This window comes from Protopterus annectens, chromosome 5.part0 (genome assembly GCF_019279795.1).
Source record: "Protopterus annectens isolate FY-2018-M chromosome 5.part0, PAN1.0, whole genome shotgun sequence".
In the NCBI taxonomy this organism is placed as follows: Eukaryota; Metazoa; Chordata; order Ceratodontiformes; family Protopteridae; genus Protopterus; species Protopterus annectens.
In genome coordinates, this window is record NC_056735.1 from 1,365,920,720 (window position 1) to 1,365,992,808 (window position 72,089).

The window sequence follows — 72,089 nt, forward strand, 5'->3', positions numbered from 1 at the left end:
AATGGCACAAATAGTGAGTGTCCAGAATTATTATTAGTTTTGACTGTTTGGACAAGCAGTCTATTTGCTGAGCGGAGTGAGCTTAGATTACTGTATGGGGTAATAATATTTTCCAGTGCAGGGGTGTTGTTTGGGTGCCTAAGAAATTTATGAGCTTCTGTAAGTTAATTTAGTTGTAGGAGGCTTTGCAGCTCTAACCAGCTTATTTCTTTTTAGGTTAAGGCAGCGGTGAGTTCTATAAGGTGAGCCAGTGGCAAATCTGGCAATGTTTTATTATAGCAGCTGGAGAGCTTATTGAGGTCAGATTTGTTTAAGTTAGTAAGTATGGGAGAGGCATAGGAGGGAAGAAAGAAGTTGTGATTGGGCTATGGCTACAGTGGTTGGTGGTGTAAAGAAAAATTTTTATCCTGTAAAGTGACCCTAGTTTTTTATTTGTGGATTTGATGGATTGATTTACATGCATATCAAAAGTGAGATTGTCAATAACTCCTAGGAGTTTGGTGAAGGAGTCTGGGGTGGTGATGGTCCCATTTTTAGATGTTATGGGAAAGGATGCTGCTGGGGACTTACGGGTGGGTGAGAAAAGTAGCAGCTTGGTTTTATTTAGGTTTAGGATCAGACACCTATTTGAGAGCCAGTTTTCAACTGTGGTGAAGTTAGTGAGGTGTCGGAGCAGACCAATGTGGAGTCTGCATACTGGATGCAGGTAGTATCTGGGATGGCTGTGGGGAGGTCATTTATGAAGATTAGGAAGAGAAGAGGTCCTAATATGGAGCCTTGGGGAACCTCCATGGTATTGGGTAACAGCCAGGAGAGCTTGCTCTGCCATAAAACGGCTTGTTTCCTGTCATTCAGCTAGGCTTGGAACCATTGGGGGGGGCTTGGTTATCAAAGGATAAGGTTTTCATAGTGTGTATTAGTAGTTGATTTAACATATCAAAAGCTTTCAACATAGGTTCATAGGTTCATACTAGGCTATCCTTTAGTATGGGGAACTATACCCATTTTTTTGCTGTGCCTCTGTCGAGAGTGACACACTGAGGTAATCTGGGGTATATATCTGCTCTCCCATCATTGGGTCAAGATTTCTCTTGAAAGGCCCCAGGTGCCTGCTCTGCCTCACATGTGTTTTTTTTTTTCCACAGCATGCTCTGATGGATCTAGATTTTTGAGGTGAAGCATATTTCATCAAATCTGGGTTGACATGGATTTTGAGACCCTTTATCCTTTTGGTGAGCTGCTGCAAGTGTCGGGTCAGATACATTCGAAATGGGCATTGTACTCAATCATTGGTCTGATGAGTGATGAGTAAAAGACTACTATCAACCTGGGTCCCCAGGTCCTGATAAACTTCTTCTGTGCTAAGTGATTTGCCACCTATTTGGGTAGCTAGGGGTAACCTGTTTTTCCTGGAAGGGTATGACTATGCATTTTGGCATTTACTTTGTCAGCCATAACCCTTGTATGGACTGCCTTTCCCTCATCAATGGCTTTGGTGACTGTTTGAAAAAGTCAACCAAAAGTTTAAAGCATGATCTGCTTGACAAAAAACCAAAACTGTTGGATCCAAAGTCTGCAAATTCCCTATGTCTTATTTATGAGGTTTGATTAAACAGCTGTCCTAGCTGTGGGTTTAATTCCATGGATGCTGTGTTTTTTGCTTTGAGAGAGCAGTTCTCACTTGGGCTGGAGATGTTTTTGCACTGAACCTGTCAGCCAGTATGTTGGCAATGTCTGTAGGATCAGTAATCTTCACATCATTTTGAACTAGTTCTGAGCATATCTGGAGGAGTTTCCTAGGTTTCTAACACAGCTAAAGTGGATGATTTTATGAGAGCTCTTAGTTTTTTTTATAGTGATCAAGGGTGTCTTTACTTTTAAGGATTTTTCTCTATCTTGTAGTAGCTTCCTCCTCTTTTGTTGTGGGATTGCCTTATCCATGCAGTCCTGCAGGTGCTGGTAGAAGGCATTTTGTAAGTGTGATTGTGCATTTGAGTTTATGAATTCCAGGAACTTTTGGCTAGGGTGTTTTTGCTGAGTAGTAGTTATTGAAGTCACCTAGTATGATGTGTTTGGTGATACATTTATCCCCTCTAGTTTTTTTTCAAGGCCAGATGGTCTCCGATGCATCGTGCGTTGCCACCAGTCTTGAGGTGTGGGTGTCCTTGATGAATATGGATACCCCCTCCATGATATGAGGTAAAACCTGATAGCGCTGGGTGCTCTCAGGAGCCTTGAACCAGGTTTCTGTCACACACAGACATCATCGTGTTTCTCCATACTGCGGTGTGTGCATTTTGAGATTTAGACTTCTGGCATTGAGCAGCATTACCCTTGTTTTTTTTTTTTTTTTGTGTTCTAGGGTGGTGTTAGAATTTGACAGTGTTTAAGCCAATTGTTAAGCTGATCATCTCATCTTCTCTGTGTATTGGCATTTCATGTGGAGTGAGTAGGATACTGCTCAAGGTCAGGTCTAGAAAGACGGCTGAGGAGGTTGTTACTATTCGGTTGAGGTTGATAACATTGGTGAAGGAAAGGAGGGCTGTGGAGGTACTGTGATGGGGTTGAAAGCCATGCTGAGAGTTGGTCAGCAGTTTATTCTGAGTGAGGTAGTGAAGAAGTTGTTTGTGCATGCACTTTTCCATGATTTTGGCCAGTGGGGACAGGATTGCTACAGGTCGATAGTTAGACAGTTCAGTGGATGGTGCCGCCTTTATAGAGACGATACTTTATGACAGCACAGTACAAGCAGAAAATTATTGATTTCAACAATTGGCTTAAGTTTCTGGTGTCATTCTAAGAGGTCCAATATCTGTCTGGCTGGGATGACATGATTGACAAAGCTTGATGCTTTGCCAGAGATGGCATGCATCTGTCACCCCTGGGCGTCCGGATACTGGGCAAGGGTCTTGCCACCCCTATAATGCCTTTTTTAGGTGGCGTTCCAAAGACCAAATTACCACTGTAACATCTACAAACAAATGCAATCTGACGGTCATGCTGCTCAACGCTAGAAGTCTAAATCTCGAAATGCACTCGCTCAAAGGACTTCTTAAAATGGAGAACATCATTTGTGCTGTAACAGAGACATGGTTCAAGGCAGCAGAAAGCACCCCTGCACTACCAGGCTACAACTCATTCCACACCTTTCGGCCCCAGAACTTGGACCGAAGCTCCGAAGGCGGTGGTGATTCCATATTCCTAAAGGATGCGCACACCTCCAGACTGGCAGCCCAACATAGCGCATCAGAGATACTTGGGTAAGACAGCAATTCAGGTTGTAGCCTGTTATAGGTCCCCAACCATGTCCCAAGACACTTGCTCTATTTTCCTAAGCATCCTGGAATATATTAGGATCCAACCTAACACTCTCATACTGGGTGACTTCAACTACCCCTCCATTAACTTGGAAAACTACTCATGTGCCAATACATTTGTCCTGGACCAGCTCGTTCCTACCCCCACTAGAGGTAGCAACATCCTTGACCTGGTCATTACTAACATGGGTGACCGTTGGTCTACACCATTAGTCAACTCCTCCCTGGTTAAATCTGACCACAAACTAATCACCTTGGAAATCCACCCCCCCCGCTCCCCCGCAAAGGTAACCACCATGAAAAACGTCTCCAAAGCTAACTATGGGTTACTAAGAGCAGAGGTGGCTAACTTCACAGCACACATGCAAATGGAGAATAGTTGCATGACCACCGAGTCATATACCAATGTCCTGTATGAACATGTACTCAATTGCATGAATCTCGCCATACCCAATAGAACCAAGATGCTCTCCTCCAAAACAAGGAAGTCAATCTGGTGGTCCCCAGCCATAAACAAACTCTACAACAGAAGGAGGAAACTGATGTGGAATAAGGTGAAGTCCCAAGACTGGAAAAACTCCCTTACCAGCCTCAACAAAAGTTGCGATCCTTCATCAAATCCTCTAAAGCTAGCTATGAAAACAGAATTGCAGCAGGTAGATGACCATAAGGCCTTCTGTAGTTATGTAAAGAATCTCCACGGCAATACCCAGATTTGCTCTGAGCTACTGCAGAATGGTACCTCCTATACTGAGCCAACAGATATTGCCAATATACTGGCCGACAGATTCAGTGCCAACTTTACCCACCCCCTCCAAATGACAAATCACAATATCAGTAGATTGCCAGGCACCCAGTATTACTGCTGCACAGGCTAAAACAGCACTGTTCAAGGCCAAGAATACAGCTTCTATGGGACCTGACAATATCCCTGGCTGTGTTCTACATGAACTAGAGTGAACTGGCACCTCACCTGTGTGTCCTGTTCATTCACAGCCTTACCTCGGGGTTAGTCCCTACCGAATGGCACACTGCTATAGTCATCCCTCTCCACAAAGGAGGAGCGACTACAGATCCTGGAAACTTATCGCCCCATTAGCCTAACAAGTCTGATATGCAAAGCTATGGAACACCTCATCATAGATCTAATAAACAAGGATGCAGGGAATCTCCAAACTCTGGATCCCACACAGTTTGGTTTTGTGAAGGGTAGGTCATCCCTGCTCAACTTGGTTGACTTCTTCGAGTCAGTCACCAGAGCTGTGGATGAAGGCAAGGTGGTTCATACAGCCTACCTTCCCCACTCAGGAATCATAGAAAAACTCACTAAGCTAGGCATCGACACCTATATTACTAGGTGGAGTGCAAACTATCTCGCAGATAGAACCCACAGTGTGAAAGTAGCGGACTGCCGACCAGTCATGAGTGGAGTCCCACAGAGATAGGTCCTGGGTCCTGTCCTGTTTAGTATCTACTTTGCAGAAGTTCAGGCCAATACGAAGGGACTCTGGCTGACAAAGTTCGCAGACGATTGCAAGTTGGGAGCCATTATTAACTCCCCAAGTAATGTTGACATCCTACAGAAAGGCCTCACTGAGACCAACGACTGGTGTCAGAACTGTGGCCTTAAGCTCAATGCCAAAAAATGTGTCATTCCCTTTGGGGAAAAAACCCAGTTCCCATGAACTACCACATTGATGGTAGTCCACTGAACACAGAAGGTGTTATAAGAGATTTGGGAACACAAGTTGACAGCAACCTCTCTTTTGACCACCACACTGCCATTGTGGTCAAAGTCCTTCTGTGTGGCACATCTCATTACTAAGGGTTTTGCATCTCTTCATTAGGCCAATCATCAAGTACAATGCCCCATTTGGCATGTACCTTGCTAAAAAAGTACCTCACAAAGAGGATCCTAGGCCTTAAACATTTGTCCTATATGGACAGACTCAAAAAAACTCCAACTATTCTCTGTCTCATATAGACTTACAAAGCCATGTCTGACCCAGCTCTGTTGGGATTTCTTTAGATATATAATTTCTAATCCCTCCGCACCACACGCTCCAGAGACCTCAACTTCATTACCATCAACAGAACGTGCTGGAGGGACAGGTTCATAACCTAGAGAGTGCACATGCTATGGAATAGACTTCCCATACATCAAACGGAGCACCTCACTGGCCCTCTTCAACAGCAATCTTGATGAGTGTATAGTAAACACCTATGAACCTACAGAACAGTAAAAAATAATATAATCTGTATAAATATTATATATATATATATATATATATATATATATATATATATATATATATATATAAATAAATTACATTTATGGAATGTGGTTAAGTTGATATGAAACACTTCACCTGCATATTGTCAATGTCCTGTAAAATAGATGCTCAAAGGCCCGTTTCCCCTAGATCCAATAAAAAAAAAAAAAAAACTCCAAGAAGCTTCCTAAAGTTAATGACTTGGATCTAGAAATGAAACTGGGAGATCCAACGTCTTTGACCTTGACTTCAAGAAGCCTAAGCTGGAAGAATCCTTTGCAAGTACACCAAATTGCTTCCTAGCCCTGGATTCAATGCCATTGGAGCCCATTATTTTACATGACTCGCCAAGGAAGGATATGCTATTAGACTGACCCAACCAGAGTCACCACTCCAGACCATCAGCAGCAGTTTCAAACAGATCCTACAGGAGTGCTTCTGAAGCAGATTTGGACACTTGATTTTAGAAACTCTTAAGGACCGAGATAGAGATAGGAGTCATTTCACCCCCTTTGGCTCTGAAGGTGATAGGATCCACCCATTTTACCCCATTATGGTTCCTTTACCATTCTGCTCTTTGACACCTTTGGATCTGATTCTTTTGGAACTATTGTTAAAGCTGAGACTGTCTCTGGGCTGAGGAGTTGACCTGATCACTGGTTTCAGATCCAGTTTTGTCTCCATTGTTCCTGTTTGGGTCTTCGGCTCTCAACCCTTCATTTCCAATCCTGCCATCAGAGCCATCCAGACTCATGATCATGGAGTCACCTCATGGGATAGGCACCAACTTTCTAAAGGGAAGTTTTTGACCGTTGATCTAAGTAAGGTCATCAAATCCATGTGAGATAGGGTCATCTGATCCAAATGAAATAGGATCGATAGTCTTTTCAGGTGCTGGGCGGGATGATTGGTTCTCCTTTTGGAACCTTAACACAGCTTCCTTCAGGCATTGTTCCACCAGTGTATTTTCTCTCGTTTTCATCATATTGCCAACATGTTCAAGTTGGGTCATAAGCTTCAATCCACCTTTTCGGCTGCAGGTTAGGTCCTCTAAGGTGGCAGAGGACTCCCTCCCCCCGACATTTCAGAAAACAAGATATGCTAGATTTCCCCCTCAAAATTTCTCACTGCTGATTTTGTTACTGAGGTTCGAAAGGATTCCCCACAATCCCCCTGGAGGGTGGCTGTTTTGGTGGTAATTTAGAAGTAAAGTGCGAGAGAGGAGCTTAGCTCATGGGCCTCCCGTCTCAGGACAAGACTGTTCTATTTGAGGCGTACAGTTGGTCATTTTCCTTGGTGGTAACTCCTACAGACAAATTAACTGACGACCTGGTAAGGAGATCTTGGATGGAGCAAGACACAGAAAACTGGATAGTATTCAAAAAGGAGAGCTCTTTCTGAAGACTTCTATTTACCTACTGAAAACAAGTCCAGGGCAGAGACTGGCTGGATTAGGGAAGTGGGTATGTTTCTGGCACCATCACACTACAGGCTCTGAGCTATGCCATGCATACAAACAGATTCCAGAGACAACCCTTATCTACTTTGAAGAGCTGCTTCTTCCGCAAACTGGCAATTTTGACTATTTTGTCTAACATAACTAACCTGTTCATGTACTTGAAGCATAATGTGGCAGATGGCGTGGCTAGGGTAGCCATGTTGGGTATAGCGGTGAAATGGCATACATGGCCGCACCTCTGAAACTTTGCTGACATTTTCAAGGTGTCCTTCAGTGATGCTTCTTTTGACAGATTATCCCTTTTTGGCCACTTGGTTAAGGAAAGAATGCAGATGTGCAAACAAAATGGTAGGACTCTTTCTGCCATCTGAGTTAAGTTTGAGGCTTCACAGAAACCACATACTAGGAACCAGAAATGGCCTTGGTCTCTCTCTGGCTGAGGAAGTCTAAGCATCTGCAGTTTACTTCACTTTCTGACAGGTGAAGACATGCCAGATGCAGCCCTTTAATGGGCTTTAATAAAACCAGGGATAGCATGTTCCTTTTTCTGATTGCAAACAGTATCCCTGAAGGTCCGCTCGACTGCTTCACTGTGGAGTCAGTCAAGAGACTGCTCTCTGTCTCTTCAGGTTAATTACATTCGAACACACCAGACTGTTGCTGGATGTGCCATCAAATCAGGCAAAAGTGGCTCAAAAGGAGAAAAAAAAAACAATCTTTGGACCTGAATCTCCTAAATGGACATGTTTGAGAGACTCACTTCATGATGGTACAGTCTGTTCTATCCTGTCTCAGGACGAGCAATTGGATGTGTTCCACAGATCTCTGTGCAGGAGTCGAGTATTTGCACTTCAGCAGAGGAGCCACACTGTCCATTCAAGGCCCTGCCATTTGGAGTCACTACAGTGCCTAGGGCTTTAACTAAATGCTTGGCCATCGTAGCAGCCCACATACCACTCAAAAGGGTACAGGATCTTTCCATACCTGGACGATTAACTCCTATCCACCTCCTTGATGGAGTCACTTCTCAAGGACAGAAAGTACTTCCTCAATCTTTGTCTTTTGCTGGTTAGAACAGTTAGTCTTCAGAAATCTTCCCTGGTACCCAGTCAGATTCTCACTTTGATATGATGCAGTCTAGACACTACCTAATCCATAATTTTTCTGCCACAGGAAGACTTCAAACCTTGAACAGCCATCCAGTCATTTTTGATCTCCCCTTCTCTTTCTGTGGCCTTTGTTCTGAGAGTCCTGGGTTTCATCCATCCATAACTCCTTTTTCCCATTTTTACATGGGGTCGGGGTGCCACTTCAACAGTGACAATCATCTAGAGCCAAAGTTTACACTGCTGGGTGGCTAGCCCTGCCTCAGTTCTTCCATACCTCACATACACGCATACTCCTCTATGGCCAATTTAGAGTGTCTAATCCACCTACTACTTGTCTTTGGAATGTGGGAGGAAACCGTAGCACCCAGAGGAAACCCACATGAACACAGGGAGGGCCTGCAGATTTCGCACACAAGGCAACTTTTGCCACCTTAACGCCTTAAATTCTAATAATTCACTTTTCTTGCTTTCATATAAGAATTTTACAGTTGATGCTTTAGTTTTAGTGGTCTCAGTGTCTGTATTCTTTGTCCAAAATGTAGTTCTCACAGATTCATGTATATTTCATCTGAGGTGGTGGCTAACCTTCAACTGGTTTCCACAGAGAAGCCTGTTGTGAATACAAACAGAGTAGCAGTAGTGACTATGGATGCATCCTCTCTGGGGGCGGGGGCCATTATGAGGGGATGATGGTCAAAGGTCGGTGGTCATACGTGTATGTACTAGTTCACATACAAAATGTCTTGGAGTTAAGGGTGGCCCTTGTGTTGCAGGAACTTCAGAACCACCTTCCCTAAGGAGAGATCTCTATTCAGACAGACAATATGACAGTAGATTAGTAGTTAAACAAGGGGAGACAGATCATTCCCATTATGTTGGGAAGCAATGAGAGTTTGACAATGAGCGATGACTTCACAAAACTTTCTTGTGACAACACACAGCCTGGAGTTTCAAAATTGTTTAGTATACAGGGTCAACAGGACTCTCCTCAAAAGTGGTCCCTCAAGCTAGCGATAGCCAATCAGCAATTTCATCTTGGGGCACCCCTCCATTCTGTGACTTCTGCCTGTCCACAGAGCAGCAAGTGCAGCAGGGTCTTTGCTGTGATGATCACCCTACAGGGCAATCTCCAACAAATGTTCTGTCTTGGCAGTGGCCTCTGGGGCTACGTTATGCTCAAGCACCTCTATTTCTGATTCCCAGGTTTTTGCAGAAAGCAATGAGATGCAAAACAGCAGCCATTCTCTTACCTCCCTTCTGGTCCAGACTATTCTGGTCTCTTTCCTAAAACCACATCTATGGAAGCCCTTTTGATTTCTGGATCCAGTTCCAGATCTAACAACTCACCCCTCCAGGAAGCATCTGGACATTGCAAATCTAAAATTAACTGCTTGGTTTCTCCAACTCCAGTAATGGCCAAAGGCCATTCTGGCATTGAGGATGTGCTTTGAATCCTTAGTTTTCCCAAAAGAGTCAACATGCAAAATCTACTGCAGCAAATTTGGCCTCTGAGCAGTTAGTCAAAACATTAACCCTTTTGTCAAGTTTCTGCTATCCTGCATTATTAATAATCCGTCTTTCAGTCTGGCTCTAGCTTCTCTACTATCAAGGTCCAAGTGTCTTCAGAGATCCTCCTTGGGTCTCACACAAGGTCTGTGAAGCATTCCTAAAAGGGATATTTGTACTTTGGGCTCCTGTCAAGGATCCACTGCCTCCTTGGAATCTGTTTGTTGGCTGAAAACCCCAACTAAACCTCCCAATTAACCTGTTTTTTTTTCTTGAGGTATTCAAACAAAGGAGAATTCATTCTGCATATCTTAGATGTTTATATACAGTTGCACTTCTGTCTTCACTGAACCAAATCCTTCAAGAAACATGCATAATTATTTATTTCGTCCCCTAGTAAACTGACAGAAGGTGTTTAAAAGTCTCACACTCAAGATGGCTGCCAGATTGTATCACCTTCGTTTGTGTCAAACACAACCAGAGCAAGGCATTGCCATGTAAACTGAAGAGACACTTTATAAAGACTGTGACCACCTCTACTGCCTTCCAAGTTTTGAGCTGTAATTGACAGTTACTTGGTCATCTTAGTGTTCTTTTATTAGTAATTACAAGCTGGACTGCTTCTCCAGAGCCTGAGCTTCCTTTGGCACCATTCTCTTAAAAGGTCTCCTGTTATGATGCTGTAGCAGTGTTTCAGCTCATGGCTTTTGAATGCAAATGACCTTTTTAACTTTTAATTCTTTATTCATTCATGTCAGTCTGACAGCCAGCCATCCCTGTTCCTTCTCTTGTAAGACCAGTAGTATTGTTTTTCTCCAACAGATGCCGTTTCATGTCAGTTTTTCACAGCTAGTTCATGGGCACCAACAGATGCATTATGGAGGGAAAAATTCTCTAAGGGTTTCTGGTGCTGAAGTTGCCAGATCTGACAGGTGACTTCAAGGACCCATATATTGGACAGACGTGAATGAAAGTTATCTAGCATTATGACAAGCAACTTTTCATATATGTCCGCACTCGGGTGGGTAGCATTTCATAGTGCAGATAACTTAGGGTGAAAGGACCACCCAGAACTGTATTTTGCTTCTTAATATATTAGAAGAGTTCTGTTCTCTACAAATTATTGTAGATGTTTCTTCCTCCCTGCTGCCTCTCTGCTAATTTGGGCAATATGAAGCAATTTGGTACATCAAGCAAAGGTGAGTGCTTTTTCATACCCATTGTGTAGATAAGTAATGAGAGAATGTTAGTGGGCATTTTAGAGAAGTCTCTTCTAGAACTAGTCCACTATCTTTGGAGAGCCAGCTCCTTAGTGAATAGACTGTGTTGCTGTGTGCTGTTGCCTCCTAAGTGGATGCCGAGTTCATCTTTTGCTAGGAAGCTTTTCAAGAAATATGATATCCCTATTTGAGATCCATTTGCCACTTTAACAGTACTAAGTGTAGAAATTCTTCCCTGATTTCACTGTCCATTGGCAGAATGTCCAGTTGCAACCCTACCCATGACCTCTGATAATGAAGTTTTGTACTGAAGACAAAATTTGCCACGGCGAATATTATTCTGGTAGCTTCACCATGGCCCAGACAGATTTAGTTTCCAGTGCTGCAGCAATTTTTCTTGGACACTCATTTAACTCTCCAAGTTTGTGGCTTTTTATTCGCCCACAAAGAGTTTGTCCGATATGCATGTGCTCAGGTTTACCCAGTGATCTTTGCAGTGGAGAAGAAAATATCTCAGAAAATGTTGATGCACCACTACTCGTTACTTAGTATTCAAATCACAATCACCCCCCCCCCCCTCCGGCAAGATCATATGCCTCTTACCCACTCACAAAACACTACTCGTATAACATTCAGCCACCAACTATATTATACCGGTTGCACTCTAAACTCTAGAATTCCAAAGTACCCTAATAAAATGCCATCACCTCAATAGGCTACACTTATACCCAACAGCCCTCCACATCACCACTGTCTCACTGTACTACTCCTATACTCCTTCGCCTCACATTATACTCTTCTACAATCCACCATACCCCCTCCCTAGCAAACATCTTCACTATCCCACCAAAATAAACCATCAAATTTTACAACAGTCCAACCCTTTTCCATACTAGCCACACAGATTACCGTATAAACAAAATCCTACTTCTGGCAGCTACATCACATACCTCCCAGAAACACACCAACATACATAACAAGCTAACCAAACTCCTCTTGCACCTCATCAAGCAATTAAACCGCCCTGGGGATATACACCCTAATCCTGGTCCCAGTTCCGTATGTGATACAGTAATCAACTCAGCCCTGGTCTATTACACCAGTGAAACAACTCTTCCCTCCTTCTTAACACGAATGTAAGAATGTAAGAAGTACTGAAAATAAAATCCATGATCTGCATGCTCTACTGTCCCCCTGTTCTCCTAATATTGCAGTATTAACAGCAAAATGGGTAGAACCTACCAATAACAAATTCGTACCCACCTAGATTATGTAAAGACAAGAAAACCAGAAAAGGTGTGGGGTAGCAATCTTACTCAAAGATCACCTAATACTTGACTGTGTAGAATTAAATAACCCCATTGTGGAAAATGCTGAACCTATCATTGCCAAATTAAAAAATCACCCCCAAAAGCACATCATCATATCGTAGGTGGTTATATCCCACCTGGAAACAATATTCACACACTAGAGAGCATTCTGTACTCTCCAATCCCTCCCACAGGAAACAGTCCTGATGGGCGACTTTAACATTGACAGGCTCAACTGCTTCTCTCAGAATCCAACATCCCATATTAATCACTTTGGGTTCACCCAAATCATTAACATCTGCTATGAGAACTGACAAATCTTCCAAACAGTCCATCCTCAATGGGATTCTGCTCAACAGCCCCACCCTAACACCTCAAGTAGGCTGTCTCCCTGAAGGCCTGAGTGACCATCAGCCAACCTTTCTCCTAAGAACCCACCCGACCAAATAAACCACCTACTGCTGACTCAGAAGTAAACCTATTTGGGTTGAAGTTTTTTTTTTTTTATCTCCACTCTAAAAAGCTGCAACTGGGAGCCTCTCAGACAGCTACCCCTAGAAGACGTTAACTTCAACACCACTTTCTTAGATATATACTAAACTCCCACTCACCCCCTAGAACCAGCATTGTTAAAGCCAACAATGCACTTGTCTGAGTAAAGAATGCAGATCCATACTGAAAGCTAGGGATAAGGCTAGGGAACAGTTTTTTTTTTATAAAAATAAAACCCACATCACAAAACAATCATTCTTGGAAATGCAAAGCATAGCAAAAAAATAAGATTAGACAAAATCAACAAGTATCAAAATATCCAGAAAAAAAACACCACAATAACCTTCAAAAGTTCTGGTCTGCAGTTAATAGTATACTTCTACCAGGCACACCACCTAACCCCTCTCCATCAACAGCCAGCAACTCTGATAACATTGCAACCCAATTCAATAAATACTTTTACTTTACAGAAACTATCTGATCCTTTGCAAAGTCTCAGAGCATCTCCACCAACTCGTCTCATCCACAACCATGCACACCACCACCAACTCGCAACCATAAAAAAAACTTAATAAAACTAAAACCAACCATCCTAGCCGCAGACAGTCTCCCAGCTGAATTTCGGCAAATCCCAGTAGAAGCAGTAGCATACCCAGTAGCAATACTCCCATCCCAGTAGAAGCAGTACATACCCAGTAGCAATACTCAAAAACAGATCCTGTTATTTATAAAAACTCCTACATTTTACCTTTTGCACATGGGAGGAAACTCCACCGAACTTACCCAGCCGTCATCTTGTCACCCTTATCTAGAATCCTAGAGAGAGTTATACATACCCAGTACCCATTTCATGGACTACCTTCACACACACTATCAAAACACTCAACATGCCTTTTGCCCCTCTCACAGTACCACCATAGCCGTAATGTCTTTTACTAACACTGTAAACTACTATAGTAATGACGGGCAATTTGTATCTGCCATATTTTTTGACTTGTCAAAAGCCTTTGATATGGTAAATCACAATAAACGTATTAGTTTTGTCTCCCCACTAAACCTTAGTAGCTCCTGTATCACCTGATTTCAAAGTTACCTATCAGGACAGTAGCAAGCTGTCCAGTGGTAACACGACCTTTCCCCTCTACTCCCAGTCACCTTAGAGGTACCACAAGGTTCCATCCTTGGACCTCTACTTTTCTCTCTATTCACCAACCAACTCCATACCACCACACTTCAAGCTACAGTAGCACAATATGCAGGTGACTCAACTCTAATAAGAGAAGCCTCCTCCCCACAAGAACTCCAAACAATAACCCAAGAATCCTTTCTATCTGTGGAATTGTGGCCTACTAACTCTCAATTCATTCTAAATCCAAACAAAACTCAGCTCCTTCTCTTCCACCCATCAAGATCCCCCTCACGTTCCCTCTCTTTCAACATCCTATCCAAAGTAACACTTTATCACCCCAACAACTCACACTAAACTGCTAGGTGTAGAAATTGATAACTTGAAATTCTGTATCCACACAGCTCAGACTATTAAAGTCCACAAAAAAACTAGGTGGCCTATACAGAAAAACAATTTGACAAGAAATGCAAAAGCTACTATTGATCGCACACACCTCCTGTATGCTTCCCCAATACTAACTAACCTCCACAAAACTGATCTAAACAAACTGGATTCTTGTTACAGTAAAACTGCTAAGTTTGCCACTGATGTCTCATACAGGACACATCACTGCACTTAACAGTTAAATGACTAGAACTTCCCCAACTGCTACATTTTAACCAGTTAACTTTTTTGCCCACAAAACACTGCTTCATCCAGATAAAATCTTATACAACCATACATGTTTGTAGAACACTACTTTCCTGAAATAAACTCCTCCTAGCTATCACCAAACCTAACAACTCAGCTGGGGAATCACTATTTTCAAATTTAATTCCAAAAATAAAGAATAAACTGCCGCCCCCTATAACCTCCACAATTAAAAATAAAACTCACTTGACAGACGCCTAGCTTTGTTCTTGCAATTGTCCTGTTAGGCATTACCTCAACACTCTTAAAGTGATCTTACTCCAATATCTGACCTCAACTGTCGACGCTTGACCCTCTCTTATTTAAACTGTATACATTTACACCAAGAGAACCGATCTATCATTACATAACTGTTTTTGTGAATGTCATGTAAATATTTACATCTGGAGAACTATGTTGTCTGTCATTTATGTACTGGTTTTTGTTGTAGATTCGTGTTCTCACATATTTGTCAACTTCTGCAACTTTTGTATTGTGATACTGGAGCTTTTCTCCTTGGGCCTCCGCTGAAAAGGGACCTGCATCCAGTCGGACTTTCCCGGTAAGCAAATGTAAAATAAATAAGAAGTTAAGTAGACTTCTACTTTCGCACTATTTCAGAACTCCACATGCTTGGCCTCTCTTAGGTCCTTAAAACCTTTCTTTGAGGGAACTTTTCCTCCGATTTCTCCATTCTGAGACCCTATCACCCTTTGCGGCATTTGCTTCATGCCAGAAAAAAAGCTTACTGTTTTATTTGAATTAACTGCATCATCAGAACTGAAGTTCTTTTCCATGACCGTCTTACTTTTGATGGCTATAAATTTTGGAAGGAGAATCTTGGAGCTTAAAGCTCTTAACTGAGAGACCACAGTGCAGTTCAACGTTTTACATTCCTGCATAATGTTAGGGAAGAAGTCTTGAAGATATTTAATTATTCAATTTTCTTAAAAAGGATGAGAAATTAAGCAAAGAAAGAATTTGCCATTTGCTCTTTACAAGGGTAGTGTTTTGCAGGGCCTGTAGATGTTTGCTGTTAAACTGAAGGAGGGTGAGTGACTGAATTTGAGTTGTATGATTTGTTAATAAAAAAAAATAGCATTATTTGTTGTATAAGAAATGACAGTGGCCAGTCTTTTAAATGAAACAGACCTACCTTATCAAAAGCAGAACACTTTAAATTACTAGTACACTGTTAAAAACTAGTAACTGATGTAAGATAAAAATGTGAAGAAAATATAAAATAGTTGTTTGCAAGTAAAGTAATGGAGATGAAAAAGAGATGCAAGATGTATTGTAACAGAAATGTAGATAAGAAAAGAGCAATTAAAGTTAAGGAAAATGCTCACACAGTTGAAATTAAAATCTCATACTATTGTGCGGTAGTCACCAAAAGAAAATGTGCCCTATTTTGTAGTAAATTCTACAAAGAGTATGTTGTTTCATGTTTGTAAGAAGTATAAAAGCCAAAGACAACTGTATTCAGAAAAAGTTTTCATGTTGTTGAACAGAAACATGACAGTTAGCTTTTTGTTGGTATTGTTACTCTTGGAATGAAAATAATTGATACAATTAAGTATCAAAGTGCCAGTGACAGAAGAATAGGTTCATAGGTAGGTACTAGGCTATCGGCCCCAATGGGCCTATGTAAGCCTAGCCAACAAGGTTCACTGGCTTATGCCACCCAAGAAAGTTATTTTCCTGTGCCGCCGTCGAGCATAGACACAGAAGTGATCCCCTATCAAAATTTAAAAAATTTAACCTGCAGTCAAGGAAACACTGAAACACTACTGCCATAGGACTAACTTCTCACCCCCTACTATCACTCCTGACCATAGGTATCCAAGTACTGTATGTTGGGAAAGCTGTAGATTCCTTAAGTACTGCCATTATCCACATTCCACCAGACATAGCAACTCAAAACACGCCCAAGTCATTTAAAATAAGGAACAGCACAATGACACAATGAAGACTGGACTGTAAAATAATTATAACTAGTATCGACAACAAGCATACCATCAATTAACGCATTTACAGACATATTCTGCCTGTCATGGACTCAAATCAAAGATCTACTACACACAAGACCATAACTCTACCCATGTAGCTAGTTGCTTATGGTCTGAAAGATCAAGTACTACGTGATTTAAAAAATCTGGGGGAGGTTCAGATACAATTTTACCACTCCACGCAAAGTTTTAAATCACCACTTGTACCATTCCCCACAAAACATGACACACTCAATACATTAAATCGTCACTTTCCACTAACAGCAACAACATTTTCCACAGAAAGCATGAATAAAACGCCCATAATACAGTATAACCAGTTTATATTTTGGTGACAGAAGCAGATATGCAGAACATTATACATTAAGCGGCAACCTCATACATTCAAGTCTTTGAAAAAGGCAGGTTAAAAATCAATATGAGCCAGAAACATAACAAAAAAAATCTAAACTGAAAAATTCTAAATACTATTAAAACAGCCAATGATCTCGAACGGAGGAGAAAACAATCCTCGAGTCTGGAGCAACAAGAGTCACATCTATCAACTTTGTATACGGTTATCTTTTTAGACTGCAGACAGAAAAATAAACAAATTCCTTAATCCACGTTTTCCAGTTCCTCCAAGCCACTTCGTTACAGTGTTTATTACGCCGGCGAGGAATCTGTAACAACAAAACACCCACCAAATTCCTTGTAAACGTCATCAGCACCGCCCACTTTTTCTCTCCCTCACCTCCCTTAGCGAGCTCAAGCCAACAAAACATTTACAAATAGACTGCGATTTTACTAACTGACGGTTTTCTTGCTCAAAGCACCTCTGACAACTCTACGGGCTTTCAAACGTTGCCGTAAGTATTTAGTAAAATAATACATTCATAACTTACGATATCATTTTATGTAAAACGATACTAAAGCGACCCTTTCCATATCATGCACTGCATTAACATCGCTTGTATTTTGAACTGCACATAATTTTTGAAGCAAGGCATTTTTGACTAATTTAAAACAATTCTGACACAAGAAACACAAACGAACCTTCTTCAAAGGCATCAGCTGACAACTATTCCAATCGTATCGACCAAAATGACACCATCATTAAAAAGCACATACTAGCAGACATAACGTGGACGCCGTCAAAGTTTATTTCTCTTCTATTTTTTAACCCATGTGCCTGTTTTACTGTTATCAACGTCACTCAAACTCTCTGCAGAGAAAAAATACAAACGATCGCGAAAATTGTAGAACTAGAGTGGACCGCTACAACCTCCCCCTATAATCAAGTTTAAAGATGAAACTGACGTTTCACAACCGGCCAAGAGTAGAAGGAACCACGCTGTTAATGCAAAGAAACGCAGACAAAAGGTCGCCATTGACCGGCAGTACGTCTTAAGACGAGCCTGTCTTTTCAGTACAACTTCCCAAATTCCAATAGGCCGTTTCAGCGCGTAACCAGTCAAAAATAAACAGTTCGCTGTTGGTAGAGTTCTAAGCAACACAATCACATTTAATACAATCCAGAAATATCAAGCAAGAACTTTAATAAACCTCCTTACGTCCTTTCTCAGAACACGCAATGATCGCCATTGTCGGCTGAAGTGCAAGCCAAGCAGTGGGGTAGCCGAGATCAAGTCTACAAAACTGAAAAGCACGGCGCCACTGTATCTTTACTCTCAAGTATATACCAACAAAACAGTCTCTGTTCCGCAATACCCCCACCTCATAAAAAGTCATCGGTCACCCATTTTCAGCGTATCTTACAGGCCTACATTGAAATGTTTTTCACAAATGTGGACTCACCTGCTGATCTAGACTAAGTGCATTTTCGGCGGCCACATGACTCATAACTAGAAGATAATAAGGTTATTTTTTGCCTTCAGAAATGTATTTGTCAATACAACAGTGCACCCTCTTGTGTATCTGTGCTTAAACTGATTCATTTGATGTTAGCTTATTATTCACTAGCAGCTAACCAAGCATTGCAAGCCAGACTGTTGGAAAGCATTTCTGAATGTTAATACAAATGTTGAATTTAAACTAGACATGTATATAGAATGTAATATTTTGTTAGAAGGTAACTTTTGGAGCAGAGTATGGGATTTGAAGGTACTAAACAGAAAATTGTATGCACGTTCTTAATAGCCGTGGGTAACACTATTATTTTAAAAGCTGCTGATATGTGGATATAAAGTAGTACAGGATCTTGTTTCATGTTAATGTACTTCTTTAAATGCAATGTCTTCATATTTGGTAGGTTCACCTTTCCTAGCTTTTTGAAAGACTAACTTAAGTCGCAATGTAAAATAAGGATTGCATTATACAGAACTGGTACACATTTGGAGAGGCGTCTTAAATACTGTGCACACCCATAGCAGTGCTCTATGCTTCACTATCCCAGTTGTTTACAAGTTTAAGACATATGCCAAGTTAATTTCACACATGCAAGTACAAGCATTATGTGCCAGTGCTACCTGCTCCAAAGAAAGTATTACTAGCCTTCAGGAGTAAATGGGAAGCAAATGTTTCATTAGGAGGCAGTAAGAACCAACCAAAAGGGTGTGTTGTATTGAAGTGTGGTAATGAAAAATAAGATGCACAGCTGTATTAATCCACAAGATCTCAAAGGTGTATTAATCCACAAGATCTCAAAGGTGTATTAATCCACAAGATCTCAGCAAAGTGACTTAGAGTAAGTTAGAGAGCATTACCTAATTGCTTACATTTGAATTGTTGGTCTAAAGATTGCCAAATGATACTTTACAGCACTGGATGCTGATCCTAGATTCTGGCAGAGGAAGCTAGCTTCAAATATTGCACATCTTGTATACCATTAAGGAAGGGACAGAGTCCTTAGACTACTGTTTGGCATTTCATCAGCACCAAAGCTGTTGCACAAGTATTTGAAGGCTTTGAAGTTTGCTGTAATAACTGACCGTCTGTTATTGTGGCCTAATTTTAAGTTAAGTAATAAGAATAGAAATTCTGAAGTATATGGGTCATATTCTGATTGTAGAGAGTCTGAAACCTGATCTAGAAGAAGTCTGAGCAGTTGTATAAAACCCAGGGCCAGAAGAACAGCAGGCATTACAGACATTTCTAGTATCAATGTGTTTTGGATAATTGTGCTTCTGAGTAAACTAAACTATTAGAAAGAGTGAGAGAATTAGCTTGGTAGTTGCACTTTCAACATGAGGCTAGTTTGAAATACTGTGAAAGAAATACACCAGCATTACAGTGGTATGACCTTGAATAATGTTTTGTAAGTAGCTGCTAGTCAGAATTTGTCCGCTGGTCATGAGTATTAACATGTGCAGACGGGAGAGATGCTGAGATAGAAAAAGAACCGTTAGCAATAGTATATGTATGTGAGGATTTCCACAAATATTTCTGCAGAAAAGTTCAAGTCAAAACAGACCTCAAACCTTTATAAAGAATATTGAATAAATCTTTGTGCAGGGTACCTTCAAGAAACTGTAGGAGTGTAGCTCATGAATGAAATACAGCACAGGCTTGTATATAAGTAAACTGTACATAGCTGGTGTGTTGAATAGAGCATGTTTACCAGAAAAAAAGAAGGGCAAGTGTTATGCAAACATAAATGATTGTTAAAAGCAGAAAACTGAGGATTGCTATGTCACAATTGTGAGTTATATGAATGTTCCAGTGCAGTGACTATATATCTTACAATAGCTTTGTTAATGTCCAGAATTTTAAAAAGCAGGTTACCCACTTTAGTTTTTTCCTAATGTCTGAAAATACAAAGGCAAATAAATGCTAGAAAGAAAGCAGTAGGAGATGAAGATACTATTATGAGAGAGAGTCCAAAAGAGTTGCTGATTGTGGAATAGAGATGAAGTAAGTATGCAGATGTTCATAGCTAGGTAATAGGCTATGGGCCCTATGGCCTATACAAGCCCACCCAAAAGGTACCCTGGCTTTTGCCACCCAAGAAAATTATTTTCCTGTGCCACTGTTGAGCAGAGCCACAGAAGTGATCCCCGGGGTGAATTTCCTATTTCCTATCCAATCATCAAGATTTTTCTTGAAGAGTGCTAATGAGTAGCTTTGTTTGCCATAGATAGGTAGTTTATTCCAGAGTATGGGAAGTCTCTGGGACCGGAATCTATCCCTCCGGCATGTTTTGTTTATTGTGGTGGCAAGGTTTAGGCCCCTAGAGTGTGTAGCTCGGAGGGATTGGGACTTTAAGTGGAGCACGTCCAACAGCTCTGGGTTTACATAGCTTTGTATGTTAGGCAAAGATCACCTATGAGTAGGCGATATGCGACGGAGTAAAGCTGGAGTTTTTTGAGATGGTCTGCATAGGGCATCTGTTTGAGGCCGATAATCCTCTTTGTGAGGTATTTCTGCAGCCTTTCCAGTTGTTGTACATGTCTTGTGAGGTACATACCAAAAGGGGCGTTTTACTCTATAATGGGTATGATGAGTAGAGGGGAACAATGACCTCTTTTTTTCTGGATGAGAAACCTTTTGTGATGAGGTGTGCCACGTAAAAGGATTTCCTGACTACTGTTGTGATGTGATTATCAAAGGAGAGACTACTGTCCACCTCTGTCCCAAGGTCTCTTATCACACTTTCCATGTTAAGTATACTACTGCCTATGTTATAGTTCATGGGTACAGAGTTTTTACCAAAGGGGGTGACATTGCACTTTTTGGCATTGAGCTTGAGGCCATGGCTTTGACACCAGGCATCTGTCTCAGTAAGGCCCTTTTGTAGATGTCCACATCGTTAGGAGTTTCGATTATGGCTCCTAGTTTGCAGTCATCTGTGAACTTCGTTAACCAAAGACCTTCTGTGTTAGCCTGTACTTCAAAGAAGTAGATGCCAAACAGGAGAGGACCCAGGACTGAACCCTGTGGTACTCCACATGGCACTGGTCTGAAGTCAGATTTGGAGTCTGTTTTCAGTGTGGGTTCTGTCAGTGAGTCAGTTGGAAACCCATTTTGTGACATAAGGATGTATACCTAGTTTAGTGAGTTTATCTATAATTCCAGAGTGGGGGATGGTGTTGAAAGCCTTGTCAGGGTCTAGATAGACTGTGTGAACAACCTTACCCTCGTCTACGGCTTTGGTGACTGCTTCAAAGAAGTCTGTGGGGTTAGGAGACGTGATCTGCCTTTTACAAACCCGAACTGGGTGGGGTCCAGAGTTTGGAGATTACCAATGTCTTTGTTTATAAGTTCTATGATGATACGTTCCATGGCCTTGCAGACCAGGCTCGTCAGGCTAATGGGGTGGTAGTTCCCAGGGTCCGTGGTGGCTCCCCCCTTGTGGAGTGGGATAACCATCGCTGTGCACCATTCAGTGGGCACAAAGACTGACATGAGGCTATGATTGAACATGGTACTTAGGTGGGAGGTGCCAGTTTGTTCTGTAGTTCGTGTAGAATGCAACCTGGGATGTTGTCTGGTCCCATGGATGCTTTGTTCTTGGCTTTGGAGAGTGTGGTTTTTACCTATGCAGCTGTGATTACAGTAACTTTGCATTCTTCCGGTATAGAGATGGGCTCTTTAGGGAGTGAGTAGGGAGCTAAAGTTAGCACTGAACCTATCTGCCAGGATGTTGGCAATATCAGTTGGGGTCTGTATATTTAGTGCCATTGTGCTGTAACTCAGAGCAGATCTGAGTGTTGCCATTGAGATTCTTGACATAGCTATAGAATGCTTTGTGGTTGTCTGTAGAATCATTGGCAATTTTTGTTTTCATAACTAGCTTTGGAGGATTTTATCAGGGATCGCAGCTTCTTAGAGGCTGACCAGGGAGCTCCTCCACTCATGGGATTTTACTCTCTTTTTTGCAACAGTGTCTTCCTTCTGTTGTACAGTTTGTTTATGGCAGGGGACCACCAGATTGGCTTCCTTTTTTTGGAGGATAGCATCTTGGTTCTGTTTGGGATAGCACGATCCATGCACTTGTGTAAGGTGCTTATAAAGAGCAATTGTGTAGGATTCAGTAGTTGTAACTGTATTGTCCATCTGCATGGGTGTTATGAAGTTCACCACTTCTGTCTTAAGAAGCATGAAGTTGGCTTTGGAGAAAATTTTTACAGTGGTTTCCTTAATGGGGGGTGGGGGCAGGGTGTGGATATCTAGGCTAATTAGCTTATGGGCTGATCAGACCAATAAGGCGTTGACTTCAGGTGTGGAACACTGGTCACTCATGTTGGTAATCACTAGATCTAGGATATTGTTGCCCCTGGTGGGGATGTGGATAAGTTGATCCAGGGCACTGGAGTTAATGAATTCCAGAAAGCGTTGAGCGAAGGAGTTGATACACGAGTAGTTTTCCCATTTAATGATGGAGTAGTTGAAATCGCCCATTATTAAGGTGTTTGGTTGAACCCTAATATTTTCCAGTACATCAGGAAAAGAGGAGTGGGAATCCTGAGGCATGGTGGGGGATCTGTAGCAAGCTACAATTTGGATTGCAGGTTTGCCCAGAGGTAGTTGCACTTGGATAACCTTCGCTGCATTATGCTGAGCAACTAGCCTGGAGGTGTGGATATCCTTAATGAATATAGACACACCTCCGCCTTTGGTGTTCCGGTCCAGGTTACATGGCTGAAAAGTTTGGTATGGGTTTTATAGCCTGGTAGTGCAGGGGTGCTCTCTGGAGCCTTGAACCAGGTCTCAGTTACTGCACAGATATAGATGTTCTCCATTTTAAGGAGTGCCTCGAGTGAGTGCATTTTGAGATTTAGACTTCTAGTGTTGAGTAGTATCACCCTCAGTTTTTGCTTGCCTGTTCCTGTTACGGTGGTGAATTCGTCATTTGAACTTTGCCTAAAAAAGGCACTATATGGGACGTGGGGAAGTTTCCAGCCTGAAGCTAACATTTTTGGTAAAACTAGCAAACTGTCTTACATTGAATATGATGAAGAAATAAGTCTTTATGGCAGGAATTGCAGACCTGTATATAAACAAGTATGTCAAAATTCTGGGAAGAAGAGCCAGAACTGTCCCAACCAGTCCTGTTACAGGGAAATGGAAACTATAAAAACTGATAAACATTGCAGAGAAAGGCTACTGAAGTAGCCCTTCTAAACTGTGCTTGCTGTAATGCAATAAGATTTATGTGAAAAGAATGACTAGGGTCCAGGTAGTCTTCATAATCTAAAAACATATCAAGGAAATTAGACAAATGTTTGAAATGTTTTCGAGTTGACCATAATACTGGAGACTGACTAGCTACACTTATTAAAAATGCTTATTGGTGATACAGATTTTTTAAGTAGCCTTTGACATGTGTAGTATAAATAAATTGCCGTTTTCATTGTAAAATAATGCATGCTATTTCATAGACTATGTAGAGAGCATGTTATGAGTATATTAAAGGGGAGTGTGGTGTACAAGATTTTTTGTTTTTTTAATGTAAGTAGCCCATGACATGCATAATAATTTCAGTCATGTGGGGTGCTTGTTCTGTGTTAGACTACACATGTATAGAATGTATTCCAACTGTGTAAAATGGGATATAAAATGTGAGACATGTATTTTTAAATAGTGTTCAGCCCCAGGAAGTTGCATATCCTGTGGTACTGTTGCATTTAGATAATTCAGTCTTGAGCTAAGACCGCATGGAGACTGCCAAATCCACTTTTTTTCTTGATGTACAACTCAAAGCCTAGTGTGCCCAAGGAAATTTGTAGTACACAGTTCATTCTCATTTGCCCAGAAAAGTATAGTACACTTCAAGGTGCCCTACTAAATCTGCTTTGCTCAAATTGAGAATCCCTATGACCTTGTGTCAGACTAGCTTAATCATAGTAGCTCATATATGATAGCCTGAGTACAATAATTCATAAAAGATAGCTCGCGTATATAGTAGTTTCTGATTGATCAGAGGTGTTCTGGATTTGTTAACCTATGAGGACAGTGACCTAACTTTTTACCAACCTGTCTGTTGTTGTAAGAAAGTCTCTCTCTAGTGCACAGGCTATAAACAAAGGGATTGTGCCTAGATCTAGGGATGTCATTGTCCACCTTCACTCAGCCCTCATTAGGCCAATCATTGAATATAATGCCTCCTTTATGTTTTTGTCCAGACACATACAACTGGAACACCCACAGAGCTACTTTACTAAAAGGATACAAGGCCTTAACATACCGTACATGGACGGACTCAGATCCCTTTCACTACATGGTGTATCTTACAGACTGCTAAGACGTGACCTGTGTCTGGCATACAAGGTATCCTCCAGCCCTTTACTGACAGATTTACTGCACATCAGCAAGTCAGATGGCATTAGAAATACTCAGTCTAGGGATCTAAACAGTTTGGAGGGACAGGCACATCACTCGGACGATACTGCTGCTAAGGTAGACACACTCCATCCACATAAGAGTTCATCCCTGTCCATTTTAACCCAGGACTGCGCCTTGTACTACTAATGGACAGATGCAGCTCCTAAATGCTTTATCCCATGCATGGATCCCCTCAAATTATTTATGGTATAATCCCGGCTATTCACATTAAAGGTAATCTATATAATTACTAGCCATGGAATGGGTAAGGCCAATCTATATCTAAATGGAATAGGTTATTTTGGGCACAAAATGGGAAATTGGCTTTGCTTAAAATGTCCCACAGGGGCAGCTAGCTTAGTACTTGCCTACAGACCTATGACAGTTCAATAACACACACGTATTTTTAAGCTGTTCTATTTGAGCATGTAACAAAAACTTCTAAAGGACAGCTTGATTGCACAATATGTCGTGTATTCTTGAGTTCCTCAGTTTGAGATTTTGTCATAAATGACAAAGGTGTTTTTTTGCAGTAGAGAAAATCCTCCCCCATTCCCTTCTGCCTCATTTTCAAGGACTTAATTATCTTGCTTTAAATTTGCAGAACCTCCAAAAGAAAAAAAAAAGATAACCCGTTCACCCAGCAACACTCACCCTGGGACTGCCCAAAACTCGCTAAATTGTGAGTATAAAGAGGAGAGAGAAAACATGGGCATGTGATAGTGTGAACCAGTATGCTCAAGCAAATGTAAATGGAACTGCCACAGTCCGCAGTTTGGTCTGGTACTATGCTATTGTGATCGTATGCAGTCCTGTCCCTGATGCACAGCTGTGCAGTGTGGAATTTTCTGGTTTTGTTAGAATCTTCTGGTGCACAGTACATATTATTTTTGAGTCACAGCCCATGATAGATAGGGAACAGTTGTCATACTCTGTGATAGCTGTGCAGAATATTTAATAATTGAGGTGTTTTGTAACATTCTTTCAGTATTCTAAATTTACATAAGTTTTTAGTTACAGAATGCCTGGAGAAGACATCCCGAATTATGAAGAAGAATTTGCTTCTCGATTCACAGATTGTGATCAGGATTATCAGGAGCACAAAAAGTGTTCTAAAGATACTCCACCCATAATGGAAGACTGGAACGGTATAGAAGGTGGCAGCCAGAGAAACCGAGAGAATAGGTAAGACATTACTTTTCCTGTAACCTAAATCTATATCGTCGTCCTTGTTTAGTAGTATGGTGTTTTGTGTGGATGATGTTTGATTGGTTCCTGTAAAAGTCTTCATATATAGGTTCATAGGTAGGTACTTGGGCTATCTGCCCGAAGGTATTTATATGCCTAGCCAGAACTGAAGTGATCCCCGGGGTAAACTTTGTTTCCCATCCATTCGTCGGTGTTTCTTTTGAAACGTGTTAGCAAAGAGCTCTGCCTAATGTAGATGGGAATCTTGTTCCAAAGCATGGGAAGTCTCTGGGACAGGAATCTGTCCCTCCAGCACATCCTATTATTGTTGTGGTGAGGTTTAGATCCCTAGAGCATATGGCTTGAGGGGATAAGGTTTTCTTTAGGTGGAGCATGTCCATCAATTCTGGGTTAGACATGGCTTTATATGTCAGGCAGAGATCACCTCTGACCAGGCGGTATGCAACCGAGTACAGCTGGAGTTTCTTCAGTCGAGCTGCATAGAACATCTGTTTGAGGCCAGTGATCCTCTTGGTGAGGTACTTCTGTGGTCTTTCCAATTGTTGTAGGTGTCTTGTAAGGTACATCCCAAATGGGGCGTTGTACTCTAAGATGGGTGTGATAGTGGAGGGGCACAATGACCTCTTTTGATCCGGATGCGAACCCTTTTGTGATTAGGTGGGCCACGTAGAAGGATTTTCTAACCACTTTGCCAATGTGATTATCAGTGGTGTGATTACTATCTACTTGGGTCCCCAGATCCCTTATTACATCTTCCGTATTTAGGGGACTGCCACCTATGTGGTAGTTTGTGGGTACTTTTTTTCCAAAGGGGGATGACTATGCACTTTTTGGCATTTAGCCTGAGGCCATGATTTTGACACCAGGTATCTGTCAGTGAGACCATTTTGGAGGATGTCTGTGTCAGCCAAAGAGTCAATTATAGGCCCTAGTTTGCAGTCGTCTGTGAACTTGGTCAGCCACAGTCCTCCTGTGCTTGCCTGTACCTCTAAGAAGTATATGCCGAACAGGAGGGGTCCTAGGACTGAGCCCTGGGGAATGCCACTTGTAACTGGTTTAGAGTCGGGCCTAGCTCCCGCAACTCTCACCATGTGAGTTCTGTCCGTGAGCCATTTGGCAACCCATCTTGTGACGTAGGGGTTTATGTTCAGGCTGGTGAGTTTGTCTATAATACCAGAATGGGGAATGATGTTGAAGGCCTTTGCGAGGACTAGGTAGGCTGTGTGTACCACTTTTCTCTCTATACCCTTGGTAACTGTCTCAAAGAAGTCCATCAAGTTTAGGAGGCATGATCTGCTCTTAACAAAGCCGATCTTGGTAGGGTCCAGTGTTTCGAGGTTCCCAATGTCTCTGTTAATGAGTTCCATGGTGATGCACTCCACAGCCTTGCAGACCAAGCTAGTCCGGCTTATAGGATGATAGTTCCCGGGGTCTGTTGTGGCTCCACCTTTGTAGGGCGGAATGACCGTTGCTGTGCTGCACTCTATGGCTACATAGCCTGTGGAGAGGCTGAATTTGAACAGTGTGTTTAGGTGAGGGTTTAGTTCATCTTTGAACTCATGTAGGACGCAGCCTGGGACACCGTCCGGTCCCATTGATGCTGTGTTTTTGGCTTTGGAGAGGGCTGTTTTAACCCGAGTGTCTGATTTCAGGGATTCTACATTCTTCTGGTATGGTTATGGGCCCTTCTGGGGGTGAAAGGGGGGGTGAAGTTTGCGCTGGACCGGTCTGCCGGGATGTTGGTGATATGTGGTTGGTTCAGTGTATTTTGTGCCATTCTGCACTAACTCAGAGCAGATCTGAGCATTACCACTTAGATTCTTGACATAGCTAAAGAATGCCTTGTGGTTATCTTTGGAGTCCTTGGCAATTTTTCTTTCGAAGCTCGCCTTGGATGATTTTATGAGGGATTGTAGCTTTTTGCTGATACTGATCAGGGATGTCTTCCCTTCTTGGGATTTTACTCTGCTCTGTACTAGTGGACTCCTGCCATAGGGGAGGAAACAAGACTGGTTTCCTTTTCTTGGAGGAATGAGTCTTGGTTTTGCTTGGGATGGCACGATCCATGCATTCTTGTAGGTGCCCGTAGAATGCATTAGTAAAGGATTTTGCAGCTTGGACAGTGTTATCCTTCAGCATAGGGGCTTTGAAATATGTGGCTTTTACTCTTGTCTTTGCTCCATTTCTAGAGGAATACGGCTGAGTAGCAATATATTAGTCTATTTTTTTTTTCATAAGTCCAGGGCAGATCCCGCTTGCTCAGACTGGGTTAGGGATGAGCGTTAGTGCATACCACTTGCATTGATTTGGCCAAGGCATTTGACACAGTACCTGACTTGGGTATTGTAGATAACTCTCAAAATTTGGCATAAACCTCTACGTCCTCCGATGGATAGCCAAATGGCTCATGGATAGGACACGTTAGTAGAGTTGGAGAATCCACATCCAGCAAGTGGCCAGTCACCAGTGGAATACCACTAGGCTGAGTGCTGGGCATCCTCCTGTTTGGGATGTACATCTCTGATGTCAAGGTAAATGTTTGGCCTTTGGCTGATCAAGTTTGCCGATGACTGCAAGTTGAGGGCAATCGCTGACTCGCCACACTCTGTTGATATCCTACAGGAAGGACTGATTCAGACTAATGATTGATGCCAGAGCTATGGCCTCAAACTAAATGTGAGTAAGTGCATAATAATACCCTTTGGGAAATCCAAATACCCCTGCAAATTTACAGCATTAATAGCACATCCCCAAGAGTGGACCCAGTGATGAGAGTTCTGGGTACTTGGATAGATAGTAATCTGAACTTTTACCTCCTTGTGTCCACGGTGGTGATGCAGTCCTTCTGTGCTGCTTGGCTTATAAATAATGGTATAGCATCCATATCTAAGGTTGTCCTAGTATCACTGTACTCTGCCCTCATCAGACAAATTGAGTACAATGCACAATGCACCCTTTGACTTGTACCTTGCCAGGCACCTGCAACAATTGGAGCATCCTCAGAGGTTTCTCACCAGACATATACAGGGTATAACCAGCATGTCATATGTGGACCAGTTAAAAGCCCCATCTCTGTATTCATTTTCCTACCAATTACTGAGGGGTGATCTATGCCTGACTACAAGGCCATCTCTGATCCATCCCTGATAAAAATGTTGCATAGTCACGAAACTAGCTGCATGATGGTTATCCATTGCAAGGATCTGAACCTTATTTCTGACATGAATAAATCATGCTGGAGAGACAGATGTGTCCCAGAGATTGTCATTCCTCTAGAATAGGCTTCCTAGTCACATGAAGCAGAGCCCTTCCCTGACCATCTTCAAATGCAATATGGACCAATGGATGGGAAATTGCAAATTCATTCCTGGGGTGACTCCCATGTCCCTTATGGACAGAGGCAGTCTGTAAAAATTGTCAAAGCCTCACTTGCTGACCCTTATCTTTTCTCTAGAGAGAGAAAATTGGGTAAAATCTTGGTAAAATTGATTTTGCTTGTAAGGGCTCTTGAGCCATTAGCCTAGTAATCTCCTATGAACCTATAACTGCAGCCTATCTAGTTATTAACTGTTAGTGCACAGCCTTTTGAAAAGCTGCTCCATTTTTGTTGCCAAACATCAGTGGCTGATTAAACAGTATACCAGGTCATGCATCTTTTGAAGAATCTTTTGCACTTCTGCAGTGTATTGTATGCTTTATTGAATGTTTACACTTTGTAGTCCATTAGCTGTCCCATGGCTGCAGTAGTTTTTGTTGCTTATCCTTAACTTTTGCTAGCTGTAACATTACTCTGACAGATAATGTTGCTCAGGTGTGTTTTAGTGGTGTATCCACAGTACCATTACCCCCACCTTTTAATTACATTACTGTGGATTCATTGTCCGTTACTTGTCAACCCTTGGACAAGGATCACTAACAGTAATTTAGCATTTTGTGAGCAAGTCCTTCCTATTTACTTTAGTAGGCCTCTTTTGTTTTAGCTTACTCTTGTTTAATTTCCCTTCATGCTCTTTTTCTTCCTGATTTCTAGCCAGTACCATCTCTTCATTGTCTCCAGTTAATTGCATCCTGCAGTGTAAGCCTGTAAATAAGGAGTTGCATTCATAAAGTTAATGGTTGACATACTAATGCTTGTCTAGCTGAATTAATAAACTATGCTGGCAGAAACTTGAAGGGGGAAAAGAAAACAGCAAAACAGAAGTTTTGCAGGGGGCAAGCTTAGCTGCACCCACGTGCGCTCCCATTATGTAATTCTACTAGCTTTGAGGGTGCTCAGTGTTGTAGATAGAGCAAATGCCATTTTCTGAGGTTTTGAGGTCTTGTAGTGAGAATGCACTGCAACATTTCGTTGAATTTGTGAAGTTTATGAACATTCACGTATTGAATGCAGACAGAACACTGTAAATATATAGACAAAGTACTTTATTTTGTCAATTTTTCATTTGCTTTACATACCGTCCAATCTTTTTATAATTTGAATTTTCATGATAGTAGGACTACTTCCGAACTGGGTGGGGTCCAGAGTTTGGAGATTATCAATGTCTTTGTTTATAAGTTCTATGATGATACGTTCCATGGCCTTGCAGACCAGGCTCATCAGGCTAATGGGGTGGTAGTTCCTGGGGTCCGTGGTGGCTCCCCCCTTGTGGAGTGGGATAACCATCGCTGTGCACCATTCAGTGGGCACAAAGACTGAGGTGAGGCTATGATTGAACATGGTACTTAGATGGGAGGTGCCAATTTGTTCTGTAGTCCGTGTAGAATGCAACCTGGGATGTTGTCTGGTCCCATGGATGCTTTGTTCTTGGCTTTGGAGAGTGTGGTTTTTACCTATGCAGCTGTGATTACAGTAACTTTGCATTCTTCCGGTATAGAGATGGGCTCTTTAGGGAGTGAGAAGGGAGCTAAAGTTAGCACTGAACCTATCTGCCAGGATGTTGGCAATATCAGTTGGGGTCTGTATATTTAGTGCCATTGTGCTGTAACTCAGAGCAGATCTGAGTGTTGCCATTGAGATTCTTGACATAGCTATAGAATGCTTTGTGGTTGTCTGTAGAATCATTGGCAATTTTTGTTTTCGTAACTAGCTTTGGAGGATTTTATCAGGGATCACAGCTTCTTAGAGGCTGACCAGGGAGCTCCTCCACTCATGGGATTTTACTCTCTTTTTTGCAACAGTGTCTTCCTTCTGTTGTACAGTTTATTTATGGCAGGGGACCACCAGATTGGCTTCCTTTTTTTGGAGGATAGCGTCTTGGTTCTGTTTGGGATAGCACGATCCATGCACTTGTGTAAGGTGCTTATAAAGAGCAATTGTGTAGGATTCAGTAGTTGTAACTGTATTGTCCATCTGCATGGGTGTTATGAAGTTCACCACTTCTGTCTTAAGAAGCATGAAGTTGGCTTTGGAGAAAATTTTTACAGTGGTTTCCTTAATGGGGGGTGGGGGCAGGGTGTGGATGTCTAGGCTAATTAGCTTATGGGCTGATCAGACCAATAAGGCGTTGACTTCAGGTGTGGAACACTGGTCACTCATGTTGGTAATCACTAGATCTAGGATATTATTGCCCCTGGTGGGGATGTGGATAAGTTGATCCAGGGCACTGGAGTTAATGAATTTCAGAAAGCGTTGAGCGAAGGAGTTGGTACACGAGTAGTTTTCCCATTTAATGATGGAGTAGTTGAAATCGCCCATTATTAAGGGGTTTGGTTGAACCCTAATATTTTCCAGTACATCAGGAAAAGAGGAGTGGATCCTGAGGCATGGTGGGGGATCTGTAGCAAGCTACAATTTGGATTGCAGGTTTGCCCAGAGTTAGTTGCACTTGGATAACCTTGGCTGCATTATGCTGAGCAACTAGCCTGGAGGTGTGGATATCCTAAATGAATATAGACACACCTCCGCCTTTGGTGTTACGGTCCAGGTTATATGGCCGAAAAGTTTGGCATGGGTTTTATAGCCTGGTAGTGCAGGGGTGCTCTCTGGAGCCTTGAACCAGGTCTCAGTTACTGCACAGATATAGATGTTCTCCATTTTAAGGAGTGCCTCGAGTGAGTGCATTTTGAGATTTAGACTTCTAGTGTTGAGTAGTATCACCCTCGGTTTTTGCTTGTCTGTTCCTGTTACGGTGGTGAATTTATCATTTGAACCTTGCGTAAAAAAGGCACTATATGGGACGTGGGGAAGTTTCCAGCCTGAAGCTAACATTTTTGGTAAAACTAGCAAACTGTCTTACATTGAATATGATGAAGAAAGAAGTCTTTATGGGAGGAATTGCAGACCTGTATATAAACAAGTATGTCAAAATTCTGGGAAGAAGAGCCAGAACTGTCCCATCCAGTCCTGTTACAGGGAAATGGAAACTATAAAAACTGATAAACATTGCAGAGAAAGGCTACTGAAGTAGCCCTTCTAAACTGTGCTTGCTGTAATACAATAAGATTTATGTGAAAAGAATGACTAGGGTCCAGTTAGTCTTCATAATCTAAAAACATATCAAGGAAATTAGACAAATGTTTGAAATGTTTTCAAGTTGACCATAATACTGGAGACTGACTAGCTACACTTATTAAAAATGCTTATTGGTGATACAGATTTTTTAAGTAGCCTTTGACATGTGTAGTATAAATAACTTGTCTTTTTCATTGTAAAATAATGCATGCTATTTCATAGACTATGTAGAGAGCATGTTATGAGTATATTAAAGGGGAGTGTGGTGTACAAGATTTTTTGTTTTTTTAATGTAAGTAGCCCATGACATGCATAATAATTTCAGTAATGTGGGGTGCTTGTTCTGTGTTAGACTACACATGTATAGAATGTATTCCAACTGTGTAAAATGGGATGTAAAATGTGAGACATGTATTTTTAAATAGTGTTCAGCCCCAGGAAGTTGCATATCCTGTGGTACTGTTGCATTTAGATAATTCAGTCTTGAGCTAAGACTGCATGGAGATTGCCAAATCCACTTTTTTTCTTGATGTACAACTCAAAGCCTAGTGTGCCCAAGGAAATTTGTAGTACACAGTTCATTCTCATTTGCCCAGAAAAGTATAGTACACTTCAAGGTGCCCTACTAAATCTGCTTTGCTCAAATTGAGAATCCCTATGACCTTGTGTCAGACTAGCTTAATCATAGTAGCTCATATATGATAGCCTGAGTACAATAATTCATAAAAGATAGCTCGCGTATATAGTAGTTTCTGATTGATCAGATGTGTTCTGAATTTGTTAACCTATGAGGACAGTGACCTAACTTTTTACCAACCTGTCTATTGTTGTAAGAAAGTCTCTCTCTAGTGCGCAGGTTATAAACAAAGGGATTGTGCCTAGATCTAGGGATGTCATTGTCCACCTTCACTCAGCCCTCATTAGGCCAATCATTGATTATAATGCCTCCTTTATGTTTTTGTCCAGACACATACAACTGGAACACCCACAGAGCTACTTTACTAAAAGGATACAAGGCCTTAACATACCGTACATGGACGGACTCAGATCCCTTTCACTACATGGTGTGTCTTACAGGCTGTAAGACGTGACCTGTGTCTAGCATGCAAGGTATCCTCCAGCCCTTTACTGACAGATTTACTGCACATCTGCAAGTCAGATGGCATTAGAAATACTCAGTCTAGGGATCTAAACAGTTTGAAGGGACAGGCACATCACTCGGAGGATACTGCTGCTAAGGTAGACACACTCCATCCACGTAAGAGTTCATCCCTGTCCATTTTCAATTGTGAATTATGTCCATGGATGAGAAATGGAAAGTTTAACCCAGGACTGCGCCTTGTACTACTAATGGACAGATGCAGCTCCTAAATGCTGCATGGATCCCCTCAAATTATTTATGGTATAATCCCGGTTATTCACATTAAAGGTAATCTATATAATTACCAACCATGGAATGGGTAAGGCCAATCTATATCTAAATGGAATAGGTTATTTTGGGCACAAAATGGGAAATTGACTTTGCTTAAAATGTCCCACAGGGGCAGCTAGCTTAGTACTTGCCTACAGACCTATGACAGTTCAATAACACACACGTATTTTAAGCTGCTCTATTTGAGCATGTAACAAAAACTTCTAAAGGACAGCTTGATTGCACAATATGTCGTGTATTCTTGAGTTCCTCAGTTTGAGATTTTGTCATAAATGACAAAGGTGTTTTTTTGCAGTGGAGAAAATCCTCCCCATTCCCTTCTGCCTCATTTTCAAGGACTTCATTATCTTGCTTTAAATTTGCAGAACCTCCAAAAGAAAAAAAAAAGATAACCCGTTCACCCAACAACACTCACCCTGAGACTGCCCAAAACTCGCTAAATTGTGAGTATAAAGAGGAGAGAGAAAACATGGGCATGTGATGGTGTGAACCCGTATGCTCAAGCAAATGTAAATGGAACTGCCACAGTCCGCAGTTTGGTCTGGTACTATGCTATTGTGATTGTATGCAGTCCTGTCCCTGATGCACAGCTGTGCACTGTGGAATATTCTGGTTTTGTTAGAATCTTCTGGTGCACAGTACATATTATTTTTGAATCATAGCCTATGGCGTGATAGGGAACAGTTGTCAAACTCTGTGATAGCTGTGCAGAATATTTAATAATTGAGGTGTTTTGTAACATTCTTTCAGTATTCTAAATTTACATCAGTTTTTAGTTACAGAATGCCTGGAGAAGACATCCTGAATTATGAAGAAGAATTTGCTTCTCGATTCACAGATCGTGATCAGGATTATCAGGAGCACAAAAAGTGTTCTAAAGATACTCCACCCATAGTGGAAGACTGGAACGGTATAGAAGGTGGCAGCCAGAGAAACCGAGAGAATAGGTAAGACATTACGTTTCCTGTAACCTAAATCTATATCGTCGTCCTTGTTTAGTAGTATGGTGTTTTGTGTGGATGATGTTTGATTGGTTCCTGTAAAAGTCTTCATATATAGGTTCATAGGTAGGTACTTGAGCTATCTGCCCGAAGGTATTTATATGCCTAGCCAGAACTGAAGTGATCCCCGGGGTAAACTTTGTTTCCCATCCATTCGTCAGTGTTTCTTTTGAAACGTATTGGCAAAGAGCTCTGCCTAATGTAGATTGGAATCTTGTTCCAAAGCATGGGAAGTCTCTGGGACAGGAATCTGTCCCTCCAGCATGTCCTATTATTGTTGTGGTGAGGTTTAGATCCCTAGAGCATATGGCTTGAGGGGATAAGGTTTTCTTTAGGTGGAGCATGTCCATCAATTCTGGGTTAGACATGGCTTTATATGTCAGGCAGAGATCACCTCTGACCAGGCGGTATGCAACCGAGTACAGCTGGAGTTTCTTCAGTCGAGCTGCATAGGACATCTGTTTGAGGCCAGTGATCCTCTTGCTGAGGTACTTCTGTGGTCTTTCCAACTGTTGCAGGTGTCTTGTAAGGTACATCCCAAATGGGGCGTTGTACTCTAAGATGGGTGTGATGAGTGGAGGGGCACAATGACCTCTTTTGATCTGGATGCAAACCCTTTTGTGATTAGGTGGGCCATGTAGAAGGATTTTCTAACCACTTTGCCAATGTGATTATCAGTGGTGAGATTACTATCTACTTGGGTCCCCAGATCCCTTATTACATCTTCCGTTTTTAGGGGACTGCCACCTATGTGGTAGTTTGTGGGTACTTTTTTTCCAAAGGGGATGACTATGCACTTTTTGGCATTTAGCTTGAGGCCATGATTTTGACACCAGGTATCTGTCTCAGTGAGACCATTTTGGAGGATGCCTGTGTCAGCCAAACAGTCAATTATAGGCCCTAGTCTGCAGTCGTCTGTGAACTTGGTCAGCCACAGTCCTCCTGTGCTTGCCTGTACCTCTAAGAAGTATATGCCGAACAGGAGGGGTCCTAGGACTGAGCCCTGGGGAATGCCACTTGTAACTGGTTTAGAGTCGGACCTAGCTCCCGCAACTCTCACCATGTGAGTTCTGTCCGTGAGCCATTTGGCAACCCATCTTGTGATGTAGGGGTTTATGTTCAGGCTGGTGAGTTTGTCTATAATACCAGAATGGGGAATGATGTTGAAGGCCTTTGCGAGGTCTAGGTAGGCTGTGTGTACCACTTTTCCCTCGTCTATACCCTTGGTAACGGTCTCAAAGAAGTCCATCAAGTTTAGGAGGCATGATCTGCCCTTAAAGCCGAACTGGGTAGGGTCCAGTGTTCCGAGGTTCCCAATGTCTCTATTAATGAGTTCCATGGTGATGCACTCCATAGCCTTGCAGACCAAGGTAGTCCGGCTTATAGGATGATAGTTCCCGGGGTCTGTTGTGGCTCCACCTTTGTGGGGCGGAATAATCGTTGCTGTGCTGCACTCTATGGCTACGTAGCCTGTGGAGAGGCTGAATTTGAACAGTGTGTTTAGGTGAGGGTTTAGTTCATCTTTGAACTCCTGTAGGACGCAGCCTGGGACACCGTCCGGTCCCATTGATGCTGTGTTTTTGGCTTTGGAGAGGGCTGCTTTAACCCGAGTGTCTGTGATTTCAGGGATTCTACATTCTTCTGGTATGGTTATGGGCCCTTCTGGGGGTGAAAGGGGGGTGAAGTTTGCGCTGAACCGGTCTGCCGGGATGTTGGTGATATGTGGTTGGTTCAGTGTATTTTGTGCCATTCTGCAGTAACTCAGAGCAGATCTGAGCATTACCACTTAGATTCTTGACATAGCTAAAGAATGCCTTGTGGTTATCTTTGGAGTCCTTGGCAATTTTTCTTTCGAAGCTCGCCTTGGATGATTTTATGAGGGATTGTAGCTTTTTGCTGATACTGATCAGGGATGTCTTCCCTTCTTGAGATTTTACTCTGCTCTGTACTAGTGGACTCCTGCCATAGGGGAGGAAACAAGACTGGTTTCCTTTTCTTGGAGGAATGAGTCTTGGTTTTGCTTGGGATGGCACGATCCATGCATTCTTGTAGGTGCCCGTAGAATGCATTAGTAAAGGATTTTGCAGCTTGGACAGTGTTATCCTTCAGCATAGGGGCTTTGAAATATGTGGCTTTTACTCTTGTCTTTGCTCCATTTTTAGAGGAATACGGCTGAGTAGCAATATATTAGTATATTTTTTTTTTTTCATAAGTCCAGGACAGATCCCGCTTGCTCAGACTGGGTTAGGGATGAGCGTTAGTGCATACCACTTGCATTGATTTGGCCAAGGCATTTGACACAGTACCTGACTTGGGTATTGTAGATAACTCACAAAATTTGGCATAAACCTCTACGTCATCCGATGGATAGCCAAATGGCTCATGGATAGGACACGTTAGTAGAGTTGGAGAATCCACATCCAGCAAGTGGCCAGTCACCAGTGGAATACCACTAGGCTGAGTGCTGGGCATCCTCCTGTTTGGGATGTACATCTCTGATGTCAAGGTAAATGTCTGGCCTTTGGCTGACCAAGTTTGCCGATGACTGCAAGTTGAGGGCAATCGCTGACTCGCCACACTATGTTGATATCCTACAGGAAGGACTGATTCAGACTAATGATTGATGTCAGAGCTGTGGCCTCAAACTAAATGTGAGTAAGTGCATAATAATACCCTTTGGGAAATCCAAATACCCCTGCAAATTACAGCATTAATAGCACCTCCCCAAGAGTGGACCCAGTGATGAGAGTTCTGGGTACTTGGATAGATAGTAATCTGAACTTTTACCTCCATGTGTCCACGGTGGTGATGCAGTCCTTCTGTGCTGCTTGGCTTATAAATAATGGTATAGCATCCATATCTAAGGTTGTCCTAGTATCACTGTACTCTGCCCTCATCAGACAAATTGAGTACAATGCACAATGCACCCTTTGACTTGTACCTTGCCAGGCACCTGCAACAATTGGAGCATCCTCAGAGCTTTCTCACCAGACATATACAGGGTATAACCAGCATGTCATATGTGGACCAGTTAAAAGCCCCATCTCTGTATTCATTTTCCTACCAATTACTGAGGGGTGATCTATGCCTGACTACAAGGCCATCTCTGATCCATCCCTGATAAAAATGTTGCATAGTCACGAAACTAGCTGCATGATGGTTATCCTTTGCAAGGATCTGAACCTTATTTCTGACATGAATAAATCATGCTGGAGAGACAGATGTGTCCCAGAGATTGTCAGTCCTCTAGAATAGGCTTCCTAGTCACATGAAGCAGAGCCCTTCCCTGACCATCTTCAAATGCAATATGGACCAATGGATGGGAAATTGCAAATTCATTCCTGGGGTGACTCCCATGTCCCTTATGGACAGAGGCAGTCTGTAAAAATTGTCAAAGCCTCACTTGCTGACCCTTATCTTTTCTCTAGAGAGAGAAAATTGGGTAAAATCTTGGTAAAATTGGTTTTGCTTGTAAGGGCTCTTGAGCCATTAGTCTAGTAATCTCCTATGAACCTATAACTGCAGCCTATCTAGTTAACTGTTAGTGCACAGCCTTTTGAAAAGCTTCTCCATTTTTGTTGCCAAACATCAGTGGCTGATTAAACAGTATACCAGGTCATGCATCTTTTGAAGAATCTTTTGCACTTCTGCAGTGCATTGTATGCTTTATTGAATGTTTACACTTTGTAGTCCATTAGCTGTCCCATGGCTGCAGTAGTTTTTGTTGCTTATCCTTAACTTTTGCTAGCTGTAACATTACCCTGACAGATAATGTTGCGCAGGTGTGTTTTAGTGGTGCATCCACAGTATCATTACCCCCACCTTTTAATTACATTACTGTGGATTCATTGTCAGTTACTTGTCAACCCTTGGACAAGGATCACTAACAGTAATTTAGCATTTTGTGAGCAAGTCCTTCCTATTTACTTTAGTAGGCCTCTTTTGTTTTAGCTTACTCTTGTTTAATTTGCCTTCATGCTCTTTTTCTTCCTGATTTCTAGCCAGTACCATCTCTTCATTGTCTCCAGTTAATTGCATCCTGCAGTGTAAGCCTGTAAATAAGGAGTTGCATTCATAAAGTTAATGGTCGACATACTAATGCTTGTCTAGCTGAATTAATAAACTATGCTGGCAGAAACTTGAAGGGGGAAAAGAAAACAGCAAAACAGAAGTTTTGCAGGGGGCAAGCTTAGTTGCACCCACGTGCGCTCCCATTATGTAATTCTACTAGCTTTGAGGGTGCTCAGTGTTGTAGATAGAGCAAATGCCATTTTCTGAGGTTTTGAGGTCTTGTAGTGAGAATGCACTGCAACATTTCGTTGAATTTGTGAAGTTTATGAACATTCACGTATTGAATGCAGACAGAACACTGTAAATATATAGACAAAGTACTTTTTTTTGTCAATTTTTCATTTGCTTTACATACCGTCCAATCTTTTTATAATTTGAATTTTCATGATAGTAGGACTACTTCCTTGGAAAACCATATATTTATTTCCTTCTTTCATCTTATCTGTCAAAAGCTTTCACTTCAAATGAGCAAATCCCAGCTGGACATTTCCTGTCAAGAGAACCAATAAGTAAGCTTATTAAGTGATTTCAGTGAAAACTCATCTGACTTCCACAATGGCCCTCATCTGGTAATATACCTTTCTTTTTTTTTTTTTTTTTTATAAGATGCATTACATAGATCTTACGACATCTAGACACAAACAGGTAACTGTTCCATAGTGAGACTGTACACAGATAGGTATGTCATCTGTGGTGACATTTTGTACATAGGTTCATAGGTTGATACTAGGCTATAAGCCTAGCCAGAGTGTGTTTGGCTTTTGCCACCCTTTTAGATTAGTTGACCGTGCCTCTGTATAGTAGGTAACAGAAGATAGCCCTTTAAAGGTTAGTTTACTGTGCCTCTGTCTAGTAGGGACATAGAAGAGATCCCAGGGGTAAACCTACGATCTCCCATCCACTCGTCAAGATTTCTCTTGAAAAGGGTCATTGAGGGGGCTCTGCCTAACATGGATTGGGATTTTGTTCCAGAGTGAGGGGAGCCTCTGGGATATGAATCTGTCCCTCCAGCATGTCCTATTTATTTCTGTGCTGAGGTTTAAGTCCCTGGAGCGTGTAGCTCTATGGGATTTGGATTTCCTCGGGTGGAGCATGTCCATTAATACTGGGTTGGACATGGCTTTATACGTCAGGCACAAATCCCCTCTGAGTAGACGGTAAGCAACTGAGTCGAGCTGGAGTTTCTTTAGCCTAACTGCGTAGAGCATCTGTTTGAGTCCCTTGATTCTTTTGGTGAGGTACTTTTGGGGTCTTTCCAGTTGCTGCTGGTGTCGGGTAAGGTACATCCCAAATGGGGCATTGTATTCAATTATGGGCCTGATGAGTAGAGGGGCACAATGACCTCTCTTGATCTAGATGTGAACCCTTTCGTGATAAGGTGGGCTATATAGAAGGTCTTTCTAACCACTTTGGCAACGTGATTGTCAAAGGAGAGATTGCTATCTACTTGGGTCCCCAAATCCCTAATTACTTCTTCCGTACTTAATTGATTACCACCTATGTGGTAATTTGTGGGCACTTTGTTTTTCCCAAAGGGGATGACTATGCACTTTTTGGCATTTGGCTTTAGGCCATGGCTCTGGCACCAGTTATCCGTCTCTGTGAGACCCTTTTGGAGGATGCTTGTGTCAGTCGGCGAGTCGATTATGGCACCCAGTTTGCAGTCATCTGCGAACTTGGTCAGCCATAGTCCTCCCGTGTTAGCCTGTACCTCAGAGAAATATATACCAAACAAGAAAGGTCCCAGGACTGAGCCTTGTGGGATGCCACTTGTAACTGGTTTAGAGTCTGACATGGCACCTGCAATTCTGACCATGTGGGTTCTATCCCTGAGCCAGTTTACAACCCATCTTGTGACATAGGGGTTGATATTTAAGCTGGTGAGCTTATTTATGATGCCCAAGTGGGGTATTGTGTCGAAGGCTTTTGCGAGGTCCAGGTAGGCTGTGTGGACTACCTTCCCTTCATCTATGGCCTTGGTGACTGTTTCAAAGAAGTCGACCAGGTTCAAGAGGCAAGATCTGCCCTTAAAGCCGAACTGGGTAGGATCCAGTGTTTGGAGGTTCCCAATGTCTTTGTTTATGAGTTCCATGATGATACACTCCATAGCCTTGGAGATGAGGCTTATTATTAGTTTCTGGGGTCCGTTGTGGAGTGGGACCACTGTTGCTGTACGCCATTCCTTGGGTACATATCCTGTAGTAAGGCTGAGACTGTACAGTGACTTTATGTGAGGGTTCAGTTCTTCTTGGAGCTCGTGTAAGATGCAGCCCGGGACACCGTCCGGTCCCATTGATGCTGTATTTTTTGCGTTGGAGAGGGCAGCTCTCACCTGTGCATCTATGAAGTTAGGGAGGCTACACTCTGTTAAGATAGACATTTGCTCTTTTTGGGGGGGGGGGTTTGCACTGAACCTGTCTGCCAGGATGTTGGCAATGTCTGTGGGTTCAGTGTATTTTTTGTCATTTTGCACAAACTCAGGGCATATCTGGGAGTTTCCACCCAGGTTCCTGACATAACTAAAGAAGGCCTTGTGATTATCTTTAGTGTCTTGTGCAATTTTTCTTTCGAAGCTGGCCTTAGATGATTTTATGAGGGATCATAGTTTCTTGCTAGTACTGATCAGAGATGCTTTCCCTTTTTGGGATTTTGCTCTATCATGTAGTAGCTTCCTCCTTCTGTTGTATAGCTTATTTATGGGTGGGGTCCACTAGACAGGTCTCCTGCCTTTGGAGGAGTGAGTCTTGGTTTTATTTGGGATAGCACGATCCATGCATTCCTGTAGGTGTCCATAGAATGCATTTGTAAAGGATTCTGCGGTTTGGGCCATATTTTCCAATGGCCCAGGGGCTTTGAAGGATTCCACTTTGGTTTTGAGAAGTGTGAAGTTTGCTTTTGAGAAGTTCTTCACCGTGATTTCCTTGGCTGGGGGTGGGGACGGGATATGGATGTCCAGTGAGATTAATTTATGGTCAGATCTGACCAATGAGGGGTATACCTCTGGTATGGAACATAGAGTCCCCATGTTGGTGATGATCAGGTCCAATATGTTTTCCCCTCTTGTGGGAGTGATGACCAGTTGTTCCATAGCGTTTGAGTTTATAAATTCTAGGAACCGTTGGGCGAGGGTGTTGTGGCTTGAGTAGTGCTCCCAGTCTATGTTTGGGTAGTTGAAGTCACCCAATATAATGGTGTTTGGAGAGACCTTCATATCCAGTGTTCTCAGGAAAGCCGAGTGGGGTTCCTGAGTTTGGGAGGGTGGCCTGTAGCAGGCTACAAACTGAAAGGCAGTTTTGCCCACTATTAGTTGCACATGGATGGTTTCCGATACTTCGTGCAGTGCCACTAACCTGAAGGTGTGGGTATCTTTGATGAATATGGATACTCCTCCTCCTTTTGTAGTTCGGTCCGATTTTTGGGGCCGAAAAGCATGGTATGAGGTATAACATGGTAGTGCTGGGGTGCTCTCGGAGTCTTGAACCAGGTTTTTGTTACTGCACAGATACCGATATTCTCCATATTGAGGAGAGCCTCAAGTGCATGCATCTTGAGGTTTAGACTTCTGGCGTTTAGCAGCATTACCTTTAGTTTCTTTTTCCTTGTGTTGTCTATGGAGGTGGGTTTGTCTTTTGAGCCTTGCCTAAAAAGGCACTATGGGGGTGGCAAGAGCCTTAGTCAGTATTCGAAAGCCCACGGGTGACAGATGCAAGCCGTCCCTAGCAAAGCAACGTGGCTTGTCGAGCATGTCATCCCAGGCTGACAGACACTGGATCCCCTTTGAATGACACCAATACTTTAGCCAATTGTTAAAATTGATCATTTTGTCCTTATACTGTGGCATCATTCTTGGTGAGGGTAAGATGCTACTCAAGGTCAGGGTCATACTGGCCTGGGCTACATGATCTGAGAGCTCCTCTATGTCTCTTTTCATGTAGTCCAGGGAGGTACGTCTCAGGTCATTCACACCAGCATGGACAATGACGGAGTCATATTTGTACTTGCTTTGGAGTGACCTGAGTGCTTGTGTTATGTGGCGGATCCTGGCACCCGACAGGCAGCTTACAGTGACCTTCTCCTTGTTCAGCCTAGTGAGTGGGACGTCAGTGTGTCTGTCAATGAAGTCACCTATTACAATTATTACATTTATTACAATTACATTATGCCAGAATAGTATAAGGAACTACTTTTTGACTGATCAAAAAGGACCAATAGGGAGCCAAGTACTTTAAAGGGAGTATAAGAGGGTGTAGTGCTTTAGTTTATTAGTGCTTACTTATAAGATTACTTATACGAGCTACTTCAGGGCTTTAGAATGAAAATAGAGTGCTTACTTTGAGATTTAGAACAGTTCAAAGGAAAAAGTGAAGAGCAGACTTTGTGGAGCCGGGATCTTCTTCTTTCTTATGGTATCCTTAAATTATTTTGTTAATTTGTGCAAGTGCGCTCTTAAATTGAGAGTAAGGGCAAACTTTTCCTTTAATTTAATCCTTGAGTTTCTTTTCTACCTGTGATTTTCAGTTTGGTTTAGTTGCCAAAACCAGCTTGAACTTTTAAAAAGCTTTTATTTTCTTGCCTTGCAGTCAAAAGTAAGGAAAGTCCACCAATTTCTTTAAGCTTAATCTATCACTTTTTTTTGTCAAAAGAATTTGGTTCTACCTGCATGGCATACCACAAATAGAGAAATCTGTAGTTTTTCCTGTCTGGTACTGTCCAAAGACTAGCATATGTCAGCGGCTGCTGTAGAAATCGTGTGCAAAGTGCTGTGAGACTTTTGTTCACTGCCTTTGCTGCACAGAATAAAAATGGCATTACTGTGCATAACTGACCATCTGGTGTTGTCTTATTCATTCATTCCTCAATAAGTACTTCTTCAGCAATTTTTTTCTCCTTCAATGGGGTCAGATTTGACTTGGCCGCACAGCTTGTGGAACACTGAAAGCTCTTGAGCTCCTCTGTTATTTCACTTATTTTGAAAGGTTTAGTTCCTTCCACTTCTCCAACAGTATCTGAGGTTCAAAACCCAAAGAAAACTTAGGAAAACAAGAGGCAAAGAAGTGTCCTTCAGACCCTTCCAGATCTTGTATTCAGAGCTCGGCTACTTGTTCAGAACTAATTTCCTAAACCATTGTAGCCAACTTCATCGTATCTGCTTCTGAGGCTAAATCTGCATCGTTGAATCCAACTCACTATGATCCGAAAAAGAAGCTTCCTTGGACCAAATATGATTCTGGGTTCCTTTCCCTCTGGTCTCCCATCCCCTTTTCTGGAAAGACACCACCATTCCAGGACCTCATCTTCTTGATCCTCCAGAAGTATGAGCAAAGCAGATGTGGATAGGATGATGAGAGAACTTCTCTCGATGCAAATACAAATGGGGTTCTCCCTGCTCTTACCCCATCAGGTCCGTAGATCTTCATAAGTACTAATCTACCAGTTTTGTCTCCATTTCTGATCTGACCTTCAGTTTCAGAGCAGTTGGAACCAAGAATCCCAGATTTGTCTTTACTGGTGTAATGAAGGGAGATACTGCCAGCACAGCTGTCTGGAATTTTGTAAATTGTCATTTCTGTATATCAACATGATTTATATAAGATGCTTGTGTTACAACTGTATTAGAACTGTAGGTCATGCTTACATCAAACTGGTTCGCACAGATGTGTGTTGAAAAGGTATTTTATAAAGACAGCAGAAATGTGCATGCACTATTGTAACTGTCTAAATGTATAGATTTAAACCGTGGAAACTGGAATGCAGGAGGTTAACTTCAGTCCAGCAAATTTTAGGAAAATAGCTGAAATGTAATTTCTGTATAGGCTACGCAATAAAAGATGGTATCTTTCAGTTTTCTTTGCAGCTAGAGAGACAGTCTGTGCTGAGAATCTTTCTATATTGTCTTCGGAGAGAACTAATTACTACCTCTGAAAGAATGCAATTGTTTTATGACTTCCAGCATCTACTAAAGTTTTGGGGTCTATGTATTTTTAAAGGTAGATGCTATATACTGCCAGCTTCCAGCAGTGTGGGGTTTCACTTGGGAACTAGTCAGATGGCAAGAAATGATGCAATTCTGCAAGCTATCCAGCAGTAATGTTTAGATAATTTGAGATGTTTCTTGGTGAGACAGAGCATTCTGTATTCGGTCTTGGACCTGACAACAACTAGAAGATCCATTCATCACATCTGCCTTTTTCTATTAGTAAGTTCTTAGGTAACAGAAATTCTTAGTCAGAAATATAGTGAAGTTCAGTTTAGATATTTTTCTTTATTTGAGACCGTCCTACAATGTTTTAAAAATTTCCTGTGGTTTTGAACTCACTGTGAATTTATATTTAGTATTGTTTTTTTATTTATTATTAATTATTATTATTAAATATATTTAAACCTTTCATTGTGGCTGATCTGTGTAGAGACATTTAAGTTTTGAGAGTATTTGCATATTTATTTGGTGACATTGTGTGGGCCACTCCTAATAGCCTTGCTTGTGGTCAAACTTCCATTTGTGTTAATATTAATATCGCACAGTAAGATTGGACACCCTTTGTTAAGGGTCTTAAAGTAGCTGATAAGGAGTGACTGGTAGCAGTAATAACTACCTTATAGTCTCGGGAGAAGGGGGCAGAGCTAGTACACCTGTGCCAGCCTTTCCCAGGTAGGGTGTGTGTGTCAGCTACTTTGGCAGGGACACGAAGCACTGGTTGGATAAGAGGGTGATGGAGGTCTTGGCTTGGTCAGTCAGCTAATATCTCAACTCTAGCTATGCCAGTGGGGAGTCTTATTTGGGGGGTGGGGTCTGGAGAAGGAGGGAGAAACCAGTCCCAGACTGACTGTGGTCTCTGTGTGCTCTTAAGGGAAATTGCACGTAATGCAGAGACCTGCATCTGGAAATACTGTGTGTGTGTGTGTGTGTGTGTGTGTGTGTGTGTGTGTGTGTGTGTGTGTGTGTGTACGTACGTGTATCTGTCATCCTCCCAGTGAACATTCACCACTGTTGCCAGTGGTGAGGAATGAGGGTCCTTGGGACAGCCCACGGTTTACGACCAGTAATCAATTGGATCCAAAGTTCTTTGTATCTTCTTCTCCAGTACCATCTGTGTGCACAGGCTCGGAGTGCATCGGAGCTCTATCATCTGCACCAGATCCAGGGTGTCAAGTCAACTTGGATATTGTCTGAGCCATCTGTGCCCCTTTGAGTCTCGACAGCTCAGCTCTGACCCCTGTTTTGAGCAGTTTGTCTTCAGGTCAGGAGTCAGTGGCTCAAAAGCATGTCTTCCTTGAGCCATTGTCGTCTTCCTTCTTGGGGCATTCTGCCTTCAAGGTAGTGGAGAGAGTTTTTCTTTGCTCCAAGAGAGGGCACCTGTACTGTCCTCTGCTTCCACTTCCCAAACTCACTTGTCTTTGCATCAAGACCTCAACATCCTACTTTACAAGTACAGCCAGCTCAAAGTCTCCAGGATACTCTTCAGGGTATATTGATTCCTTCCGATACTTGTCCGGAACACCCCACCGAGGAAGTCCCTAGGAAAGAGAAAGTGTAAAAGGAGGCACTTAGTCTCCCCTCAAGAGTCTGTCACAGAAGATACGGATTTCATTGAGGGGCATAGGTCCCCAAGATCATCAGCTGATGTCTCCTTTGGAGACATCCTAGTGATCCTGAAACAAAGAATTGGTGGATCTACTGACAATCCTTCTTAATAGGGAGTCTAGAGCGATGGACAGATTTGGGAAGTTTCAGTGACCTTTTCAATTTAATTGCTGAACTATTTGGCACACTTGGGATTTGATTAAAGAACTCGCCAAATCCCTCTCAGGGACTTCTGAGGCAGAAAGTTCTATTGCCTCACAGCTGGCTGCCCTAAAGTCCATTTCAAATTCGTCCATGAGGCTCATTTCACATGCAGCTGAAGGTACTTCAAGGGCAGCGTTTCTGGCATGCCTGTATGCGCCTGTGTGATTTTGAAGTCGTACTTGGTTTATGCTTCTTTTGATGGAACTTCACTATTTGGCCCCAAGGGTAAAGACGCACTATCCATGTATGAGCAGGAAGGTAAAACCCTGTCTGCTGTGGGCATACGTTATTCAACCCCTCTAAGGACCTTTTCTATGAATCAACAAGGTCGAAAAATGTGGTTCAAAAAGTTCCATGGTCCCTTCCAGTATTCACGTGGAGATTAGTTTTCCCAGAGGCAGAGGAGGGAACTCTAATGGAAGATGCCATGTGTGAGGCAGAAGCAGCCCACAGAACCAAGGATCTAGGGGTACCTTCTCTGACGGATCCTACCAGCACTCCAGAAAGGAGGCCCAATTGTCCACCTCTGGAGGCAGTTGAGGGTAATTTATCCCTGCACTGGAGAGCCTGGATACAGATTACAAAAGATAAATGGGTGCAGATAATTATTTCCAGAGGTTATATAATTCTCTTTTTTTTTTTCTTCCCCATCCCTGTACAGTAAACAAAATTCCTAATGTTCCACCCAGTCCAAGGAAAGCAGCAGCACTAGAAATAAAAATGCTAGAAAAAAGTCGTCCAAGAGGTCCACACACACACACCAGAAATAGTCCAGAACTTACTCAAGATTCTTTGTGCCAAAAGAAAATGGGGTGGGCTGGAGGCCAATTTTTTTTTTCTTTTTTTTTCTGTGCAATCTGAAAAGTCTGTTCACTACACAAAGGTCCAAATGATCACTGTTCAGTCCATTCTACCTTTTGTGCACCAAGATGATTGGATGTGTTCAGTAGATCTTCAGGATTCATACTGTCATATCAGAATAAATAGGCAAGCCAGAAGATACTTGTGTTTCAGTCTGGGAGCTAGTCAATACCAGTTCAGAGCTCTGCCTTTTGGTCTCACCACAGCCCCCAGTGTGTTCCCCAAATGCATAGCAGTGATGGATCTCACTTGACTGCAAGGATTCTGTGAGTTTGCTTGTTTGGATAACTGGCCCATAACCGATTTGACCAGGCATCAATGGATTAAAGCACGAGATAAAGTACTCCAATTATGCTCTCGACTAGGATGTCCGTCACAACTAACTCCAACTCGGATGTTGCAATTCATAGGGGCTTTGTTAAACATGTCTTCCTTCACCACCTCTATTCCTCTTCAAAGGGTCGAAACGATATGATTCCGGGTCCAAAAGTTTATTCAGAATTCTCTCTCTCTCTCCCTGCTCGAAATATCCTTCAAGCATTGGGGTCAATGACTGTTGCAGTAGTTCTGGTTCTGGTAGCAAGGTATCTCATGAGAATTCTTCAGTGGACACTAGCAGCTCGGTGATCTATTCTCCACCAGTCTTTATCAACCCAGGCCAAGATTACGCAAACATGCAAAAATTACCTCCTTTGGTGGATTTGCTCTGAGCAATTTTTCAAGGTTGCCCCTTCTCTCTTCCTGAGCCCAAGGCCATACCGACCATGGACACTTCTTGATAAGGCAATCCAAGGCATATGGTCCCCAAAGAGGCCAATATGCAGGTTTTTCAAGACGCACTCCCTTATGCGACCATTGTGATTCAGACAAAATGTCAGTGGTCTGGTACATCAAGAGGAGCCGAATCTTGTGCCTTTTGTCAAAAAGCTTTGAGAGTTTGGCAATGGACAATCTAGTCCAACCGATTTTCTGATAGCAACGTACATTGCAGGGAAATCCATTGTGATAGCAGACAAGCTGAGCAGGTCCATTCTAATGCCTCATGAGTGGTCTCCACATGAAAATCACAGAAAAGATTTTCCATTGATGGGGCCGACCATGCTGCAGTCTTTTTACATCTCACTTCAATAACAAGTCCAACAGGTTTTTTGCCCTGACCCCCTCCCCTCATCAGGGGAGTCACCTAGAGATGCTGTCCTCCATTTTTGCCCCCCCCCCGTCTCTTCACCTTTCCCCCAAGCACCAGTATATTCACCTGACAGACACTACATCTGGATATTCTAGGCTGACTGCATGGTTTCTCCAATACTGCTAATAGCTAGACAGCCCAGGCTGTCCTCTCCTGTCCGTCACATCCTCTTATCTCACAAAGATTCCACTAGAAAATGTTACAAAAGCAAATGGAAAAGATTTGTTTTTTGTGCATAACAAAAAGATATTGACCCCTTTTCCACACCAGTTTCCAAAAGTTCTGGAGTTCTTAGCTACAGTAAGAGGGTGTTGGTTCAGCTGTTAAGGTACATCTAGCTGCCATTTGTGTAGGAATCAATAAATCTTCTTTAGCCTCTTCCAAACTTTGTAAGGGGTGCCTTTCTTCTCAGATGTCCTTTTAAAGATCTCACTCCCCCATGGAATTTGAGTTTAGTGTTAGTTTCCCTTTGAACCACTGGCCAAGTGTGAACTAAAATTATTAACCTGGAAAACTATCTTTATAATGGCCATTATCTACTAAAAGAGTCCCAGAAATTCAAGCCCCATCTTCTAAGCATGCAGATAATGCCTGACAGGGTGTGTGATTTAATTAATGCCCACACAGGGGGTGTTATGAAGTCCGACACTGCAGGCTTCATTAGCTGAAGTAATTGGCTAATTTGGGTCTGATCTAACTAGTTGCAGCAGTGAGCAATAGGTAATCCAGGTGCAGTAACTGTATCTAGAAGTAGCTGAATACAGTCTGAGTAGTTCTAAGTATAGTAACTAGAGCAACTAGTTAGTGTTAAAGTACAAGTCCGAGCGAATAACTATGCTGTTATGACACACAGGGTCTAAATATTTCAAAATTAGTTACCCCAGACACAAAAGTTTCTCTGTTTTTTTTCATACCACTTATTTGTATGCTTGTGATACAGGATTAGATTTTTTTTCTGACAGAAAGTTTAAAAACAGAAATGCAAATTGCTTTATAATTTTTTACATTTTATTTTGTATGCAAAATTGAAATTCTGTCGCTTCTCTATCCTCGTTGTAGTACTGGTGATTGCTTTAGAGTTGCACTACAGTGGTGAGTGTGTAATATGAAGTATTATGCCCAGGTTAAGTCTACTTGAAATGATCCAGTGTTCTGTGAAGAAGGTGAGGTAGCCAGAGAGCAGTTGGAGAGCTTTGTACACTGTCATATGTCCATATTCTCTTCTAGATGCTTGATATTTATTTGCTGGTTTCAGAAAGCAGCAGTCATCACGTGTGTGTGTGTGTGTGTGTGTGTGTGTGTGTGTGTGTGTGTGTGTGTGTGTGTGTGTGTGTGTGTGTGTGTGTGTGTGTGTGTGTGTGTGTGTGTGTGTGTGCGCGCGTGTGTTCCTTACTGACAGTATTTTTTTTCTGTTGCAGGTTTGAAGACTTTCGGGCACGCAGAGGAAGAGGAGGTGGACGAAGTTGGTCTCATGATAACTATAATCGGCAACGGAGAGGCTGGGGTAATGGTAGCTATTCATATGGCCATCGGAGGAGTTATAGTTCCCACCCACATGGATACCAAGGTTATAATACCTATGATCAACATCGGAACCATAATTACTATTGAATCAGTCAGAGTTTTTGTTTAGTTAGTTTTTCCACTAAGAACTTGATACTGAGAACCAAAACCTCAATGTTTAAAACAAGTCTTGTACACGCTCATTCATATTTTTGTATAGTCGTTTTTTTTTTTTCTTGTTTTTCTTAATTTTTGACACTGTAATTTTTAAAGCATTTGCATTGCTTAGTCAGTGCTCTTGATGCTGAGGATTTATCTTGTGCATTGCAATGCTATGCCTAGAAACGCTTTGGCGTTTATTCAGTCGGGACTGCAGTTTCCTAATTGAGAGGGTCACTGTTTTAAAGCTTATGATCTCTTTGAGCTTTAGCAAGTTGCAAAACTAGATATCTGCTAGACTGCAGTAAATACTGAAACTGTTACACTTCTGAAGTGATTTAAAAAGGTAGTAATGCTGGCATTTTTATCACAGGAGAAAATGTTAATTTGTTTTATAATGTACTGTATGTATTCCCATGCATTCTAGCTAGTAGTATGATGTATATAAGCATTCCATCTATGTGAATGCTTATTTTCATTCACTTCTTGAATGTCTCGAGTTCAGGTCTGTATCATGCTTTTATGCGGTTTTGCTTAAAAAAATGTGTAGGGTACCCAGTTTATCTAGCTTCCTTTGATTGCCAACTGAAAAAATAGCCAGATACTGTAAATGTTTAGTGTTTATATGAAAACTAGTTTTGTACAGTAGCATACCTGTTTTCAGAGATGTATCGGTTAAGTCCAGAGAGAATATTTTTTTTTAACAAAAAATCTGTAGTACTATTCTTGTATTCCTCTATATTATTGTGAAAAGTTCAAGTAATACTTTTTGGGAAATAATGGTCTTATTTAATGAATATGGTCTTCCTTAAAATGTAAATGACAAGCTTGCTTTTGTGATGCATTGCAGTAGCCTAAATATGAAATAAATTGTACCTCCATTTCACAACAAGCTTCTATCTGAAGACCAAACTTGTTTACTTGATTGTCATATTAATTACTTATGACTGAAAAGTCACTTATTTTGGTTCTTTCTCTTAAACATGTTCAGAAATGCTGCAAAATGTAAAGTGTGTGTGTATTGAGTTGTTCTGTAGGTCAGTCTACACAGTTTATCTGCTGTAATAATCTGCGGTGTTTCTGTGACTTCTTTCACATGATTTGTACTACCTTTGTTGAAACTCTCTTGCTTTTAGATGGCATCTGAGCTGTGTAGAGTTTTGTACACTAGTAGAGTCTGTCTTTTTTTCTTTTATTTTATTGCTTTTCTACAGTTGTGATGATGGACTCGTTACCTTTTATTTCATGCTGACGTCTTGACTCCAGTTTAATGTAGATTTTCTGCTATAGGTTGTACTTTTTGGTGACTTGGTGTGAAAGATGTATTTTCACCCTTTTTTTTCTTTTGTACTTTCATCTGCTTACTGGAACCATCACAGCATCATCCAACAAATAAATTAATCAAATGTTTCCTTTTTTTTTGCACAATTCGGATATTTTTGCTGCAGCTGAGTATGTGTTTGGCTATTACTCTTGCATGGTACCACTTAGAGAGTACTGTTGCCTTTACAACTATTCCACTGGAAGAGATGAGACGGCTGTGCGAGAGAACTACTATGTCATCATGGTTGGTAGTATGTGCTGGTCTGATGTGTTATCACCCAAGGCTGCAAGCACAAGTATAGCATTTGCTTAGCAGGTATGCTGTTTGACTCATTTCCTGCTCTTGTTCAATGCCATACATTATCACTGCTGTTCACATTTCTCAGCACTTATGTCTTTGCCTTCATACCATTTTTGCTTGTGTGGTAAATTAGAGTATAATAGTCGGTCAGTAGTGCCTGACATTAGTTTTCATATTTTTAACTGAATTAATATAATAAAAAATTGTCCCTGATATGGAGTCTTTGACCCCCATTATGTTTGGCTTTGTCCCTGATTCTTTGGCAAATAAGTTGAGAGCTTAAGTTGCCACTGCTGATTTCACAGTACTGGCTCCAACAACCAACCATGCATTTTTTAATGTAAAAAAAAATACAATTTCACTCTGTTTAACTAAAAAAAATAATTATATTGTGCATTTTAGTCACCTGGCTGTTTGTGTGATTAACTGAGCCTCAATTTTATTACATAGAATGTTCTCTTTCGTTAATGTGTTAGATGATGTCCCCATTTTGTTACCAAAGTTTCTCCCTGTGACTTTCCACTTCTTTTTCCCACTTTTGCTTTCAATCTTGCATTGAATTACAGTTTTAGTTGGTTCTGTGGTCTGAGTGTAAATTTTCTGAGGGCAGTAGTGGTTATTCTGTGGCAGGGAATTATTTTAATTGCTGTTTCTGAGGAGTGGACATTAATAGATGGAGTTCTAGCTGTTTTTTTTTTTTTTTTTTTTTTTTGTTTTGTTTTGTTTTGTTTTTACTTTTTCCTCTGTGGTTTAATCTGGTGGTTAGCAATCTGTGCAATGCAATATTCGTCAGATCCAAGCACTCTCTCTTAGGAACCTAACACCCTCTCCTTGTAGCTGCAAATCGCAGTGTAAGGTAGTAGTTATTTGTTGTATATCTATATTTATTATTTTACCTGAAATAATACCTTAAGTAGGAGAAAAATGCTATTATCCTCAGTTTACCCTTAACATCCACCAAACCAACCTTATAGCCAAACTAGAGTATAATATTGACTACAAACTGTTAACTTAATGCTCAAACCCTAACTTAGTTTGCCTACTATTTTTTTCTTTTGAACTAGCATTTTAATCCAGCAGCCAAACACTGTTATATTCTTGCAGTCTTTCTGGACACACCTTGCGTCTTTGGTCAGAAATGTATGGTCTGCTAGGTAGTCTCCCTGCTGTTGCCAGCCTCGTAGCACTTGGTATATTCAGGCAGTGTAAGAATTGTTTGATGCTCACAGATTGTCTGTGGAACATGCAAGTACCTAGCCAAATTTGAAGCCCGCACTTGCAAAGTTATCTTGTGAGCATCACTCGCCTACACCACATTCCACTCTTTGGTTAATCACCTATTGTCTTTCTAGAGGGTCCAGAAAGAGGATAGTTTGTACCTCTCATTCTAAGGCTTCCAGGTAGATATATATATATATATATATATATATATATATATATATATATATATAAAATGCTTTTTTCTTTCTTCAAAGTCCCCATCTCCCCTCAGTCTGTCCTTAAAGATATACCTAAAACTGGCTTACCCCAAGACTAAATCCTAAAACTGTCAAACTACAAACACTGTATCGACTGGTTCTGACAATATGTTTGAATGCATTTTAAATAGCATGAAGCACGATTTAGCTACACCCCTAATGACAATCGCAGCTGCAATATGTACCAAGTGAATGGAAAACAGCTACAGTCATTTCCCTTGCATAAGATAGGATCTTCCGCAGACCCAGGCATTTAAGTCTGACAAGCCACGTATGCAAAGCCATGGAAAGGCTTATGGAACTGGTCAATCAGCACAATGGGAACCACCAAATACTGGACCCATTTGTTTGGATTTGTCAAGGGCAGGTCATGCTTACTCAACTTGGTGGATTTATTTATTGATTTATTGATTGATTGATTGAAAAGTTCACCAAAGCAATGGATGAAGGCAAAATGGTACACAATGCATAACTCAGCATGGCCAAAGCTTTTAACAGCATTCCCCATTCGGGTATAGTAGAAAATCTAAATAAACTGGGAATAAACCCCTATGTCACCTGCTGAATTGCCATTTTGCTCACATATAGGACACAGATAATTTAAAACAGGAGAAATTACCTCCACAAAGAGATCACTCATGAGTGGAGTCCCCCAGGGTTCGGTGCTGGGACCTCTGCTGTTTGGAATCTACTTTTCTGAAGTAAAAGCCAATACCAAAGGGCTCTGGCTGACTAAATTTACAGATAACTGTAGGCTAGGATCAGTCATTGAATCATCAAATGACTTGGCCATCCTGCAGGAAGGTTTCTCAAATAACTGGTGTCAAAGTCATGGTCTGAAACTAAATGCTAAAAAAAAAAAAAAATTATTGTATCCTTTGGGATGTTATGTATCCAAGGAACTACCACATTGACAATACACCCCTAAAAAGATGATCCAGTTATTTGTGATTTGAGAACTTTATTACATAAATAGTGACCTAACTTTTGACCAACATGTCTATCGTAAGAAAGGCATTCTATATTGCACAGCTTTTAAACAAAGGGATTGTATCTAGACCCAGGGATATCATTGTCCCCCTTACTCGGCCCTCATTAGTTCTATCATTGAATATTATGCCCTCCTTGGCATGTATTTGTGTAGACATTTGCAACGACTGAAATACCAACAGCGATGCCTTACTAGAAGGACATGAGGCGTGAATAACACATACTGTGTGGACTGGCTCAAAGCCCTGTCACTATACTCTGTATCCTACAGACTGCTGAGAGGTGACCTGTGTCTGCCATATAAGGCATCCTCCAACTCATTACTGATGGATTTACCATAAATCAACAGGTCAAATGGCATCAGAAATTCTCTGGTCTAGGGATCTAAACCTCTTCTGCAATATCAAAAGAACAGTTGGGGGGACAAGCATATTTTGCAGAAGATACTGCTGCTGTGGAACAGACTCCCCATCCATATAAAACAAAGTCCATCCAAACTGGGAAGGCTTAAAATGGCCCACAAGGTAGCTAGCCCTAGTACTTAACTATGAGCCTATTTCTGGGTTTTTCCACTTATTGCTTATGTAGACTTGATGGAAACTCTGGTGGCATAAGCATATTTGGTAGAAACCACATTACCTCAAGACTAATGCCTAGAGACTCTCAAGTGGAGTTTGAGATTCAAATCTTGCTAATGAACCTGATCCGACTTTATTGAGGCAGTCACCAAAGCCGTAGATGAGGGTAAGGTGGTTCACACAGCCTATCTTGACCTCACCAAGGCTTTCAACACCATCCCCCATTCTGGAATTATAGCTAAACTTACTAAACTAGGTATAAATCTCTGTCACAAGATGGGTTGCCAACTGGCTCACTGACAGAACCCACACTGTAAAAGTTGCAGACTCCAAATCTGACCTCAAATCAGTGACAAGTGGAGTACCACAGGGTTCCGTTCTGTGACCTCTCCTATTTGGTATGTGACCTCTCCTATTTGGTATCTACTTCTCTGAAGTACAGGCTAACACAGAAGGCCTCTGGCTTAGGAAGTTCGCAGATGACTGCATGCTAGGAGCCATAGTCAAGTTCCCAAATGATGTGGACATCCTACAGAAGGGCCTCGCTGAGACAGATGCCTGGTGTCAGAGCCATGGCTTCAAGCTCAATGCCAAAAAGTGCAGTGTCATCCCCTTTGGTAAAAACTCTCTACCCATGAACTACCACATAGGCAGAAATCTACTTAACACCAAATGTGTGATAAGAGACCTTGGGACTCAGGTGGGCAGTAGTCTCTCCTTTGATAGTCACATCGCCACAGTTGTCAGGAAGTCCTTCTACGTGGCGCACACCATCATAAAAGGGTTCTCTTCCAGGAAAAAAAGAGGTCATTGTTCCCCTCTACTCAACACTCGTTAGACCCATTATAGAGTACAAATGCCCCTTTTGGAATGTACCTCACAAGACATCTGCAGCAGCTGGAAAGGCCACAGAAGTTCCTCACAAAGAGGATTACTGGCCTCAAACAAATGCCTTACACTGACCGCCTCAAAAAAACTCCAGCTTTACTCCAGCATATCGCCTACTCCGAGGTGATCGCTGCCTAACATAAAGCTATGTCAAACCCAGAGCTGTTGGACATGCTACACCTAAAGAAATCTCAATCCCTCCGAGCTACATGCTCTAGGGACTTAAATCTTGTCACCACAATAAACAGGACTTGCTGGACGGATAGATTCATGTCCCAGAGACTTCCCATACTCTGGAACAGGCTACCCATCTATGTCAAGCAAAGTTCTTCATTAACACTCTTCAAGAAAAATCTTGAGTGGATGGGAAATAGGAAATACACCACGGGGATCACTTCTTTGTCTCTGCTTGACAGTGGCACAGGAAAATAACTTTCTTGGGTGGTGTAAGCCAGAGAACCTTGTTGGCTAGGCTTACGTAGGCCCTTGGGGCCGATAGCTGATCTTCATAGGTAGGTACTAGGCTATCAGATCATGGCTTGCTACAGTATCCCACTCTGTCTAAAGAAAATCCCACAACGTTACCCAGTGATTAACTGAGGAATCTATACTACCAACTGATATGTGCAACAATTCTTAGGATTTTGTAAACAAAAGCTCCCTGTACCAGACTACTAATGACCCTACTAGAGCAGAGAGTATACTTGGGCATAAAAAGTTAGCATCCGGGTGTAGCATTACCAAGGTATCTCCCCTACTTCTCAGGGCTAGACCACAGCCTAGTAAATTTCTCTATAAAAATCTCCAGAATGCCAAAAACAAGCCTCACAAAATTTAAGTTCTTTAAATATGCAAATGAACTACAATTCCATGACAAACTCTAAACTCAAGCATAATGGCATTACCTTTAATGTTTATACTGCAAAGACTTGTGCAGATAAGTTATACTGACACACTAGACAAATTGGTGGTCACAACTAGATCTAAGTAAATGGAAGGCTTTAAAAGTAAACCAGCTTGTTAATCCACAATGATAAACTATATAGTAAATGGAAGAAACTCCTAAATCTTTATAGCAAAGCAAAAGATCCTGCCCCCAAATTAAGGAAGACATCAGACAGCTAGATAAAAAAACTTAAAAAGGAAATCGGAAAAACACAGGGATCCCATGAGTTCTGACTAGCTACAGAAGCCAAAGGCATCTTCAAATCCTTGTTTAGTTATGTCAGAAAAATAGGAAATAACCAATATTGCTCCAAACTTATTTGTAATGGTACTGCATACTCTGATCAAGTGGATGTTGCCAACATATAAACAACTTCAAACAAACTAAGTAACAAACAGGCAAGCTTGCTGTAAATCCCAGCACAAGTTTATTTTGTATGCGCCTTCATGCAAGATCGATCGATGCCTGCACTTCTCCAGACCAAAGAAGTGCAGGCATCGGTCTTGCACGAAAGCGCTTACAAAATAAACTTGTGTTGGGATTTACAGCAAGCTGTCCTGTTTGTTATGATGTTGCCAGCATATTGACAAATTTATCACCAGCTTCTACCCAGAGACATCAATTCCAAGCCCACTTATTCCTGATGGAATCAAGCCATCAACCAGATGGTTACTCAGGCCAAAATCTGGGGCAAATTGTTCACATAGTGTACTTCTCTGTCACCAAGGTATTGTTACCATACCACGTGCAAATATAAACAAGCTGAAGGAACTCCAAATTGACCCATATGTGGCTAGGTGGATAGAGAACTAGCTTGGAGACAGTACTGCTACAGGAAGAGTAGGGGATGCATCCTTTGAGCACATGAAGGCAACCCAGTGCAGATCCTCAGGGATCCATGCTGGGAGTTCTGCCATTTGTTCTCTGCCTCTTACCTCTCCAGTTATCAAACGAGGATCTCTGGTTAACAAATTTCATGGATGATTGTAAAATTGGAATCATTGTCAAGTTCCCCTATGACATACAGGCACTCGCCAGGACTTGACATTTGTCAGTAGCTGGTATACTAAAAATGGGCTTAAACTTCATGCCAAAAAGTGCAACACTGTAACATATGGTCAGCACCCTTTAGCTGCAGTTTAGGGCGTAAATAACCTGCCACTTCAAAATGGAGGTAGTAAGAGACCGAGGTACTTGGACAAACAGCTCTGTCATATTTGCCAATCATGTTGCAGCAGTGGTATGAAATCAATTTACCTTGCACAACTCCTAGCAAAAGGTATTTTTCTTATTTAAAGAGGTCCTCAACTCCTTGTACTTGGTACTATTCTGTGATGGGTGTAATCAGTACAATGCCCCCTTTGGGATGTACCTTATTAAGTGTATCAGGCAACTGGAAAGCCCCCAGAAGTTTGTTTAAAATAATGTGAACTATGAAGAAAGACTGGAGGCTTTATCCTTGTATTTAGTTTCATTCAGACTCTTTAGGGGTGATCTGTATATTGCTTGTAGAGCTATAAGGTATCCAGTAGTCCATGAAATCTTGTATCTTCATAAGCCAGGGGTCTTGTTTTATTTATTTGATGGAGTAAATTAAAGAAGATGGATAGATTTGTCATTCAGCACCTACCCTTTCTCTAAGTTGAGCAGTGTGATGCACTGTTTGCCTTTTAAAAAGAAGCTGGATTGGTATTCATAAATTATTCTGTAGTTTGGCTGGCCTGACCCACCTTGAAAATGTAGATGATGCTTAAGCGTGGGTACTAGCAAGGCAGAAATGGCCTTGCTATATGGATGCCTAGTAACTGCTGTGATCCTATGCTGCAATATGAAGTCTGTTTACTGGTCTGTCCACATTATTTGTGTTTTAAGTGCCTAGAGTGATGATTTTGTCCATAACAACATGAATCTTTCTTAGAGTGGTATTCCTAACAGCTGTCCGTGTGACATCCTTGTCTTGGTCATGGTGATGACAAGCTGAAGAGGTAGACCGGACTTCCTTATAGGATTCATAGGTGTTTTAAGACCATTTAATCTCATGACCATCAATGACTTGCCAATGCTCGCCCTCAGGATGTACCCCCTTTCTCATGGAGGGCCAGCTCAGTTATTACCAGAGCAAATATAAAGGTACCATCCAGTAAATCAGGTTCTGTTACAAGGATGATGATGTAGCACACTGCTTAACCTGCCCAAGAAGCTGTAGCACACTGCTTAACCTGCCCAAGAAGCTGATTCCATGGAAGTAGGAGGTGATATTGCACAATGAAACCTGCTTGCATTCTCACTCTCACACACGTTACTTATATGCAAAATATAATGTTGGTGACTGTTTAGGTCCCTGGTTCTGATGTTTGCTAAGCTAATAGATTTGAAGAGATGTAGGTCAAGGACAATAGGGTTTCTGATCGTGGTACTGAGTAAATGGACAAGAGTTTTTATCCTCTCTTTGCAGCCCTAGGTCTTTAAACCTGAAATCTTCTTAGGAACCTCTGGGGCTTCTGTAGTGTATATATGACATATGGCAAGTGATGTATATCCTAAGGAAGCAGTGACCTCTCTAGTTCTGGAGACTATATCACTGACCTTTGCCACATGACGATAGAGAGGGAACTGTCAACCAAGGTTTCCAGGTCCCTGACTTCATTTAGTAGTGGATTACTGTCTGTACTCAATGGTTAGGATTGTCTGCCAAATGAAACATTGCTACATTTTTTCACATTTAATGTGAACATTTTTTCAGTACACCAGGTATTATCTAGATGCACGTGGGGGAGTCTTGACTGTAACGCACAGATGTTCATGTTTCACTGTTGCAGTCATCACATTTGGGTTATCTGCTTGCAGTAGCCCTCAGTCGGCCTGATTAACAAAGTCTTGGGTCCTGCGTCGGTTGCTGTCTCTTTTTTCGTGATGCTAGGTCGTCAGGGGTATAAAACATGCAGCTGATGCCATTACATCAGTCTTTCTTGCCGTGCGTTGCCCGAAGCAGAAGCAGTTCGCAAGTGCTGGTCGGCCAACTCCTGAAATTTTCATTTTCGAGTTTCAGAACTACAGTCTTCAACTAAAAGCTAAGTACCTCGTTGCTCTAACCGATGTCAGTAAAAGTAATGGGAAGTAGGCAATACACCCCGGGGATCACTTCTCTGTCTCTGCTCGACAGTGGCACAGGAAAATAACTTTCTTGGGTGGCGTAAGCCAGGGAACCTTGTTGTCTAGGCTTACGTAGACCCTTGGGCCGATAGCCCAGTACCTACCTATGAACCTAAATAATTGCGTTTTTTGTGGAAAGCAAATACCTCGTACAAATTTTCATTCATACTGTATTCCTTGCCTAGGCTCTGACCACGACATACCTTGCTGTCAGTTTTGTGCCTTATTTAAACCACAAACTATCCGTCGTCGGTATATATTCGCTTCTAGATATTTTGGTGCTTCGGTTAATTATCCCGATATCTCTTCAGTAAGCCATCTAACTACTGACATTCCGAAAAAACGCAAAGATAGACAGGCCGCCGAGGTCCAAAGCTGCTGGCGACGCTTCTCCTAAGCCAGTCACCAGTTCGCCGGTACTCAGTGAGGCACTTCCGCAGCCCCTGATACCTGCTACTTCAGATTCGCAGGCCTCTACTGAGACCCTTTTGGAGTCTGGTATACTGCAAGATGCTTCAACTGTGGCACCTGCTGATGTCTCTACCTCGGGTGGGTCCGGAGCCGCTGTGCAGTCACCGGCTTGTGAGTTTGTATTCTGGCCTACTGACTTGCATATTAAACCAACGCCATCTTCTTCTAGGCCTAAAACTTGAACCATGCCTAGAAAACTGACACCCAGATCACATGGCCAGGCCTCTATGCCTAAAAACAAATAAGAATGGCTGAAGATCTTATTACTTTAATGAGGGGAAGCCAACCTTCCCCCTCTGAGACCTAGGAGTGAGTTTGCTTATGATACTTCTGATCAGGATTCTGAATTTTCTGTTTCCTCTGATGACCAGGATTTACCCTTATCTACCTATGAAGATTCTGATGCTGAGGACTCTATTCCCTTTGCACCCCCCCCCCCCCAGAGGATTTTTCTTCTGGTGAAACCTTGCATACCCTCGGGGAGCATTTTCGTTGAAAGTCAGGATTTCTCGGATTCTAAAAAGAGGCTTGGGGATTTCTTACTCCTGCCCCAGCACAGGCTGTCAGCCATACCTCCTGTACTTGACATTGTTGATGATGCCTTTTCAGAATCTAGCTTGGCTTCTGACTCTTTACCCCCTGCACCCAGAAAACCTGATAGATATTACAGGGTCCCTGACTCTCACAAGTTCCTTTTCAAAAATCCTACTGTGGATCCTGAGACCATTTCACAGGGACTCAAGGGCATTAAAGCTACTACTGCCAAAAATCCTACCCCCTCTGATAGAGACTCTAGGATGCTGGATAGATGGGGTAAGAAGGTATACACTTCTGCAACTTTGGTCATTAGGGCCTTAAACTGCCAGTTTCATATGTTAAAGTATCAGCAACATATTATTGGATTGCTTAAACAGAAAAGGATGTGGATTCCTGATTGTGTTGAAAATAAGGATTTACAGGATCTACTGCATTCAGCTGAACAAATTAGAAAACATACTTTGCAATGTGGAAAAGAAACCAAGGAAACGAATGAATAAATGAAGTAAATTGTCAGGTTAGGCAGGAAAACCAGGTACTCCAGGGTAAACGTTGTAGAGTAAAAACATCCACTTTATTTACAATAGACTACGAAATACAGCAACCAACAAGGAAAGGTTTTAGCGCTTTCATCTCTAACTGAGACTTCCTCAGAAACAATAAATGAGGCAAGTAAACCATTTAAATATATCGTACAATTAACCTTGCTGTGATGTCATCAATTAAAATTGATTAATTGTGGTTTAAAGAAATATGAACCTGGTTCCCTTGTTGTATACAGAATACATCAATGAAATATATTATAAATATTAATGTTTAAAAATTCAATATGTTACACATCCCAAATTAAAAAAGTACAAATAATAAATATTGCTTTTAATAAATATTAAATAAACTTCATAAATAAAAATATTATAGGGGAACTTTTGAAAGATGAATTCTAAGTTAAACATAAAGCATTAAAATAACATCTAAACACCACAGTTTATAAGTGCATTATAATAAATGTATGTTTCTTATTATGTATAAATTATTAAATTTATATTATTATTTATTCTTATTATTATACAAGTATATATCAAATATCATTTGCTCTTTCTACCAATATGGGTACTAAAGAAACATGATCATTTAACCCAGGTGGAAACATAGATGCCAACTTATATTGCCAACAACTTTCTTTTTTCTTTAAAATATTTTTCCAGTCCCCACCTCTTGAATCTATATTCACCACTTCAAGAATACCAAAAACAAATTTATCAAAATTAGCACAAATAATACTATGTCTATACAAGGCATTGGTACTTTTTAAATTCTTTATATCATTCAAATGTTCATATATTCTACGTTTTAATGCCCGTTCGGTTTTACCCACGTAGAAATTTTTACAAGAATTACACACAGCCAAATAGACAACACCCTTAGTGTTAGATGTTCTTCGTCTTCCCTTGCTGCAGTCCTGACAATTGGGTATAGTCCGCGTCCCAGTCGGCCCGAATACCAGAGTATAAGGCTGACGTCGGTCATGGCGCCTTAGACTGACGTCAGTACGTCAGGGTACTAATGCGCATGACCGGCGTCATTTCCTCAGTCTTTTTTGCCGCATGGTCCGATGCAGAAGCAATTTTGCGAGTGCAGGTTGGCGTTCTGAGATTTTCGAACCGGAGTTTCAGACCGAGTACAGAGTTGGCTAAGTAACCCGTTAGAACATTTTGGGTTTTTCTTGCCTCAGTATTTAACCGGATGTCAGAAAAAGTGAATAACTGTATTTCTTGTGGGAAGCAGATACCGCATAGGGATTATCATACATTGTGTATACCTTGTTTAGGGCCTGAGCACGGCGTTGTTGGTTGCCGCTCTTGTGCTAGATTTAACAAGCGCACTATTAAGAGGAGGCTTGATTGTGCTAGGTTAGTGTTTGGGAAGCGTTGCAATTATACTATGCCGTCGGATGCTCCGGCCTGCTTCATCTAAGAAGCGCAAGGACAAAACAGTGAAGTCTAGGGTGAGGAACCGGCAGTCCCGGACGTCGGTCCTTTAGAAGGCTCAGGGAGCCAGAGGTTTTGCCAGGAGTCTCTATGGAGTCTCAGGCAGATACTTTACTGTTACAGGATGTGCCCTCTCAGGAGGTAGGCCAGGCTGAGGGGCTTCTCAGGTAACTGTTCTTCCTTCTCTTCCCAAGGTAGTTAGGGCCTCTCCTTCTGTTGCCAAAGCGTCTTTTAGAGGAAGGCCAAGTTCAGCTTCTGTAGGGCCTTCACCTAGCATATCGGGCTCTGTGCCTAAGAAACATATGCTTAAAATGGCAGAAGATTTGATTACTCTGATTAGAGGTTCTATGCCCCACCTGATAAGAGGCCTAGGGTGGAACAGGAGTTTGATAGTTTTGAACAGTGTTCACAGGCTTCAGAGTCTTCTGTGGAAGACTTGCAAGAGTTTCCTACTTATTCTGATTCTGATGTGGATGATTCCACTCCTTCAGCTTCTCCTCCTGAGGATTTTTCATTTTCAGAGACTCTTCACTCCATGAGGGAGCACTTTAAATGGGAAGGCCAAGATTACTCTGACTCCAGAAAAAGGCTTAGGGAATTCTTGTTTTTCGCCCAGCATAGGCCCTTAGCTATTCCTCCTGTGTTGAATGTGGTGGAGGATGTTTTGCAGAGGCTTCTCTGAACCCTGATTCCTTGCCTCCTGCTCCTGTTAAGCCTGATAGGTATTATAGGGTGCCCGAAGCTCATAAGTATTTGTTTAAGAGTCCCAGGGCGGACCCAGAAACTGTTTCTCAGGGGCCTAAAGGTGTTAAAGCTTCTGTGGTTAAAAATCCTGTACCCTCTGATAAAGAGGCAAGGGCTTTGGATAGGTGGGGTAAGAAAGTATATACTTCTTCCACTCTAGCCATGAGGCGTTGAATTGTCAATTTCATATGCTGAAATATCAGAATTATCTCCTTTCACAATTGAAATCTAAGGTGGATGCTTTGGCGGAAGGTATTGAGTGTAAAGAATTGCTGGATTTGGTTCATGTGTCTGAACAAGTGGGTAAGCATTCTTTGCAGTGTGGTTTTGATGCTGTTCAGGCCTCCTCGAGGGTGGCTGCTACTAGTTCTGTTCTTCAGACATGCATGGTTGAAGGATCAGAATTTAGCTGAGCATGTTAAGACCAGGATTTTGGATGCTCCTTTACAGTCTGATGTGTTGTTTGGACCGCCTGTGGAAGCAGTTTTAAAGAAAATGGAGGACAAAGCTAAGTCTATGCAGACTGTTAAAGATTTTTGCAGGTGCAGCCTCCAAATTTAGTAGAAATTGGCCTGCTAAGGGTGGACATATCCTGCTTATGGTTCCCAGTCTAGGGGTAGATCTAGGCGTGGTAGGGGCAGGGCTCAAGGTTCTTTAGGCCTAGATCAGACTGTTCACCTGCTCAGACTTCTGGTGAGGGCAGGGGTCAGTCCTTTCGTAGGCACAACCAATGACCTGCCTTTTCAGCTGCCAGTGGACTCTCGTCTGGCAGCTCCTTTGGGAGGAAGATTGTCTCTTTTCAAAGAAAATTGGGATTTAATCACTCAAGACAGATGGGTGCTGGATATCATTCATCACGGGTACAGATTTTATTTCCACACAATGCCCCCTTTCAAAGGCATGCCAGATGTTCCTCCTCCACAAAGAAAAGAGGCTCACAAGCAAGTTTCTCAGTTACTCCAGATAGGGGCTATTCAGCCAGTCCCTGTGTCAGAAAGGGGCTTCGGATTTTATTCTCGCCTGTTCCTAGTGCCAAAGAAGGGGAACGCGTGGAGACCAATTTTGGATTTATCTATCCTCAACACTTATCTGGACATTCCCAAGTTCAAGATGTTGACGTTACAGCAACTGTTACCTCTGCTGGGCAAGGATCACTGGATGGTAACTTTGGATCTCAAGGAAGCTTACCTTCATGTGCCCATAAGGCTAAGTTGCAGAAAGTATCTGCGGTTTCGAACTGGAGATTTTCATTATCAGTTCTCTGCATTGCCCTTTGGCTTATCTGCGCCCAGAGTATTCACAAAGGTTCTGGCTCCAGTGATAGCTTACTTCAGGCTTCAAGGCATTCAAATTTCTCCTTACTTGGACGACTGCCTGATTCTGGCTCAAGAAAAGGAACACCTTCTACAGCATCTGGAATATGTCATAGCAGTGCTAAGATGCCTAGGGTATTCTGTGAACGAAATAAAGTCCAGTCTAGTACCCTCTCAAGACATGTGCTTTCTGGGTGTGAGACTGAATACAGCAGCCCAGATGGCCTTTTTAACCCCGGACAAACAAAAGAGTCTGTCACTTTACTTCCATCAACTATCTCATCAGTCCGTGCTGACTGCAAGGACAGTCCTTCAAGCATTAGGGTTCATGGCATCTTGTATTCTGGTGCTTCCCAATGCCAAACTGCATATGAGGAAGCTGCAATGGTATCTCAAAAATGTATGGACACAGCACTGCCAAGATTTGGACACTGTCATTCCAATAATACCTTGCCTTCAAAAGGAATTCTTGTGGTGGGCTCAGGAATGTCACCTAAACAAGGGACTCTCTGTGACCCGGCCAGAGGCGAGTCAGATTTTAACGACAGATGCCTCGGACACTGCTTGGGAGCTCATCTAAATGGAAAGTGGATACAAGACAAGTGGCCTGCCAGACTACAGCATCTACATATCAACATGAAGGAGATGTTAGCAGTCCAGTTTGCATTGATGGCGTTCAAGGAGTTACTTCTTCCAGGGCAGGTGTTGATTCTGACAGACAACACAACTGTCATGTGGTACATCAACAAGCAAGGGGAACACATTCTTATCCTCTATGCAGGCAAGCAATGATTTTATGGGAGACTGCTAAGCCTGCAACTGACTCTTCAGGTAAGGTTTCTGCCAGGAGCACAGAACTCCTAGCAGATGTATTAAGCAGACAAATCATGGATCCCCACGGTGGAAACTGGATCTTCATGTATTTCAGAAATTGACAGTGTCATGGGGAACTCCAGACATAGATCTGTTCGCTTCTCCACTAAACCACCAGCTGCCAAAGTATTGCACAAAGGGGTTTCATCACACAGCTTGGAAAGTGGATGCTCTGTCTTTCAGTTGGAAAAACCTTCATGTCTATGCCTTTCCACCTCTACCTCTTCTTCCAAAGGTATTACTAAAGGTCAGACAGGACAGGCCAAGGATGATTTTGATAGCTCCAGATTGGCCTCGCAACACTGGTACCCACTTCTAAGGAGTCTTGTAAAGAAGCCTCCATGGCCTTTACCTCTGATTCCTCATCTGTTATCTCAGAAGGACGGTCATCTGCTCAATGTCAAGCTTCAATCTCTTCATCTCACAGCTTGGCATATTCTGTGTTGAAACATGGTAGGTCTCAGCTTCCTCAACAAGTTTTAAATGTGATTATGGAAGCTAGAAGGCCTAGTACTAGGAGAGTGCAGAAAAATGGAAGAGATTTTTATTTTGGTGTACAGCAAAGAATTTGGAGATTTCAGAGCCTAATTTGAGTGTGGCTCTTCAATATCTTACTGAGTTATTGGACAAAGGTTTGTCTTTCTCTTCCATAAAGATTCATGCTGCAGCAATTTCAGCTCACTATGATTGTGACCCACCTTTGTTTTCGCATCCTTTGTTCAAGCAGTTTCTTAGAGGGCAAAGAATATAAGACCCCCACGAGAGCTCCTACTCCTGCTTGGGATCTCAATTTTGTGTTGGAAAACTTACTCTACAACCTTTTGAGCCTGCAGCTACTGCTGAATTGAAATATTTGTCATGGAAGACTGCTTTTCTGTTGGCTATTACTTCTGCAAGAAGGGTGTCTGAGTTGCAGGCCCTTATGGCAGTAGAGCCCTTTTGATTTTCCATAAGGACAGGGTATCATTACGCACTAATCCTTCCTTTATGCCTAAGGTGGTTTCTAGTGTGGCTTTAAACCAAACTATTCATTTGCCTACGTTTTTTGCAGATCCTCAAAATAAAGGGGAAAAGATTTTGCACACTTTAGATGTACACAGGCAATTGCGTTATTATTTGAGCAGGACTAAAGATTTTAGGCAGTCTCAGCAGTTACTTGTTTCTTTTGCTTTAAGTTCACAGGGCAAGCCTGTGTCAAAACAAACTATTTCTAGGTGGATTGGCTTTTGCATTGCATTTTGTTATTCCCATCATGGCAAAGAGGTTCCAGCTGGGATTAGGCCTCATTCCACTAGGGCTACTGCCACTTCAACAGCATTTCTAAGGGTTGGCAACTAAGGATATTCTGGAAGCAGCTACTTGGAGTTCAGTGCATACTTTCTCTAGGCATTATCACCTGCCTATATACTCTAAGGCTAGAGCTGGTTTTGCCACAGCTGTTTTACAAGGCATGTTGTCAGCTCCTGCTACTTTATAATTTGCCAGCCTCCCTTACCTCTGCTTTGGGATTCTACCCAATTGTCAGGACTGCAGCAAGGGAAGACGAAGAACATAGTACAGTTTTGTACCTACCATAAATGTAGATGTTCGAGGATTCCCTTGCTGCAGTCCAATTTACCTCCCTCCTTCCCTCTGTGTTTCAGGGTGGTTGTGTAGGTGAGTTTACATGCTTATATTTTTGTATATATTACTGTATATTTTGTACATGTTTTTGGTGCAGGTTGTTTTGGGACTTGTCTTTTGGGGTCTTCTGACATCTGGGGCAAGAAAAGACTGAGGAAATGGCGGTCATGCGCATTAGTACCCTGACGTGACGCCAGTCTAAAGCGCCATGACCGACGCCAGCCTTATACTCTGGTATTCGGCCGACTGGGGCCGGACTATACCCAATTGTCAGGACTGCAGCAAGGGAATCCTCGAACATCTACATTTATGGTAGGTACAAAACTGTACTTTACCCTTCTTGAAAAACACTTTGCTTTTTACACAATTATTCAAAACTATACTCTGTTCCTGATTAATGTACATACAGTAACGACACATACCACATTTTTTGGTACCTTGTATAACTGAGGTGGTGATTTGTTTGTTTTCCAACAGCTGTTTTATGTTGTGTCATACTTTGTTCACAAATCTAAGTTTAAGACCCATCTTGTTAAAGACTTCGTCATTAGTTCTAAAAATATTCCAGTTTTTTTGATAAATTTTTCGAATTTTATCAGATCTGGAATTATATTGCAACACACAAGCTGTGTTGAAATTGTTGAAATTTTTTGTTATTTTATCAATATTTTGAGTGGAATTTTCACTAAGAGTTTCACTGTTTCCCAAAAGGGGTAGATATTTCATCCCCCATTCTCTGTATATTTCATCTAAAATAGAATGAATTAGATCAATAGGGTAGCCACGTTCGGGAAACATTTCACTTAAATAGCGAAATTCTTCAAGTAAATCCTCTTTGTTAGAAGTCATTCGAGCTACCCTAATAGCTTGTCCTTTAATAATACCAATTTTTTGTGTTAGGGGATGACTACTGTCAAAATGTAAATATGCATTACAGAATGTCTTTTTTCTATATACCTGTGACTTGTATTTTCTTTCTTTTATATCTTTAGAAATCCAAGTGTCTAAAAAATTCATCCCTAAAGTATCATACTGAAAAGTGAAAGATAGAAAATTAGTACTTTTGTTGATATAGTCAATAAAAAAGGGGATTTCTTCCTCTGAACCACCCCATAAAATAAATATATCGTCAAGGTATCTAAGATATAATTTTATTCTAGACATATATTGACTTTCAAAGATATGTTCCAATTCCCAACCTAACAATACCAGATTCGAGTATACAGGGGAACACGTTGCACCCATTGGTACACCCTTGATTTGTTGGTAAAATTCCCCCTCAAAACACAGAAAATTGTTATCCAAGACTAGTCCCATTAGTTCACAAATCAAATTAGTTTTGTCATTGTCTAAATCAGAACATCTAGACAATACTTCATCTAAAAGGACCAGACCTTCAACTTTGGGAATGCAAGTGAACAAATCTTTGACATCCACTGTGAGAAAAATGTATGCCTCATCATATAATGTAGGATGAATTCATTTCAAAAATTCCCACGAATCTTTAAGAATGTGGGGAACCTGGCGTATTATGTGTTGTAGATGAGAATCTATATATACTGTAAGTGGATGTATCTTTGATCCCTTAGCTGCAACAATAGGTCTAAATGGGGGATGTTAAGTTGTCTATCTCGCCTTCATTCTTGCTGGATGGGTTCGGAGCCGACCTCGGCTCCGACTCGGCCACTCTAAAAGCTCGAGAGTTGGTTCCACCGGCTCGAGGCTCCCCTTATATCCCACAATGCTAGGCGAGAGTTACCCCAGATCTCGTTTGCCGCTACAGCTTCGAGGTTGGTTTTCTACCGGTTCTTGGTAAGTGACTTTTTCTTGTGTAATTTAGTCTATCAAAACCCCTTTAATTTTAATATTTTTACTTATTTCCCTTAGTTTAGAGAAATTTTTATCCCCTTCTTGTGTCTACTGTCTGGGGCCTTTGCACCTGCAGGACTCCTGTGCTGTGTGCCATGGCTTCAGCCCCAGGGTCCTGCAGGAAAGAAAAAATAAATTGATATTAAGAGGCTTACTCAAGCCAGAGGATTCCCTATCTGTTTCAACAGGGAAGCCCTCTAAGGCATCTAGGTCTTCGGCTCCGACAACTGAGCCGAGACCTAAGGTTTCTCAACCTCTGCCTTCATCGGCTCCGGCTGGAGCCGATAAGTCTCAGTCCACAGTTTCTGTGGCTCCCGGCTCGGCGGAGCCGAGGTAGTAGTTCCGTGTCGGCTCCGACCAGACCTTCGGAGCCGACAACTAGGAAGAGGTCCAGGTCACCATCTCTTGGCTCCGTTCATTCGGCTCCAGGATCTCCCCTGCTGTCTGAACGGAGCCAAAGATCTCACTCCTCTAGGTCATCGAGGCTGTCGGATCATGACCTTCAGAGGGTAGTGAGTCGACTTCTTAAGTCCGAGGCACTGGCCCAGATGCTTCAGAGCCCGACTCATCAGTCGATGCCTGCCCCGTCCATCAACATATTCCTCCTTCGACTCTCTTGAGCTCGAGCCGGTCGCCGAACCGAGACTGTGATAGCGCCGGAGCCGATACAATTGTCTTTGGCTCCGTCGTCGGCTCCATTTTCTTCCTTGGAAGAATCTCGGCGCCGGACTTCCTCGTCGGCTCCGAGGGGTGAGTGGCATTGGACCCTTGTCCGACCCCTCTCCCTCTCGGTGCTTGGCGCTGGTGAGTTCGGCTCCGACATCGGCCTCGGAGCCATCACTGTCGGTGCCGAGGGGGTTCTTAGCTTCGAGCGGGACCTCTGGCTCTGCCTGACAGGGGTGCATTCGAGGTCATGCGGAGTGTGTTAGAGCCTGGCTCTACTCCACAGTCGGCTCCGTCCGCCCCTCCTCTCGGATGCCTCAGGTTAAGTCGACTCACTCCCTCATCCCGGACCGCAGAGAGCCAGCTCCTCAGGAACCCCTGTGGGATTTCATCCTCTTCCGAGGCCTCTCCTGATTTGGCAGAAGAGCCCCTCGGAAGAGGAAGTGTAAGAGGAAACACATTGACTCACCTGAGTCCATCACGCCAGACACAGATTTGGATGATTCTGAGGGTTCCCCGTTCCCCTTCTGAAGATGTCTCATTTGCAGACATTCTGGAGATCCTGAAACAGAGGGAAATTGGCCAGCCCTCAACCCTTCGGAGGACGAATCTGTGTATCTTGAGGCGTTGGCTCTCGTCCTTCCACCTCCTGGGTGTCCCCCTTGACCCCTCATGCAGGTGGTTGCTAAGAAGGCATGGACGGCTCCTGATTCAGTAGACCCCACTCCCAGGAGACCCTCCAAGTTCATAACAGCACCAGCAGACAAACAGTTCTTAACAAAAGGAGTTTCTGTGGATGCTATGGTGGTAGCTGCTGCCACTAAGAAGGAGCTAGCTGATCCTTCAGTACCTGTCCATCTACCTAACAAGGAATCTAGGTCCATGGACAGGTACGGGAAGCGGATGTTCTCGTCAGCGACATTTACCATGCGTCGCTGAACTACCTGTGCCATTTTACTCGTCTTCAAAGGGACTTGATCAAGGAAGCGAGTGAAATGTTAAAGGACCCTACAGCTGCGGGTTTCAAGATAAGATGAACACGCAGCTGGCTACCCTTAACTCCATAACCAACTCCTCCATGCCTTCTTTCTTACGCTGCTGATGGAGCGAGCAGAGCCGCAGGGACAGGTGTGGCCTTACGTAGGCATGCCTGGATGCGGCTATGCAATTTTGGACCCCTTCAAGACGTCTTTCACTAACTCCCGCTTGATGGATCATCCCTCTTTGGTCCTCAAGTGAAAGAAACCTTGACTAGGTGCGAAACTGATGGCAAGACCCTTTCTGCCGCCGGAGTCCGTTTTTCTACTCCTTCCAGGCCTTACCCCAAAGGCCAGAAAGGTGGAAAGATGTGGTTCCGTAAACAATCTCAAGGGACTTCGCCTGACACACAGAGTCGTTTCCCCGCCAGAGGCAGAGGCGGGAATAACAATGGTAGACGCCGCCCTAGGGGCAGGGGTCCGCAGAACCAGGGCAATCGGGAAGCCTTCCCTGACAAGCCCTTTCAGCATCCCTGAGGTGTTGCCCGACTGCCCATCTTCGGAGGCAGTCGGGGGAAGATTGTCACTGTACCCAGAAGCCTGGCTATCCCTGACTCAAGACAAATGGGTACAGTCCATCATTTCCGAAGGCTATTCTATCCCCTTTCTTCGCATTCCAAATCAGTCAAAAAAATCCCTTCCAGATGTTCCACCCACTCAAAGGGATCTAGCGGTTTTGGAGATTTCAAAACTGCTTGCAAAAAGAGCAATTCAGCCAGTTCCAGCAGACCAGCAAGGATCCGGAATCTACTCAAGGTTCTTTTTAGTTCCAAAGAAAACAGGGACTGGAGACCAATTTTGGATCTCAGTGTCTTGAACAGATCAGTCAAGAAAACAAGATTTCGGATGGTCACGCTGCAATCCATCCTTCCCCTTTTGGGCAAAGGAAACTGGATG

The 72,089-nt window shown here is 42.2% G+C and overlaps 1 protein-coding gene across 4 annotated transcripts; it reads left to right on the forward strand.

The window, feature by feature from the left end:
• The first annotated feature begins 17,203 nt into the window (after window positions 1-17,203).
• Window positions 17,204-51,827, forward strand: RAMAC (RNA guanine-7 methyltransferase activating subunit). Of its 4 annotated transcripts, none has more exons than XM_044071168.1 (4): window positions 17,204-17,341; window positions 25,770-25,940; window positions 34,624-34,794; window positions 50,174-51,827. In XM_044071168.1, exons 2-4 carry the CDS (start codon window positions 25,777-25,779, stop codon window positions 50,364-50,366), a joined length of 528 nt encoding a protein of 175 aa, XP_043927103.1. In that variant the 5' UTR covers window positions 17,204-17,341; window positions 25,770-25,776; the 3' UTR covers window positions 50,367-51,827. The 4 variants fall into 4 exon arrangements, with proteins under 4 accessions (XP_043927103.1, XP_043927106.1, XP_043927104.1 ...); XM_044071171.1 differs by having other exon boundaries at window positions 34,630-34,794; XM_044071169.1 differs by having other exon boundaries at window positions 17,205-17,341; window positions 25,763-25,940.
• The last annotated feature ends 20,262 nt before the right edge of the window (window positions 51,828-72,089 follow it).

Bases quoted from the DNA above. Each gene is read 5' to 3' on its own strand.
- RAMAC (XM_044071168.1), top strand. From the start codon at position 25,777: ATGCCTGGAGAAGACATCCCGAATTATGAAGAAGAATTTGCTTCTCGA. The intron at 25,941-34,623 runs GTAAGACATTAC...ATCAGTTTTTAG, and splicing joins CAGAGAAACCGAGAGAATAG to TTACAGAATGCCTGGAGAAG. The intron at 34,795-50,173 runs GTAAGACATTAC...TTTCTGTTGCAG, and splicing joins CAGAGAAACCGAGAGAATAG to GTTTGAAGACTTTCGGGCAC.